Source organism: Pagrus major, chromosome 18, assembly GCF_040436345.1.
Source record: "Pagrus major chromosome 18, Pma_NU_1.0".
NCBI lineage: Eukaryota > Metazoa > Chordata > Actinopteri > Spariformes > Sparidae > Pagrus > Pagrus major.
Window position 1 is genome coordinate 30,636,525 of NC_133232.1, and position 60,948 is coordinate 30,697,472.

Genomic DNA, 60,948 nt, shown 5'->3' on the forward strand with positions numbered 1-60,948 from the left:
CAGCGATGGTGAGGAGTGAAAGACGGAGAGTAGAATCGGCTGAAGTGAAGCCGCCACAACAAACAAGGTATGGCCCAGATCGGGGTGCTCCCCCATCATCATCCTGCACGCTATCTGAACCACATTAGTCAAGCTTGAAAAGACTCCCCCTGCTCGCCACAAGACCACTGAAGATGGACGAGCAGCAGGGAGGCAGATGAAATGCAGGTAAAGCAGAAAAAAGGAAACAGACAGAAAGGTAGAACTTTTCTGCTCTGTGCGAGACAAAGGCCAAGACTTTTTGTCTGCTTGCAGCCACATGGGCTCGATCGCTAATAAATCCCAGGTGTTCGTGTCTGTGAGGTGTTAAATCTGAAGGGTCCTGCCCTCCGTGGCCTCGGGGTAGCACTGAGCTGCACAGGGTGGAGGACCCGAGAGACCTGACCAAGTCACACAAGATCAGATGTTGCATTTATTCTGTTGCTTGAAATTCAAAAGCTCATTTGTTTTACTAAAAGTTTCACTGGTACACAAGATGCTCGTCTTTGTAGATCCTAGAAGATGTGAGTGTGTTTGTGTGTGCATGTGAAAATGCTGAGGGGCATTCACTCTCAGATTGATATAGCTCCTCAGCCTACCATCAGGGGTCTTGTGAAAAGAGGTGATAAAAAATTTACCGCTTTACAATAAATTTTTCACTGACAAAAAACTTGGATTGTGCCAGTTAGTGAGGGCTAGCAAAGGAGGAGACGTTCGGGTCGGGAGGACTTCTGAAACCTCCAAAACAACATTTGTTGATACTTAATTGAAAATTATCTGCTCACTTAATTGTTTCATTTTACGGTGATTGATTAAAGAGCTCCTATTGTTTCGCACGTGTTACCATTTTTAGAGCGAGAACAAAATAGAACATGACTGGAGGGAGCGAATATCATTCAACCTGCTGATTAGATCTGCAGTGAACCAGGATATGAAGCTTGGATGAATGTGGTCAGGAGACTCACTAAATTACCTCTCTGTTCAACTCTGAGGCTTACAATAACACACTTTAAATTTGTTCCTTTAGGCGAATTCGACAATGCAAACATGTAAATTGAGATGAGAAGCCAATTTCCTTTTCCAATTAGGCCTTTCATTTAGTTTTACTCCGGTTTGCCAAAAAACTGCCGCTGCAATCCAAACAGAAATCAAACAGAAATAAATCAAAAGTATCTCGGACGCGGCGGAGCAGGAAACGCACATTTGCTTCAGACTACAAACTGTTTAAATTCCACAGTGAAGGAATGTGTCGCTTACATTAACAGTTTGTTGCAGGCTGATGTGAAACAAGGAAGTGGGTCGCAGTTTCAGTCGTGTATTTGTTGCGAGAAACGTGAGAAACTGAGCCTGACTAAACCCGGCTGAACTCCACTGAGCTGTCGGGCACCTGTTTTCTGCAAACGCCAGCGAGCTTCTGCACCCTCCACTCACCATCCGTCCCCTCCCCCGACGCTGAAATCTTGTCCTCAAGGGATTCAGAGTCGTCTTATCACAATTCCTCTGTCCTGGATTATTCCCATCCTGCGCAGTGACTAGTGGGTGCCAGCAGGCCACGACTGCCGACACAGATGGGAGTCCAGGCCTGTGATGGCTTCCATATGTCACATCGCTCTTGCAAGTCTGTGCTTTTTTTTCTTTTTTTTTTTATGTTTTCTTTCCATCTCTCATCTCTTTCTCTGTTTTGCTCTTTAAAATGGCCTGAGCAGGGAGGGAGAGGTGAGTGGCGTCGAGGTTGGAAAGGGTCAAACGTGATGCCCATTAATACATTTCAGTGCAAAGCACGGATTCAGGCTCAGCTTGAATTCTACCTTTCGCTGAATGATTATTGGGAGGTTAAACACTGCAAGGTTAAAACAGCCACATTTTACTGCCAAAAAGCCGACAGGAGATAATTTGTACGTTTTGGAGTGCCCTCAGTGTCCGCCAGGGCCTTGGAATTGGACCCATGGTGAGATTTCCCACCATAACTCCTTCTCCCATTAACTGTCAGGGGCTTGAGACGTCTTAAAGCTGCCCTGGGGACGCTGTGACATGGCTCCATGTTGTTGCATGGTAAACATGAACCAATCGGAAGCTGAAAAAGCCCTCATTGACATTGCAACACTGGGAGGTTTTCCCAGCTTGACTGACACATGAGAACGGTAATATTCCCTGTCTGATTATAATCCCTGTAGTCGACCTCATTAGCCAGGCATCCGCATTGAACCCTGGCTGAGTAGGGTCCGGGAGCTCAGCTGTCAGTCAACACCTTTTCCTTCAAACAAAGGGCATCAGGGAGAAATAATCCAGCTCTCTCTCTCCGGAGCTTATGAACAGCCTGTTTTGGGATTTGTGCAGCCTTATGCATGCAAGCATGAACGCAGTCATGACACATCACCTTGGTGTCTAAATGTTTTGGGACAAAATCAAACATAAAGCTTAACATGCACATGTGAAAGAAATAGAGAAAATCAATATAAGTCTCTGGAGTTGGAAAGCTTGTTTAACTCAAAGTGAGGTAATCATTTTCAGTTTCTTTATCATTGCACTCTGACACACTGAACAAGGTCCAGATCTCTGCAGGAATGGTCCAAACCAAAACCCTCTTTAGTTTTCTCTCTAAACCTCTCCCGTGAGCCCTCACACAAAGTAATTCATTGTATATAAAGCGCACATGTTAATGCAAGTTAACACTTGTACGTTCAGGTTCACGTCCTCAAAGAATGCAATAAAGCCTCCACTTTCCATACTAAAAGAATTAGCTGAATTCCTCGAGGTTCAGATTCTGGACAAAGGTTGGATTGACGTTCCCCTGCGAACTTTGGGCCGTCTTTCTGTGGACGCCGCTCTATTCATCCCTGTTTTGATTCACCACTTCACCACTTCACCAGCAAACACATCAGCATTTAAAGCAACATGATTTTAAAAGCCCTCCTCTCTGCATCACGGAGTGAAATAACAACCTATAAAATGACACTGGCTACGGGCAGTCTGCCGCTTCAAAACACAGCGCTGACAAGGTGATTTACGGCGTGCTCACTTTTCCTGAGGGTGACAGCGGAGACAGAGAGGAAGAGTGATTCAGGCCTTTGTGAGTTCTCCTCATAAAAGGTTGAGCGATGAGACCCCGCTGCTCTCATAACATTCCTTTGTTGTTTGGGTAACATACCCAAACAGAAAATGATATGCCATTTTACGGCATTTGTCGTGTCACCAAACACTGACGCCACTTACCGTCCCGCTCGTCTCCATAAAGGAGAGTAGAAGTGGCTTTTCATGGGAAATTCACACAGAGCGACAGCTTTGAGATGAAACGCAGGGAGAAAACAAACAATTGCACTTGCACTAATTCAATAATCTCCATTTTCTGCGTTCTCTGTCTGCATTTTGTAACTTTATAGCTCAGCAATGTGGAGAAAATTGCGACTGTGCCAGTGCTTTTTCTTTGAGTTGAGAGAGTGCCACAGACATGAAAAACAGACAGACGATGGACAGATGGGCAGTCTGAGTGTAATAGAGCTTTTTTTTATGTAGCTATCTGTGTGTAGCCTGAACCGAACCCATATCGCCCCTACAAACAGGCCTGGGAGGCCGGCCACGCTGCTATGTTAATCTGAAATGCTGCAATGCCAATAGTGCTGCATGGTGGGCTGCTCCTTACTCCCTCATGCCGGTGCATTCAACATAGCTCTGCTGGACCGCCGCCTGGGAAACAGATGGCAGGGAATAACACTGTCACCCACCCTGAACACTGACATCCTGGGCCAGGCCTCCGCCACGCACTTTGCTATCTGTCTGTTTGTATCGCCTCCGAAATCCCCCCCTTATCCTCGCAGAGCCACCAGCAGATTAGGAGATATACATGAGTGAAACTGACTGGACAGCTGAGCCCCATTAGCCAAACATACGCTTCCATTTTACAATGAGTCCATTTGCTCCAGGTTGTTTAAGTGGCCCCGGCGGCTCTGATTGGTGGGCGTTGTTTTGGGTTTTAGGACAACGGGACAGATGACCAGTGAGCCAGACCCTACGTGAACTGGAACAGGAAGACAGGTCTCCTCATTCGGTGTCTGGATTTAAACAATTAGACAATTAACTAGTTAAGAGGGATCAATTGGTCCGAGGATTAAGACCAATTGGAAATGCTGAAATACTTTAGATTAGAAAAAGATTACAAAGACAACATAACGTACTAATACTGATTGGAAACAAAATAATCCTCCTTACGCCAACGCAAAGCCGACGTTCGGAATTGAAGCTACAGTACAAAACAGCGGCAAAGGAAGTTTATTGCATTTTTATATATTCTATATTATTATCTACAATAAATTAACTTAATACGTTGGATTATTTAAGTGATTAGACTTAAAATGCTCCACTGGCATCACAGTTTGTTTTTTATACTAACAATGGATCAGATGATTATGTGTAATGTGAAATGGATCTTAGTGATGAACCCACAGAGAATTATCACCTGGCTCTCAGCTCTGTGCAGCTTCTTTGTTTCCACTGCATGATACAGCTCAGCTCAACTCGAAGCACTACTGGTACTTTTCTCAATTTCCATTTTTACTGCAATCTCCCTCCAATACAGACGGGTTTCATCATAGAGACATCAGGTGGCCATCCTTTCCTTTTGAGATCCTTTCATAGGCAAACAATCAGAGGAACGATTGCACTTTGTCAGTCGACCGTGGTGTGGTTTTGCTGGCAGACATTTTTTTTTTTCAAATCTGGGTCACATGAATAAAAAAAAAACTGCAGTTGCAACTTGTGGTCGTTGTGCAGGATGTCTGTCAAATAAGTGGTGATTCTAGTAACAATTCTCTCGAACCAATCCAACACAACATCACGCCTACATGACTGAATAGGTTGTTTGCCAACAACTCCCCAATATACATATATCACCATTCCCCAAACAACATGACGTTGCAGCAAACCAATGACATGTGTACCAGACCTTTGCCGTTAGGATTGTGGTTTGGGTTAAAATAACTGCGTTACTTATGCATCTTCTGTTACGTGACGTAACTTAACATCGTTATTAAGTCAAAATAACTCTAAATTGACTTTTGGTTTCACCCGGGGCACAAAAAGCCGTCTCCTGGATAAAAGTCCTGTGCTTTGTAAACCCAACCATCCATCCCAACCCTTCTTTCTATGCAGACTTTGTCATTCTTTATACTACTTCCCCTGACTTCCTCCTTTGCTGCTAATAAGCTGCTTTCACAGTCTGGCTGCAACGTCGTTTTTCTTGAAACCTGGAGGTGATACTAAAAAATACTTGTATATTTAGGGTTAAACTTTGTTTGGCTGGCTGTCAAGCTGTATTGCAACTTTCCCTAATGTAACTGCAAACTTTGACCATGAGTGTTAAAATGACCTCATACGCACACCAATCACACAACAAGGAGAAGCAACCCAGACTTCAGCTGAAGTCACAAGGACAATTTCTCTGTCAGATTTCCTTCAGAGCGGGTTTTCAGGGAACAATCTCTCCTGGATGTGTTGCTCGCTCCTGTTCAAAGGCTTGTCAGCAGCATGGGTCCTTTTTAATATCAGCCCCGCTAGCCCTCTCCTCGCCCCCCCACCTGCACTTCTAATCTGGCTGGCAGGAAGTGATTTGATCTTGGTGAAAAGCAGAGCATCTGAAAATCTAATAGATTGGGACGTGAAGTGCCGCTATTTGACCTTGTGTGTTGATGCTGGTTTTGAGAGTGGGAGACAGTGACAGCAGGTGTTTTGCCTCCTGTCCCTGTTGATGTCCTATGGCAGCACTTTCATCAGTGATTTCTGTCTGAGGCCACTGAGGCAAACAGAGCAGTTTGAAGAAGGAAGTCTTATCGTGGAAGTCAGGTTTATATGCAGGAAAGCCTCAAGCTATAGCGGGTTCATTAAGGGGTAGCTCCAGTTTATCACAACTAATTCAGAGTCTTCTAGTTTGACGCAGCAAGATTCCAGTGTGATCTGGACACAATCCTGAACAAACAGGACAATAACAAACACATCACACGCAGCACACTGTCGTACTGAAATAAACACGGAGGCCCCTGAAATCAGAGTTTACGTGTTAAAGTTAATCTTCAAGTTAGACTCCATCGCAGCTGTCGTCTATGTTTGCATTCACTAAGTGATTCCCGCTAGTGCAGAATTGTGATGAATGCCTTTTTAGAGCAGTGTTATAAAAAGTGCCCAAAATTTATACTTGAGTAAAGATATTGTACTAACACACTGGTAAAAGTGAAAGTCACCCATTTGAATAAGACTTGAGTAGAATGTATTAATGTATTTATCTTAAACTATGGATGAACTCATGTACTGTAAACTATGGGTGGACCAATTACCCAATCCGATATGATTGTTCAGACTGATATCACATTGTATGTATATTTGTGCTGTTCACATTGTTATTAAACAAACTGAGTTACATGATAAATAGAAAGTCTTCTTTTTTATATAAGCAAAAAAAAAAAAGTTTCCCGGCAGTCTCAATGTAGCGTAAAGTACTTTGGAGGTAAAACTGAGAGTGAGCACATCTGAACTGTTGGTAGTAATCTGTCATTACAAAGGAAAACTGTGTGCACACACAACTACGGCAAGTACAGTAGGTCAAAGTTGAACCAGGAGCTCAGTCCGTAAACTGTGAAGGATGTATATAGTTTTATTTGTGCTGCCGTCTCAGATCTCAATGTATTACCAAATATCAGATCACTGTAAAAACTATGAATAGAACCGCTCACAATCTCTGGATCAACCAAGTTAATATTTCCCAGATCTAACTCAAGGTCCTCTTACATGATCATATCACATGGTCTTCATCGGTGGACAGAATTTGCACAGTTGTCAGGTACATTAATCTGCAAGCTCAGTTGCTGATACGACGTCATAACAGTTAAATTGGCAACAGACAACTTTCCCACTTTCTGTATTCATCAGTCACAAATAACAACACAGGACAGGAATTACATTTTAAATTCATTTAGTCAATAAAAGAGACGTGAAAGCAGTAAGAAATGAGGCAACTGGGTTGTTATTTAACCTCACTTTTCCTGGGAGATTTCGTGCCTGGTGTCAAACAGACTTTCATTGTGAAAGCGATGTTTATAGGGAAGCAATCTAAAGGCCGCCCGTTTTTTATTATTCTGTATCCATTACATCGTGCAGTCAACATTTACTTCATGATACATTAAAGCAAAAAAATGTAAAACCCCTGAACAAAGGCAGTAAGTGTTCTTACAGATTGTTTTAACTCCTAAGGTCAAGAATGTTGTTCATTGCTTTGATTTGTTTCAAATGTCATTATTATTAAGTTTTGAAGCGGCGGTGCAAACTAAATTCTACTTACCTCCATTATGGCAGAAGTCTCAGAAACAAACCCTGTCAGCATGAGTACATACCACCACTGTGAGTAAGAAGGTGATTTGTCTGAAGTGACCTGTTAAATAAACATTTTTAAGTATTGCTCAGAAGTTTAATGAGTAGTTTCTGTACACAGAATGTGGGCACTATCACCCACATTATGAAATATGGAATTTTCCAAAAGTTGCTCACTTCACATTTAGTCATAATCGGACAAAGCACGTAGTACTCGTAATACTAAACAACACATTTTTATCAGATTTCACTGAGCCCCCCGTCACCAGCCACAATCACTTTATTCCACCAGTTGAAGTAAATGAAAATATTTCTGGCAACACTCAAAGTCATGAATGCCAAATGCCTCTTAAATTAGCTTCCTTGTATATATCAACACCTCTGAAGTCGACGGAGTAAAAGGAGTGCAACATGTCTTCTCATGCGGGTGACTCATATTCATAGCTGCCGCTTTCACTTCTCAGTTGGTGTTTGAACCTTTTCAGACTCGCTCAAAGTGCAAAATGTCAGAATACCCCAGTGACATTTTCCACGTTTCATTTTCCTCTGGACCTTGACTGGAGTCCCTGCAGTGTCTTATATCTCTCGCCTCCCCTGCCACAGTTTGTAAACTGTCACGCCACCGGTGACGCCGTCCTCACCTGAAAACCATCTCCAACTCAGACCACCAAGGGTGCCCTTGACTCAAAAATGTTGTTCCCTGTACACAAAACATCAGGGGGACATTTGGAGGAGTCTTCTCTATGTCTGCTGCAGGAAACCAGTGTCCCTTTTTCACAGGTGGCTCCACATCTGGAAGCTCCAGCTGCAGGAGAGCGTGGATCCGGAAGGGCAGATGGATGGATGCACTGTGGCTGGTGGAAGTCCTTATTACCCGTCCACATCCTTCTAGAGGAGCTCGCCTATTGAGGCCATTAATCCTTGGCTGCTTCAGGGGTCGTATGTCACTTCTAGTCCATCACTCCCTCGTCTGCCACACCATCTCACACACACCAACACACACACACACACACACACAGTGTCTGGCAGGCCCAGAGAGACAGATTTGTTGTGATGGGTCTGAGTTATCCATGCGTGAGGAGCCAATGGGATGTTTTCATCTCTAGGAGAGGTGCACTGACAACAGACAGAGTGGTAACCTCAACAGGTCAGTCAACTCTCCTGCTATACCTGCAGTGTCTCCTCGAATAAGGCACTGAATATGTTACAAACCATGGAGAGATTTTTTCAAAATGTCAGTATACAGTATATTCTCAACACATACCTGGCATTTCCAAGTTGCAGTCATCCAGAAAAACATCTCAAATTACTTCACTCCTTTAACCTCATAAAAGCAAAGATGCCCTACCTAACTTATCATTCCCACAAAGAACAACATGGGAATTGTATCCTTCTCAGCAACAGAAAAGGTAAACACCAGTCTGAACCTTTTAAGGAGAGCGAAACATATGTGGCGAGATGACAAAAGATTCATCAAAGTGTCACCAAATTGTGTGGGAGTGAAACACTACAGCTCTTGTATTGTGCAAAGTGCAGATGTGGACCGAGCAAAGATAAGCGAGTGAGAATTCAGTCCGAACGGGAGAAAGTGTGTCATCCTTCCCACAGATAGCTCATACTTACTGCATTTTTGAGATAGCATTGCTTACATGAAACTTTACCTGCTGATTAATCAGACGTAAATGCCAATGACATAAGGAATAGCTTAAATTTGGATGTAACTTTCCAAGCTTTTGTGGACAAAATAGAAATGACAGTGTTGATACATTATTTTAAGAAGCCTGTAAAAGGTACGACTTGGTCTACATGTGCTTGTTATTGTAGCATCTGACAATATACAGCGAGCTCCAGACAATAAATGCATAATTGTGTAAATAAAAATGCTTTATTTTTAGTCTATTCACAAGTTTCCAGGGGAGGTAACTGGGGAAACAATTTTGGGTGATATTTCTGTTGCTAGGGGAAACTAGGATATGTAACAAAGTGCCACGAGTGCTAAGCAACAGTACTATTCACTTGATAAGGTCGCTAAACTAGATCTTCATGAATTAAGTGACAGGAATGGCTGCTGGAGGTCACACCCATGATTCACGCAAGGTATCATGGGGGCTAGGATCAAGGTGGGTAAGATTGTAATTGACAGTTTACTAAATCTTATCAATCGTAGATTTGCAACAATAGCTGGGCAACCGTAACTCGGTGTCAAACTTTGGATGTTTTTATATGTTAGTGTGCATATGAGGCATACTGTCGGCTATATATGAAGAGTTTAGAGGGTGGTGTGGTTTTTTGTAGCCTTTCCAGAAACTAAAAATACAAGAACAAAACAGATTAGCATGTCTAGCAAACTAGCTTACCGCCTAAAGTAGCTAGTAATCCAACCGTGCGTTTCTTTAAAGGGCAAAGCGCTTTTCATTTGCTCACTACTTTATTTTTGTGGGGTTACGTGTAAAGAGTCCCATTTACATCACCAGTGTGGAGGGAAAGTTTACAGAAATGTTTCCGGCTCTGTCCAGCTACTTATTGGATTTGCCGAGGTTTACAGTTGAGCAACCGCAGTCAGCACTAACTACTCGCTGACTACAACACTTAGTCTTCATCTTAAAAGCCTTTTCTTTAGTGACATTAAAAGTAAAAGCACTAAGTACAAAATGCTATGACTAACTAGCGATACACTGAAATACACAACAACGCTGCTTCTTTATTCTCATGTCTCCCACATAGATCATTAGCTCATGGCAGTACTGACTTTTTGCCTGGTACATGTAGTTTTATCCCCCATCTGCCAGCATGAGCATATTTATAACTGCCTTTACAAGATTCTCCTTTTAAAACAAGTCAGCTGTAAGCATTAAAAAGTCAACTGGAGAAAGCATTTTCAACCAACTCAACTGACAAAATAAGCTTAATGCAACAGTTGCAGTTTTAGACAGCAAAATTAATAGCTGCTAGGTACAGAAGCTTTTCTACCTCTGTCTGAAATCAATGAACGATTGTTTCAAAAATGACAAAGAATTTGGAGCAATAAATCTGCCACAGTTATAGTAATGTACTGTGTAAGAAATGAAACTAGAGCTTAATGAACAAAGAAGACATAAGAAATATCCCGAAAACCACAACATGGGCGGATGACCATTGCCAAGCTGAGGTCAACAAAGCAACTATTAACCTTTGCTTTTACAGGCTAATTCCTTGTTAGTTACACCATCATGGTACAAGAATAGAAAACACCTTGAGCCAAATGAGAAAATGTCTGTCCATCCATTTTTAACCAGTTACTGTACAGCAGACATCACTTCTCCAGCAGAAACAATCTGTCTCTGGGGATTTAGAAACCCCAGGACACAGCAAAGTAGTGATGAGTGAACCAGCTGTCCTTTCTGCCTCTTAAGCCCCATGTGGAAGTGCACACACGCACAGCTACCTCTCATCTGCCTTTCTGCTTCCCTGATCTCCCACTTGTTTAATGTGTGTCTGCTTGGAGGGAACACAGTAATCTTACTTCAATGTCAAAACGTGGCACATCCACTCTTATCCATCTCCCCTCCCGAGTGTACAAGCTCCTGTCTTGGGAAACACGATATCACGTCAAAACAATAGAGGAACAGAAATAAGTTATGGGCTGAAAGTGGCTGGGATCCCTTGAAAGAGCCCAGTGACACGAAAAAAAAGATGACGGTCCTCTGTTTTCTTTTACAACAGGCAGCTGCTCTTGGCCCGTGACCCTCGAGATAATTGGTTTTGTTTGGAAGCGCTGAATCATTTTTTCGTCTCATTTTTCCTCAGAGCTGTGGTTTAGTGCCTTACTACAACGCTGCCACAACTCCTACGTGTTTCAAACGTATGAAGTGTGTCAGAGACGGGAAGTATTATCTCCCCAGCTCGTCACTTCTGGCCCAACACCACACCATGCACTTATCTGCACGTACTCTATGAGTGAAATCTTACACTGACCTCCTGCTGTTCTTACTACTGCAGGCACTAGCAGTCATTTTACTCTTCCTAACACCATGTTTCCACACAGCTCTGTGTTTGTATGTGAGTCAACCCAGAGTCCATTCATTCCTGTTATCATTTTTACACCAACATTTTGTTTGGATGTTGTTACAGATAGCACCTACTGAAAGATGTTCGAGCGCTGCTTGAACAGAGAAGGATGGAAAAGTTTTACCAAGCCAGCGTCCTTAACTTCAACAAATGTCAAAGCAAAGGGGAGAAAATTGGCATGTCCTCACCCTAACCCTTTCACATCAAGTACAAAAGCCAGATGTTTGTGGTTGTTGGTCAGGGTTATTTCCAGTGTCAAAGGGGGTTTATGAGAACCTCTGTGATCTCTGATGGGTTTACGAAAAACTTGTTGGCTTTTGCAGCAGATTTCGGACAGACCATATGCACGGTGTGCCACAGGAAGTTAGCCAACAATTAGCCAACTGATTGATGAATTTAGTGAAGCTCTATTTATACATTTTAGCATATTTAGCTGTCAATGGTAGCATTCTGGCAGCACAACATACAGAATAAATACTGAGTGCATGCATAACGTTAGCGAAACACACTCTATTCCCCGTTCATGTCCCTTCCAGAAAACGACATCCATCTTTGGTATATGTTATTGTCCCACTCTCTCCATGTGGTCTGGTGGTAGTTAAAGATTCTGCTCAGGAAGTTCAGTCAGAACATTAATGCAGGTCATAAATCAGCTGCTCACTGCTGGATTATCGAAGAACATCCTATGAAGCAGGCGTTTGGAGCGTGTCCAACTCATGAACAAAGAGCTGCCTATCTCTCTCTCTCGGCTCCAGCAATGCACTTGTTAAACTCTGCTGGACGTTTGTCTTTTTTGGCTTCCTGTGCGTCGGTATCGCACTGCAACCAAAACTTTCGTCTTGGCTTTTTAAATGCTTTTTCTGCCCCCTTCTCTCTCTCTCCATCTTCTCTCTCTCACTTTCTAATTTGCTGGTCACAGTTAGAAGCCAGTCAAGTGGGACTTGGTCAGTAATTGGAGTCTCTGCAGTGACTGCCTACAGCACAGCTCCAAACGATGCACTGGGGAGGCTTCCTAGGGAAAACTCAATAAGCTCTTCACACTTAAGTGTAGTCATCACTAGGTTTTTTCCACTGTAGTGAACAGTACACGACTTGTTGGCAGCACCTTCAAATAGGCAAAAAAGTAAGTAAATAGAAGCATTGTTTGGTTTTGGGTGTATTTCTGTCATCTCACTTCCATTTTAAATTATCCGTCATTCATTTCCCACGGAGCGGCTTTGTTGTTCAAAGTGGGTCAAGGTCCTTTCCATTCACAACATTGTCTTTTCACAGTCTACCAGCAGTTACACATTCAAACTACATCACAGCATAGGACACGCTCACCTCCAGCAACGAACACATTATTCCTGCTGTTCTTCTAATTCCACTTCTCTGGCAATAACAAGGGAGTTATGATTAAAATGATCTTGCCTAGAAGGAGGAACATTTTTTTTTACGAGTATTGGATTTGGTGAATATCTTATGAACATACACTAAAACTGAACTAAAGAGCATCTTAGAAGATATTATTAGATTTGAAAGCAACACAACATTAGGTTTATTTAGCTTCAGGAAAAACTAATGTTTACTGAGTGAATTTTTTTTGTACTGACAGTGTAGCATTACAGCACGTAGCAGTAGGCCAAATGTAGGCACAAGGGAACAAGATGTGAAGGGTATACAATGACAAAAACCCAAATTACTTTACAGTAGTTACAGGTATTTATCAGCCCCAGCGCCGTTTGGCGGTGATGGAAACATGACACAACATGGTGGACACCTTCCAGGTGGTTGCGGAGGCACGCATCGGAGTTAAGATCGTTGGTGCGTAAATAGCTCTGTCTCTGTTTCGGCATTGCTAGAGAATTGTTCAGTCGGCATGCTGCTTTCTACTGTTTCCTGTTTTCCAGCGCATTCATGACAAACGTGACACACCAGAAAAAAAATCAATAAGGCAAACTCGTCTGCTGGCAATGGGAAAGGAGTCAATTGCCTATTTTTAGTGGGTTTACAAGCAAGTTGCTTGCCAACTTTGGTATCACTCTCTTTCTGCAGGCCTGCCTGTCAGTGTGTGTGCGCATGTGTTGCAGCTTACCACTTTCATGCTAGCTTGCTATCTTCCTTGTTATGTTGCTTTAAGCTATTTACAACATGGTCTCACTGAAAGACATGTTGGACTAACATGTGCAATGCTTCTTGGAATCTTAACATTGCTTTTGCAGTCTTCAGAACACAAAATGATATGATAAAATAAGCCAATGGCAAAGTTGGACGTGTGCTCTGACAGTTATCCAAGAGGAGCAGTCAACACAAGGCAAGTAATGCCAGCAGCTGATGCTACTTCTAACTGGACCAATCTCCTTCTGGTTACTGAAGCCATGTGCCGTTTTATGTACAATGATTATGCTCCAATTCTGTGTTATTAAAAATACCTAAATCAGTGAGAGCACTGATCACTTTATGTAGGTTAAACCCTAAAGAAACATGCCAGAAAACCTCCCTTCAGTGATCATTATCATCCACAAATCACAAAATCTTCGGTTGTACATGAGGATGTTGTTAACAGCCAATAAAACTCCACATTATGAACCAAAACTACATCAAACATGACAGAACAAATGACCTAAATATCCAGTTGGTTTCAGCGGTAACAGTCTATGGTTGACATTAAGTTAAGCCTGGAATCTATTTAAAACTTGAACACAGTGACTGCATATCTGTCTGACATCCTCTGCTTTGAGAGAGATATTGACTGAGCTGCACTTGAGTAATAAAAGGCATTAAACAGTGACGCCCCCTCCCACTTTAAAGATTATGTGCTTACCTCAGAGCCCACTGGGCACCAAAGTGAGAGCATAAACAAGTGTTAATTGCAAAAAATGGATTCAATGCCAAGTCAGCGGTATGGCAATACTGCTGCTCCTCCACAAAGGTCTAACCCCCTCTGGCTGACACAGAAAACACTCTGCAGATTTCGTGTGAAGGGAAAAAGATGAAAGGGAATTGAGTCCAAACTGCCTTTCAAACATTTATATTGTTCTGCCTCCTGAGACAGGGCCTAAATCACCATATACATTGGGGGGGACATGTCCCCCCCAATATTCAGATATGCTCAAAATGTCCCCCCCAATATCTATCTGATTAAAAAAAAAAAAAAAAGTCAGGCAACCACATACACATCCCACTGTCCGAAATAATCAATAGCAAAAAAGTCATTTAATCATTATTATAGCTAAACATAAGACATTTTTGATATAGGCTAGTTACTACCGGTTGTAGGATTGCAGTTATGCGTGGTTTGTCCAGATGGTGTTGCCCGCCGTACAATACCATGTTGACACACCACCCCATCCAGCAGAATTCATTGCTCGACTGCTGTGGGTATGTCAAACCCTCTCTCTGTTTTTCATTACTTTCAAACATATTTAAAAGTGGAAAATCAGAATGTAGCCTAATATGAATGTTACTAATCGACTATATTAAAGTTGTTGATTATATTTTTTGTTAAGTGTTATGAAAATGTAATTTCATGAATGGTCTTGCAAGGAATAGCCTACTAGCTAGCTGGCTAACATTAGCTAACATTCTGACAGGAATTCTGAGCTAACTCACTAGTATAATGTTAGGCTACATTCCATTTACAGGTATTAGCTAGTGAACAGCCAGAGCAACTAACATGAGGAGAGGAGAAGTTTCCCAGCTCCTATATCGAACCATATTATATTTGTAAGAAAACCCACATGAAGTTTGAGTGTCAATCATTTATGTAGCACGTCAATTTCACAGTGAGTCATCATGAGCAAGAGGAAGAGTGGCAGCGATATAAGACTGTTTTTTGGGCAGCTTCAGAAAAGAAATAAAGTAAGTTCAGAGCAGTGAGAAAATGAGTAATTACCATTAATGTCAAGGAGTCAATATAGTATAATCAAATAGGCTTTCTAGTCTATAATTTACTATGTCTAGTCCAGTAATTTTAAGACAAAATGGGGGACAACCTTGAACAAATTGCAACAGAAGCAAATGCAACTGATTTTATATCCTCAACATGAGGGAAAAAATCCCTGGAGAATCCCATTTCCCAAGTTTCAAAAAAGACCCAAATATAGTCCATTCGCTAGCCTCATTATTTTCCTCACGTGAATAGGGTAAAATGTTTAACCCGCCTTAGATATCACCATGTAAATTACTGAGTTTATTACTTACATTAAGACAAATGAAAAATGTATACAGGCTTTTTGAAATTCGTTGTTAACATGAGCAAACAGTGCATAATCTAATTACTTATGGCTAATTTGCATACATAACACTGCTTCTGTTGCAATTTGTTCACCCAACATAACATAACAGTCCAATGTTAAAGTACAGACTCGTGTTGCCCCCCCATATGTAAAACATGTATAAATATTAGACTTTCTAGTCTATGGTTTACTAATATTTCATCCATGTTCACTGTGGTGTGTTCAGAGTAAGGACAGAGAGAATGAACAAGAGGATGGTGACAGGACAGGGAGAGCGTGTGCTGGTGACATAGAGGTGAGTGAGAAAGGAGCTAATATGAATGGTTAAGACCAACTAATGACAACCTAACAGTCTAATATTGAAGTAAACATATATAAAAATTAGACTTTCTAGTGGTTTACTAATATTTCATCCATGTTCACTGTGGTGTGTTCAGAGTAAGGACAGAGAGAATGAACAAGAGGATGGTGACAGGACAGGGAGAGTGTGTGCTGGTGACATGGAGGTGAGTGAGAAAGGAGCTAATATGAATGGTTAAGACCAACTAATGACAACATAACAGTCTAATATTAAAGTAAACATATATAAATATTAGACTTTCTAGTGGTTTACTAATATTTCATAGGAAAGGAGAAGAGGGTAGAGGATAGAGAAGGAGAGAGGACAGGAGGAGGAGGAAAGGAAGAGGAGAGGAGGACATAAGCACACACATACTTTTTTCATTTTTATTTTATTTGGTTCTGTGGGTTGTATTTGTTTTGTTTCATGTATTCCTGATGCTTTGGCAATATAGTTCTCACAACATTCATGACAATAAAACAAATTTGAGTCAAATTGAATTTAATTGAATTGACTTGACTGGAGAGGAGAGGAGAGGAGATGACGGGAGAGCAAGAGAGAGGAAAAGAGAGAGGAGAATATAGGACCACAGGAGCTTGGCAAGGGAAGACAGGATGAGAAGAGAGCAGTGAAGGCCCTCCTGCCCAGTGCCCACACAAGTAATACAATGTAATAACATGTAACGCAATGCATTATCATTATGGTAAAAAGAAAAAAAAGGTATATATATATATAAGAGAGAAATTTGGTCCCCCCCAATGTTGACTCCATGGTTTAGGCCTTGTCCTGAGATCTGCCAAAACTCTGGAAAGTGAGCTCAGGCCTCCGCTCTGCAGAGGAAACAGATCCCATCGGTGCAGGTATAGCTCTCAGGAGTGGTGGTATAAATTTCATCCTTAAGATGCTGCTTCTGGAGCTCAACATATATAGTATGACAACCAGACCACACCATGAATCAAGGCTGCTTGCGATCATTTCCTGATTAAGAGCCCCAAAAATTCAGACCTCGCTCACACCTGGTAAAGCACGCTGAGAGTCCTGACACGCAGGCTCTTGGGTGACATTGTGATGAATGGGTAAGTGATGAAACACAGAGGCTCTGTGACCCCCCAACAAACAGTGCCGCCGCCCCTCAGGAGGACAGAATGTATTACATTCACCGCCTCCAGCCTTGGAAAAATGTCGACATGATGTAGCAAAACTGCAGAGAGCGCTGCACGTTGTTCGATTAAGTCTTGTTTGCTTCACCAGCGCTGACAGCTTCATGTTCGTTATTAAGCAGCGGAGGTTAAATATGATACTGAAACCTCCTGCAAGAAAATGCAATTGATCTGCTGAAATTCGAGACGCTTTCACCGTCCAACTAACACAACTCCCTGTGTGTAGTCATCGGAGGGAAGGAAGCAGATGATTGGCTGCCGAAGGGCCCATGTTGCCTAATTAAAACAGGAAGAGTGATGACTCGGCTCATCCTCAGCTGAATTATCGTTTTCTGGGCGTCTCACTACGCTGTGACTCAGCTCTCTGTGTCTTCCTCTAGATAGTGAGCTCGTGGCTCCGGCTTCCTGACAGGACAGTTCCTGCCACCTCTACAACGCTCGCCGCCCACCCCACATCATCAAGACACTGTGGAGCACAACTTGTTATGAAACAGCCGTGATGATGCAACAGTGGGAGCAATGCTGCCTTAAAGAGTATAAACAAAAGATTTGGCTGAGGAATGGCAGATCAGCTGAAGATTTAGAGCTCTGTGATTGAGTCTTAGCCAGGAAGTGGTGGGCGATTTTTGAGATTTTTGAGGTGTAAAAGGAATGCTGCTTGTACAAGATGTCCATAATTCACAGGCTATGTAAGGGCTGCCCTGGGTCTACATAATGCTTAATGAGAATGGGTGTATTTAAACAAGAGGGTCAACCCAGTCACATTAATGCAGTCCACTGCTGGTAGCACTGAACCGCAAAACCTGACATTAATCCTGAGGGTAATGTGGCCCTTCCTGTGGCTAATGAAATCTGAAGCTTTTAAATGGCTGCACCTAATGACACTCCTTGACAGTTTTTGAATTAAGCAGCCATGACTGCTGGGACTGGACTAAATAGCACACAGATGGCCCACACCAAAGTTTTGTCCACCCACCCCCATCGTCGTTTGCCCTTTGGCTGTTGCATGTGACGCCGTATCTGCGTGAGAATTAAAGCAGCAGACGATTTTGACAACAGGAAACTCTACTTAGCTTTGATCAACAGTGAGAGATGTGAGCTGAGTAACATGGATAATTCTAGGGAGATTTTTCTATGATCATCATACTTAGTACTGCGAATGTGCACATAAACAACCTCTATTATTATTTTCCATTGAAGGCAACCTGTGGAGATTCGTTGTAAACAAACACAGTTATGTTTACGTACAGAGTTTCTCACAAAAGCACAATGGATCCTTGAGGCCTAACAAACATGTTTGTTAGCAGTTTTTTATACCTCCCTACTCTTTCCTGACACATTGGCACAACCAGCCATGAAGTTTGAAACTTTATCATATAAAACCTCTTACATTAGATAGAATCGGGTGGTCTTTGCAGTAAATGGCAGTGTTGTTTAACATTACAATGGATTATTGGATGTGCAGATATAGCAGGCAACATGTTTCCACTTTACAAGGTAAGATGTTCAAAAAACATTAGCTAACTCTACTCTGGGTCACGGTCATGGATCTATTAAAAGATTTAGAAAACAGGACTCCAGTTTGGCACCCATTCAGTCCAATAAAAACTGCTCAGCCAGCCCAGAAATGCCAAAAAGTTAGGGCCGCCAGTCACAGATGATGTCAAATAGATAAAAATAGCTTTGTGTTTGTAGTTTGAGGCGTCCTGTAAGACAGTTTTACACATGTTTTTTTTGGGAAAAGCTTTTTGTCCAGAGAATCTTTTCTTTACCCTGGTGGGCCACTGACCTACCACGCCATATTCAGCTCTCTTACGTAAATGCTCTTGTTTATTCTTGTCTTCTTTTTCATGTTTCATGGCTTGCACTATACTCTATACATATACAGCACATACAGCTGTGGCGGCCGGTAGCTCCTTCAAATTTTGCTTCGTATCAGCCATCAGCATTGGAGAAGAAAGCTTGGATTTAAGGCTTTAAGGAAATCTAATGGACACAATGGGACTCAGCTGACCAAGAAATCAGAGACAGTTGTGCCCACATCTTTACAGAGACCTGCTTCACCACAACATCTCAACTCAAGCTGTTGCATCTCGACGAGGAGAGGTGGACCCTGTGTTTACGTCATTGATGCTTGGTGCTTAAACACAGTTGAGTTGATGAACAGTGCTAACCTAATGTCAACATTTTAATGTTAAAATCTCAACCATATTGTCATCAACATCTTGGTACCCAGACATAAATTTCAAAATTGTTTAGACGTGTCCATGAATATGTGTACAAACTCATTTTGTTATGCAACCCTGTGTTGTATAGGGACAAATAAATTACCCTGAACCTTTCTGTTTCTGCCTTCAGAGTACATGTGCATCCTCTTGTTCATGCTACTGTGGCACGTGAAACAAAATGTGCACCACAAGAAGTCAAAAATTCTTTACATTAGATTATATATTAAACTTCCTGTCTTCCCACCAGTAAAAATAGACACCAGAAAAAAGGGACTCTGTTTCATCATTTCTCTTCTCAGCAGGCTTTCATCTGTCTGAACGTCTTTAAGGAAAAATTGGACATGTTGTAGAGTAAAAAAAATATACAGTACCTGTCCGGCATTAAATCTAATATAGAATATATTACATCTCCTGCTACTTTGTCGATTCGCTCCTCTCTGGTGCTTCAATGTTTTCCCGAAAGTGCACATTCTTTACTCCAGTCGAACAGCTTGGACAACGATGTATGAGACATTCTCCACTAAACTGCCAAATACCTTCAGTAATGACATTACTATGACATTAACTGATCAAAGATGTGAATTCTTTCATGATTATACTATATTTTGGTATATTTTGATAGGGACGGCATGTTTTTCTGTCGTGTCAACAGATGATTGCTCTGCGTTGTCTTTAGTCAAGACGCCAGGCAATCAGTCTTTTTTAACAGACATTAAAATCCAGCCAGACTTCTCTGGAGGACAGTTGAGCTTGTCACAGCTGGGCGCAAACATGAAATTTGAAACCACATAATTGTTGATTTGATTGCTCCAAATATGTGTCGCGAGCAATCTTCCCAAACCAAATAAATCAATTAATTTACAAACTGACGACCAGAGAGAGAGAGAGAGAGCGGTCTCTCTTGGACTTTTTCTTAGGCAGTGCCACGGTGAATAAACATCTGCAGAAAACAGCTCAGACCCATTTCTTTCATGTGCAACAAACAAACCATTCCAGCAACCCACAGAGGCACACTGCAAATGCTGCCAAGGGAGGCAGAGTGTGAAAACGACTTTATATCGGTAGAAAACGCGTCACAAAACCAGAAAATACAGCTTATTTCACACACTTGAATGATATTGGATAGGGGCATATTTACAGAAATCTTGGATTGATGCATTTTTTTGTTTTGCTCACAAAGCTGTTTCTCTTTATTATTAATCTTTACCGATTAGAAATAACTCAAAGATATGGGAATTGGGAGGTTTTCAAACAACAGCAGCATCACTTTCACTGCACTGTATGCTTTTAAGTGACACCATACATGAAGCATACCAGTCTTATCTGAGCTGAAGAGCCTCCCACAGCGCAGAACAGGCTCAGTGTCCAGATAATGAGCGAGCACTGAGGGGCCTGACCACTCATTTGATCACAAACACATCAGGACAAGCGGGGCGAAATGCTTCAGCCGCCTGCTCTCATTTAAACCAGTTGGAGTGGTGATCAGAGATGGGAATGTGCTGCTGCCACGTTGAAACATCATCTTCTGTTTTTCCCAGGGTCGCCTCACCATCGAGAGCTGTGATTGTTCAGGCGGAGCTGTCAGAAAGCTTTGGTGCTGGTGCTGAAATCCAGACATGAAGATACTGAACCACTCCAAGAAGAAATAAGTTACAGAATGAGGGCAAACAAAGGACGATCATATTGCAATTAACGTAAACATTTCAATATTTTTGGCTGGTTTGTTTGTCTGCAAATCAGGCTGTTTACTTGATATATGACACATTTCAAAAGCAAGAGCTGGTGTTGCATTTGTGGCAGTTTCTTCTGGAGTGAGCTCAGTATTTAAAAGGAAACAGACAAACTGCTTCTGTTACCTAAACATAACATTCAACCCAAACCCTAAACAGTTTTTTTTGAACATACAGAAAATTAAGAAAACTTCAACATTATGACCAGACAAAAACATAAATATGAAACTTTTTCTTTCATCTCCATCTATCTGTCCAGTGTTATTAAAAATCTTGCTTTCTACGCATGGCAACTATAGTTTGGCTCAGACCAGCAAAACATCAGGATTACGCAACTAAAGATGAAGGTAAAAGGGTTCACAATTTTTCACGTCTGTCTTAAAACAATAGTTAGATACCCCAAAACAGTTTTTGCTCCCGGTTCATATTTAAAGCCGCTACAAGGCACTTTCCTTTCATGGTGATTCTGGCGCCCCCTGTGGACAAAAGTGGAATGAGCAACACTGTCTCCTGATGTAAAAATCTTGATCTGGCTAGCTTGTTCAGAAGTGAGAGAAAGAAAGACGCAACATAGTTTTAATACTGTAGTGATGTAGTAACTACTCACAGGGCTAGTTGGTCAGCTACTGTAGCTGGTGAGCTAACCACTGAAACACCAGCCGGTGCTTTCTCATGAGCTTATTTCTATTTTCTCTGAACTGGCCTGTCTGGCAATACAGAAGCCATACCACCAGACTACAGCAGCTAAGACTGTGAGACTCATCAATTCATCCTCAGCACTAAAACATTGGTTAAATCTATATCTATAATATCTATTTAGAAATAACCAATCTTCTAGCTGATGGGCTTGTTTGCCTTTGTAGGTCATAAAGAGGCATCAGTATTTAATGAGCATGTTTTGAAGAGATCCTATCCTAACATGATTTGAATGGAAGACATGTCAACAGACAAAATCCACTGCAAAAATCCTAAACTAACATGACGCATCAGTGATGTGTTTTAGACTAATCAAGTGCGAATCCAACAAAGTTTCTGTCTTTTTGAACAAATTTCCCTTTCTGTGCTTCCCCTAACAGTGATTCTTTGATGAGCTGTGGTAGATAACAACAGATAGCAAAAATAAAGTTGAACTAGACGGTACACTCTCAAGATGACTAACATGGCCAGTATGAACAGGAGGGAAGAAGACATTATTGCAGGTCTGTAATGTCACGTAGACTTTAGTCTGCTGAGCACAAGTCAGACATGCCACACACCCATCCACCACTACAACCTCCACACCATTACTTTCCACCTTTCTACATACGGGTACACTGTCTCCTGCATTGGCACTGAACGTTGGCATTGGACGTAAATTGCGGAGTGCAGGAACATTAAATATAGACGTAATTCGTAGGTACGTGGCTGCCCGACCAGACTTGCAGAGCCAAATGACTGTGATCACGTCGGTGAGGTGGGTGTCTTTGAGTTCATCTGTCGAGTTCGTAGTGAGCTTTAATGGTTTGATAGGAATGTTAAATGTCTCAAACAGCTGAAACCCGAAGCAGGAGAAACAGGCGCCGTCATACAGTACAGCCAGATCTATAACACGTCTTGGAGAAGTATGAATACCAGCCTGGTCATCAGTGTCACTCTCATAACTTTATAGCATCAAAGAGCCGAATGACCAACTTAGACGTGGTGTGGTTTTAATCTGAGTGCGCTGATTTCTTTTCATCCTCCTTTTTCTTTCATCAAATGTGACTGAACAACTTAAACGTGCTTTTTTGAAAACTACACCCTTCCTGCCTTTTTTACATTTACTTTTTCTTATCAAACTTTTCCTTGGTTGGAGGGAAGAGTTTGATTAAATAACTGAACACAGGGAGTCTAAAGCTGGTCGAATCTGTGGGGAGGCAGAAATGTGCTGCACAACAACCACGAAACATTTTCTCATAATTACTTTCAAAGGTCCCCTGAAGCAACTAAATCAAAGTCAGCGATTTGAAGAAAAATGTGAAAATTATCTGCAGGCATTTGCAGACTTTCTCGACGCCCTCTCAGAATAAAGCACTGACAAATGTTTCAGTGATTTGTTACAGTGAAAATGTGTTGTGAAAATTGTATGTAGCTACGTGTTGACATCGCAGCACTAAAAGGCTTGGCTCTGGTGTGAAAGACTTCAGCCTCCAAGTGTTGATATGCTAGAGTGGTTGTGTGTGTACATGTGTTTTGTGTGTTGGTGGGGAGAGTTTATACTGAGGCATTCGCCATTTGTTGGTCTGCGTCAGATCTAATGCCAGAAAAACAATGTCTGGCAGTTAGTGAAACCAAATAGCAGGAACTGTTCAATTGACCCCAAACATAAGCCAAAGAGTTAAGAGAGAAAGAGTTAAGAAAACGTTATCCCTCTTCTTTAATGGAGCACACGTCTGCTTTAGATTTATGGCTGTGTGCATTCATAGATAAAAATGATGTGAAATACAATTCCAAACGCCAAACGTCTAGTTGCTACGTAACTGAGAGAGGTCAGGCGTTCCCTGTGAGGAGACGCGGTTCCTTCAGAGACGTCCATTCATCAAGTGCTGCCAACATGCCAGAAGTACAAAGGACAGCATATCCTTCGCCGGCTCTGTTTCCCTTTTTTGTTGTCTCTTTTCTCCTTTCAAACTCTTTTCACAGTCGTATTTAACTTCTTCAAAATGGTCACAGCACAAAGAAACGACCGTATTTCTTAGACTTTGTTGGCTGTGAAGCATCACTAACTCTTTTACTTTTTCCAATCTATTTTTCGATGCCCCCCATAAATACTGTGTCCTACTATTTGTCAAGTAAGCAAACCAAATAGTGGAGAAAAGAACTGAAGGAATATGAGCTTTCATTCAACTGTCAGGTGCTCTCCGTCTGCATTTCATTGAGGTACGTACAAAAAAAAAAAGCCAGTTTAATGGGTCTCGAAGCTCATGTCGAGAAATGCCCTTCATCTACCCCAACCGAGGCAGGTGGGGACCGGGGTGGCTCACATAAAACAGAAACAAATTATGCGCAGGATACTTGAAGTTCCAAGTGCGCCGTAAAACATAATGTGTCATTAATGAAGTTGCCTTTACTTGCCCTTTTCCTCTTTTTGTTCATAACAATAGCAGCTGGGGAAATAGTCACCAGATCTGCTTAAACTTTATAGTCTGTGCGAGCATGAATAATTTACTATGATTGCACGTATTGGAAAAATAAAAAAAAAAGGGACATTTTTGAAATGAAGGATTGTGGAGAAAGAGCAAAGAGAATTCATAATGGAGGAAGGTGACAAGACATCAAAGAGAAATTTTACAGATAGATAAGACACAAAAGAACAGTGACTTCAAAACATTGCCAGACTTCTCTCCACTTTGTTCTTTAAGTAACCCTCACTTTTCTTCACTCGCTCGCGCTCAACCGAAGGAGTCGGTCGTAAAAAAAGTTATTTTTCCTCCGTTTATTTAAAGTGGCGTTTCAAAGTCTTCCAGCCTTAAGAAGCAGTACGCCATTACACTGTCTACAAGTAAGAATAGAAATCAATCAGAGAAGGAACAAGAGGCATTTGCGATGCTTAATGTCTCACCGTAATCACCATAATATATTAAGCCATTATACTAATGATACCAATAATTAAGCCGTTTCATGCATTAATCAGATATTCCCATGCCAACGTGCCTTAGTCGTCTTCTCTGAGCATATGGTTGGTATTATGATTAATTCTGTTCCTTGCATGACAGACTCAAGAGGCAGAGTGAAAGTCACTCATGTGTCTGTACAACACATGTGATATTAGAAGGTCAGTGATGACGGCCAGTCGGTCAGTCAGTGTAGCCGGCGAGCTAACTGCTAACAGACTAGCCAGCCAAGCAAAACACTATTAAGACACAAAAGCTCTCCTCAGCTTCTCTCTGTTGTCTTTGTACTGGCCTGTTTACGCCGCCGGATATTTTGTTCTCAGGATTCTTTACCTTTTCACTTTTGACTTATTAGAGAGGAGAAAAAAACTAATGGGACAATATGTTCACACAATTTATTCCAAATTTAATATCATAACCTTCTTTAAACCATTTTTCTTTTCTATAATCTGACAGAGGAGGTTTCAATTGGAGATCAACGCTGCCAAGAAGGCTTGCTTTTGGTCCAATTTGCAAGTTCAGCTGAAGGTAAAACATTTGCAGATTCCACTGCATTCAGCACTTGTAAAAATATCTAACCCTATAGCTGCATAAAACGACTAGACCTTTGTTATATAGTTTTATGAGTTGTGTACTTGATTCTAATCCAGAGAAATTTCTAATTTTATTCATAGTAATGAAGTGTTTCATTTGGTCATCTGTCACAATAACTTCCAGGGAAAAAACATCAGCTGATACATCAGAGAGTGAGGAAATTAAGTTGGCGAATGTGACTAAATGTAATGTGAAACATTACCTCGCCTGTGAACATAAATTCTGTCTGAGTCACGTCAGATACATTTTCATCAGTAATGGTGGTTGTTTACTCAACCAAAACTCCCATAACCTCACAACATCAACCTGCATCTATTATTTTTAATTGTCTTGATTGAGAGCTCCCAAGTGGCAGATATTACATACTGTGTTTTAACATGTTGGGCTTGGTTCTATTCTATGGTTTTCCTACATATCTCATGAAAGACTAATTCAACAATATATTGACTACTACCACTGCAAACACTATTTCCTGTGTAGCAAAAGCCTGATATATACCTCCATTAGTCCAAAGACTAAAAAACAAACCAACATTGATTAGCTGTACTGTTGCACTCGGTTTCTTCAATACAACGATCATGGGCACTGTAGTTTATTTTGAATCAATCCTTTTACATTCATGCTACTATAATTCTGCGCCTGGAAATAACGAAGACATGAGCATGCCTTGAACAGCCTCACTCCCTTCCTGAGGGGGTCAATGGTGGATTAATTGTTGAATAGTTCCCAGTGATTATCGAACAGCCTCCCTAACGCCACTGAAAACAGTCTCTTACAACTGCACTATTTACTCATGCTTGAGAAACGTTTACTTAAAAACTACAGTGGTCAGCTGTTTTATTAATTCGCTGTATTGTATGTATTGTAGTGAATATTTGTGAGCTGTTTTTAAAGATTTACTTCTTCGGTAGAAACAAATAAGCTTGGGGCTGAGTGCCATAGATAAGCTGGGGAAGTTAGAAGTTTGAGTCTTATCACGAGAAATATAGATTTTCTTCTTAATTACAAAGTCCAACATTGTGCTCCAAAATGTTATCAGATCATGCTCTCTATAGGTGGAAGTTGTTGTGTAAGTGTTGTTTTGTTTTTGAGTTATTGTAAGGAAAGTGTTGACATATGTACAGAGCATAATCAAGAGGAAAACTTAAACAGAAAGGTGCATAAATGACAACATACTTTAAATCAAAGGGGTTTAAGAGTTCAGGTACTTCTTCAGGTAAAAAAAAAAAAAGTGTTTCTATAACAACTGTGAACATGTATTCAAAGGAGCACTTCTCCTGCTCCATAAAACATCCTACAACTTGTATCAAGGCGGAAGAAATTAGTGAATTTAGTGAAAGGTTCAGCGAGCCGGGTTCCGGCAGACGTTGATCTTCAGCTCCTTCACTTCGCAGTACAGACTCCGGCTTTGTGAGTTTTCAAAGACACCTCATGTCTGTTTTTCAGAGTCTGTCTTCTCCCTGACGAAAACATTTCCTTATCGCTCATCTGTCAAGTCACATTTCTCCGTCTCTCTGACTGTATGTCAGTGAGACCAAGCCACAGCATGCTCGGTCCAGAGCACTTAAAAAAAAAACCCAACGTCTACTGTATAAGAAACAAATCAGCCATTTCCAAACTACATGCCACTGTTCAGACAGATTAAACGACTGATAACTGCAACAATATTAGAGGGGAAGAGAGCAGTTAGCCACTTTGGATACAACACCTCCTCCTTTAAGCTTGTTTTGACTCCGTTTGATCCTCTGTTGCAATAAAGAAAGGGTGGATGATCATCATATCTTCTGCAAACTGAGAAATAACCAAGCCCTGAAGAATAGAGCACTCAGAGAGCAGAAGATTGGTATTTTTAAGTGCATGGGAGCATGTGAAAAGCTGGCATGCTGCCACCAATTCCCCTCTCTGCAGCACATACCAATACACATCAACGAGTACGGCGAAGTTAAAGGTGAGGAGTCAAACTCAAGAAAGTTTCTGAGTACTGAAGAGGCATTCAACACTAGCAGTGAAACATAGAGCTGTGGGTGATGTCAGAAGCCGGTCTGGTATCACCTGCCACCTGGAGAAAACCCTCAGTAGATTTTTATGGCTGATTAGACGGCGGAGAGCGCAGACGGGATTCAAAAGACTTCCCTTATTTGTTGTTGCACAGTATCTGTGGAGAATCTGGGTTTGACAGGCTTATGAGGGTGCGAAGCGTGTTTTCTACACGCTCTTTGAGTTTGATCCTGCCCTTGCTGCAAACCTTAGTGACAAACGTACGGTAAAATATGAGAACATTTCATGATTCTGAGACCTTCTCTCTGATGTGAATAGATTTTTTGAAAATTCCCGTCCTGCAGGTGCAACATCACAGGATAAAAATCTGCCCTCTGTGCCTGTAAATCCACTGAGATGGAAGTCACCTGACGGGGATATTATGATTAATAAAACTCCTGGTGAAAAGAGCTCCCTGGAAATAAAAAGTTGCCTTTTTATCTGGGCGGTTACAGTGACTTGTCATCTCACAATGCATCTTTCTCAGAGCTGTGGGCCCCTTTGTCTCCAAGGACTGATGAGCCATGCTGGACCGATTATAGAGACAACTGTATGAGAGTCACGCAACACCACAGCATAATGTCCCGGGGGATAATTTTGTCTGGTCGATTCAGGAGAGGAGCAGCAGTGAAAATGATTTGGAAGCTCGCGATGAAAAATGTAATAATTTCTTATTTGGTTATTTTGATTTAAAATCACACAACAGAGGGTAAATCTGTCAGAGTAGAAAGAAAAAAAAGGGGGAGGATGAGAAGTTAATTTGTATTTATATGATTACTGTTGTGTAAATTGCTTTCCTCTCCGGACTGGCAGCACTCTGATGTCAAGGGTTTGTGATTACTTTCAGTTCATGACTGAGTTCGGAGCCTGTCCTACATTAGAGTTAGAGATAAACTCCAGCTGGTGTTCAAATGTAGGGATAAACACACCTCCTGTCTGTCATAATTTCTCCTCAAAACGACAGCAACTTAATAACTCACAACGTTATCTGTGGGGAAAAAAACATGTGTTTTGCAGAAACTGTTTAAGATAATTGTTAACTGCTGCAGTTCAGGGCAACAGCAGTTCTTTATAGTTTTTTAATGATTACTAGGAATTCATGCAAGTACGAAATTACAGAAAATGTGTGTGTGTGTGCGGTTGCTCTGAGGCAACACGACAGAATGAGAAGCACAGACTGGCAGAAAATTGCTGCCCTATCTTCCAGGGGGCTTTGGCGAGCCCAGAAACATTTCTCAGCTGAATTTGCAGTGCTGCTGATAATGTCACGATTAAAGGCAGATAAGTTAATCCACCAAGCCTCTGATTCTTGACATTTCATGATATGAAGCACAGGCCGCCTGAGGGGGAGAATCACATTTGTTTAAAGCCTCAGACGAGCAAAACACAGCTCAGATTCTCTCATATATCCAGAAAAAAACCACAGACTTTGAAACGTCCTAATGAAGATGTCACACTTTCTTCTCTCATTGCTGATCTCTCCGGAGAAGCTAATTAGCAACCACGACCTGATCTCACATTGACATTCTGCATTCACTCAAGCTGTTGACGCTTATCTTGATGGAGGTGTGATTTGTTTTCCATTTTAATAAAGGTGCGCTGCATTTGATGGAAGCTCTGGAGATGGAAGCGGACGTGCGGAGTTCACTTTTGCACAACAATAACAACGACACGAGCGGCCTGCCACTGTTCATTCAGTCATCAAAACAACAATACAAACAAACATCCGCACACTTCATTAGCATTTCAGAAATCAGGAGCTTTATATAGAAGCGGATGATAAACAGGAAGCACATTAATTGTGAATACAGTAAATAATGCGGCAAATCTGTCCTGAGATCAGGGGACTAATTTAGCCGCGGCTGAGAGGCCACCTGTTGACATTTTTCTGCGGTATGACTGATATTTTCAAGGAAGACGTTGCTTAGAGGGAAATGCGAAGATTCCTTATTCCATCATCTGTGTGACACTTATCTGTGGAATGTCGGCCTGTTATTAAAAACTCAGGAATCAGGAAAAGTCGTCAACGGTGACCAAATCCTGACATACACCGCATTCCTTCATCAAACACTTCCTGTAAACAGCCAAGTGTTTCCTGTGTTGAGGCACATGTGGCTGTATTGCTGCCCTCTGACTGTTGTTGCCAGGTCTCAGAGGTAAAAAAGAAAAAAAAAAAAAAAAGGAAAAAAAAGGCAATCCTCCACTAGCTTACGCTCACGTCATGGCACACGGTCCACTGATACACTCTGAGGAAACACCATCTGTTACATTTTCATTGCAGGCTTTGCTTCAAGCTAAGACAATTAAAGCTAATAGAGTGCAAATGTTTGAGCCCTTACTGCCAACTTTACAACGTCTCACACATTCGTATCCATATCCATAGGACATTTAATGACTGGTAAATCCACAGTCATAAATTATCATGAGTAGCACCTGGATTCAACACACTCTGGATGTTTGCCTCAGTCCTGATACCCACATTAACTGTTAATTTGAAATAACTCTGCAGGCAGTCATCCCATATCGCTTTGAAATGATTCCCTGAATGTTGAATTAAACTGAATTTTGAATTACTCCTAACTACTCCTAACTACTAAGTGGGCTGGTAATGGCGCCATAATCCCCTCTATCTCTCATTATGTACAATTGGAAAGAATTGGTCATGCTTTCTGTCAGTGATCAGTGAGCACCTTTGAGAAAACGCTGTGAACAGATTCTTTTAAAGGCTCTTGGGAGAATTATCTTTCAGCTAAAAAAAGGACAGGCTCGGATAAGCATCTTTAGCCCTCAGGGGCTTGGCCACCCCTGAGGTGAGAGGATTGCTTCACATGAAGTGAAGGCTTCAAGTGCCGCATGTAAAAATGGAAGGTGCTCTTGTTGTTGGATCTCAAGTGGGTGGCACAGACATGTTGCCCTCTGGGACCCAGGGCCTTAGGGAGACAATGGGCGGGCTGTGTGAAGTGGGAGCTGCAGAGTCGAGGGTCACAGGGCCCCTCTTCTCAGGTCTACACCACTAAAGTGACTGTTTAGTGACAACACATAGAAAAGGGGTTGTGTGGAAGACTTTACGGTGGGGGGGGGGTTGTGTCTGGAGGTTGTGACCAAAGGCGGTCCATCCATCATGTGTCACTTCAGCCCTTTGGCGACGCAGATCTGTGTTGGCTCGAAGTGAACTGAATTTTTCATAAAAACACCTAAATTTAGTGATAGAATGTAACTAAGTGCATTTACTTAAGTGCTGGCTTAAGGCAAATATTGTACTATTTACTCCACTATGTGTTTTTGATCACTTTAGTTACTATTTACTTTGCAGCTGCTTCAGAGCCAAAGTAGCACATTTTGAAATTAATTCATTTTATTGGCAACTCGATAAAAAAATAATAAATAAAAAAACACCAATTCTGATAATCCTGAATATCAGATCCGGCATGTAGATACATGTTGTATCTGTACTGTACTTTCTTACTTGAGAAGAATCTGCGTAATTTTGCAACCTCTGTGTTTAAATAGATTTATTATCAGATACTTAAAGACTTTTACTCAAGTACTATTCATATGGTTGAGTTTAATTTTTACCAGAGTAATGTTTTGACATGATATATTTACTTTTCCTCGAGTGATCTTGGGTTTCTTTTTACAACTGTGATTAAATTTATAGGCTCACTTACATCATGAGCTAATCAATTTTTGTCATATTTATTACTTCTGCTGAGGGCCTTGGACCAGATCCGCAGACTCCTTATGATAGGGCGGAGTATAAAATGCGGTAATAGGGTGGAGTTCAATGTTTCTTGATGCATAGTTTAATACATACAAAATTTATGGCCCTTCCAGAACGATTTTCTTCTCAAGTGGGTCTGTAGAAACTTGTAGCATTGATGTTGCTCTATGGCTAAACGCGATAAGAAAACTTGTTGTACTTCCAGTGCCTGCTAACAGTTCTCACAATTCACAGCGAGAAATGCAACCTTTCCTGTTTATTGTTTGATAAACAAATGAAAAAAAAAATAAGTTGATTTATTTTATAGCCAAGCAGGGTGGTGGTTTTCTTGCTGCTTTTGTTCACAGGAAGAATATAATCTGTGTAAAGAAAAAAATAAAACAAATGACTTCAGGGGGCGGTGGAACAAATAGTGCGAGCGATGGGATCAGGCAGAGTCTGATAAGTTTTTTCCTGCGGTTACTCCCAGTGTCACGGACACTGACTTCAAACGGCGCAAATGATTTAAGTCATACCTTCCTTCGAGACGTGACTGCCAGCGCCACTGTTGGTAAAGAATAGTGTGAGGAAGAAAGGTCCATACAGCTGGCCTGGATACAAAAGCAGGAAAGCACGAACCTCATCTCACACCTTCCCTTCTTTCATCTACTTCCCCCAATAAGCTGGTATTTTGATTCCTGGATTCCTGGCAAGCAGCCCTGTTTGCAATTCAAAGAGTTTTCAACAAGAGCATCTGTTTGGGTATTATCATAAACCTGCATGCACCCCCCACCCTTCACCTCCTCCCCCTCTTTCCTCCCTCCCTCTGCTACCTCTCTCCTTCTCTTTCCTCGGTGCATGTGCACTTGCATGTTTGTGGAAAAGGGGTGGAGAGGATGGGTGATGGTGGGGCAAGGAGGGGGCTTTTCCGTGACCCACAGAGTCAATGATACATAAGCCACATGACCAGCTAGACTCACACACACACACACACACACACCGACAGGCAGACCTGCAAGCGGACTTCCAGCACATTCACAGCTCCACTGAACTTGGCTCATGCTGCCGTTTCTCTGACAGAAGAAGAGAAGACACACAGGCACACACACCTCCGTGGGAGAGCTCAGATAAAGACGTGCCTTCAGTCTTGGAGTGGCGCTGTCACACACTGATATACAAATACGCATTTAGACAAATACACAGGCACAGTCAGGGAGCCACACACACACACACACACACACACACATACACACACATTCCCACAAATTGACACACTCACTTCTCTCTCACTCTCACACACACACACACAGGGGAGCAAACAGTCTCTCTCTCTTTCTTGCTCGCTCAGCTGCTCTCTCTCTCTCACTCTCTCTCTCTCCCCCTCTCCCTCCCTCCCATCCACACACACACACACACATACACACACACTCACACACACACACATACACACACACACCACTACAGTATATCAGCGAGTGACTAGCGGAGAGCCAGAGGGGAGTGCAGAAATGAATGTGAAGATCCTGACGCTGGTGATTGTGCTCTTGGTGTCTCTGCTGTGTTCTGCCAGTGCTGGTGAGTACAGGAGCGGCCAGCCTCGTCGCCGGTCGTCTCCCTCCGCTTTCTATTTCTCTCTCTGTTTGCCTTTGGCTCGTGCAGGCAGCTGTAGTTGATCAGTTACCCAGCATGGTTAGCCTTGTGTGGGCTCTAAAAGGCAGGAATATCAGCACCTGGCTGTATACAGTACTGCACTGCAGTGGTTATACTGTCTGCTATTGTACTGCCATGGCTTTTATGGTAAACTTGAATGTGGTTTTCTAGCTTAGATTGATCCTTTTTTCCTCCCTGCCTCACCTTGATGTAAGCTTGTAAGACTTGGAGATGAAATATGAAGAGGTTTTTGTTGATGGACAATTCATGTGTGGAGCTGTAGCTGTGCTGGATGTATGGGCGACTGTTGTGGCTGTTATGAAATGTAAGATATGCATGGCACATGTTCTGTGAGGTGGAGTGAATCTGATTCATTTACGGCTTGATGTATTCCATCTGACCCGAGTGCTACATGATTATTACATGACTGTGATTGTGCAGCAGGGCAACACAGCACCTATATATGCGTGCGTGCCTCCTGTGGTGATGATAATGAGGACTGTAATTGTTGTACGCATCGATGAGGGGAACACAGATCCCAGATGCATGGATTGTCTCCTGTGGGGCTCTTTCTTGATGCCTTGTCACAGTAAATTTCCGTAAAGTGCAGCCGCGTCTCTGGAGCCATTGTTGGACTAGATATCAATTCCAGCATGGATCCAAAATGTCTAATATTTGGAACAAAAACATTGACTTTGGACAATTACACAGGGGCAGGGCAGATTCCCTCTGATGGCTCATGGGAGTAAATGGGTTGTGAGAAATGTGGCTGGGGGGTTAGTTTGGAGAGCGATGGGCAGTCTGCAGATGTGATGCAGGTAACATTATGGTGTGAAAAAACAACAGTTAGGCCTGTGTAAATGTCTGGGGCATTCTTGGGATTATCACCTACCCACCAACTACAGCAGCTTGGAAGACACACAGACAGAAGCTGTGTTTATATTTAATACAAGCTGTAAAGAAATGATAGAAAAGATGTAGCACTATGATTATATTTCATACAGCACATCCTGGAAGGAAACAGGCCTAGGAACATATATAGTAAGATGCTGTATATGTTGCTAGGTGCTGTATAGAGATGCTGTGTAGACTTTATGCTGTCCACTCTGTGTATCGATCTGCGGCCACAGCACTCACAGTTCCCATGCTTCCCAGCACATTCGTTACAGCGACATGCTATTTTTGTCTGAGCCTCTCAGCACATGAGTAAATGGGAAGCAATTATCTAGCATCATGGTCAGTGTCGTTTTTCACGCCCTGCGTGTGGCTAAGCATGTTCCACGCCTGAGAGCCCACCGTGCTACACCAGCTACGGGGGAAAAACAAGGCTGCCGTGCCTCGGGCTTTCATGGGAGCTTATCCTTCTCAACGTTGTTCGAGTCATGCCGCTTATGTAGCTCTCTCTGTCCCCCGGCTGCTGCTGCTTCTACTGTAGTATCAGAGCTCCATTGACAGAGAGGAAGAGAGACAGAAAGGGAGTGAAAGAGAGGAGGGGATGCAAGTGTGTTGCGGCGTTGATGGGTGTGGGGAGGGATGCTAGCTGGAGTGTGTCTGCGTAGCACAAGCCTCTGCTACAGTATGCGCTGTCGCGGGAAGGTGTCGGAAGAGGCTCTGCATGTAGGCAGTGGGTGTGAAGCCTTTCATCTTGAGACAAACGCTTTTCCAGTTCAGTGGGCTTTCTCTCTCTCTCTCAGGCATCTGTGTGTGTGTACATGTGTGTCTGAGGAAGAGGAGAGAGAAGATAACACAGAGAGTGAGACAGAGAGAGCGTGTGTGTGTGTGTGTGTGTGTGAATATAGACCTGGATCTGAGTGAGATACAGGAGGAGGGTGTGGAAGTGTGCATGAGTCCTGATTGTATTTATGGATGTATTTGCATATTAGCAAGAACTCCTAGTGCAACAGGCAATCCACCTCAATGCTACTTACAATATTCATTCAGTACACTAAAAGAGCTACTGTGGCTGTCTCTATGTAATATTAGCATCCTTTAGCAGCACACTTCAATTACCCATCCTTGAAAAGCACTCTGGCTCAAGAGTGGGCTCCAGCTTTAGACATGTAGTATCCATAATTCATCCCGAGGCCGATCACTCTTCCTCCCTGTGTAACTCTTAAGACTGGTACATAAACACTCTTTATTCTCAAAACATTCTCACGTCTGTCACATCAAAGCTTCATTTCTCTCTGCCATGGAAACACCCTGCCAATCTTCACCTAGGGACGCACGGCATAAAAACAATAGCAGCTGGCTCAGACACACACACACACACATCTGCCCACACGCACACACACACAGGAGGTGTAATTGCGAGGCCTGGGTTGAACAGGTGAGCCAGTTGTGTGTGTGTGAGCAGGGCACGGGCCCAGATCAGAGCCATTATCTGGCAATGGGATCCTCTGCTTGGGATTTTATGAGAGCTGTCAGCAGTGCTATTATTCCATATTAAACTTTGATGTATTGTTGGGGCTGGCTGCTCCACCACCATCATGCTTACATACTGTACTGTGGCCCGCCTCGCTCAGATGCTCAACCAAGTGTTACGGGTCAAAGTACAGCCAAAAGAGGAGGGCTTTCAGCACATGCAGCCACTCATTTAAAAGCACCTAAAACGCCTCCTAGCTAGGTCTGATTATTTTGTTAACAACATCTATAGATCTCAACCATCCGTAACCAGGAAGCTTTAAATCATAATCCCCTGTATTTTAATGTGAAGAAGGTGTTTGTGCCTGCAGACGTGATTACGAGAACAAAAGCAGCTAAACTTTTCCAGATGTCCTGGCATAACATGCACACAGTGGGCAAACACTTGTGTCAAAGGGGGAGCTGTGGAAAGGTTATTACAGGATTATGGGGAATCACAAGGCCTTTTCCTTTTTTTTTTAAAATTGCGAGGCACAGGAGCTTGTGAGCACCACCTGGGTTTATGTCTCACACACAGACACAGACACACACACACACACACACACACACACACACACACCACAAAACAGACACACACAGACACAGACACACAGGGTCAGATGAAATCCATTTCATAAAGAACCTGGATTTCCTCTTCATGCAGCATTACCAGGAAATAGAGCCAGAAGCCTGCAGCATCAGGGGAGTTTATCTGCTGCAGACAACACACACACACACACACACACGTACACACACACTAAACACTCCATGAGTTGTGTTTGGGATGTGACTGAAGTGTGATTTGTTATCCTCTTGTTGATTTGTCATTTGTTTTGCTTCTGTGGGCCTAAATAGTAGCATCAGAACAATGTTGTTGTGATCCAGACAGTATACTTTATGTCCATGTAGCTTGGTTAGCAGTGGGTGTTTGACAGTATATAATGTGAGATGATATACATTTGTCATGTTGCCATATTATTTATATTGTGGTAGCTAACCATTTGTTATTTCTGAATGTGTTGTCCCATATTCAGCCAAGAGGGAATTATATTGCGAATTTCTGTCAGCGGTGATGTAGAGGATATTTGTTAAAAACCTTCCCTGCCACTAGAAGGTTCTGGCTCGTTTCGTGAAACCAAATCCGCTTTCCACATGAAATTATTTACTATATTGTGTTTTTGCATGGCTGCTATTTTGGCCAGGTCTCTCTTGTAAAGGAGATCTAGATCCCAATGTGACTTCCTGGTAAAATAAGGTGAAATAAAACAAAAAATGTAAATAAACAGGATAAGATATTTCCCTCTTTTGATTTGATTTGACAATATCGAGCACTCCAATATAGCCTTAAAATATTGTTATTATTAAGGCCTGTCCAGCCCTAACTGCCATAGGGTTCACAGTATGCAAGTCAGTGTAGCAATGAGGAGATTTCTAAAAGAAAAATGCTTTCTGTGATAAACCACTTTGCATCTGTATAATATCACCCAACATGAGCTCGGTGAATGGCACTCTCAATTGCTCTGGAGTGGGTGGGAGCCGAGGAAGAGATTTAGTGAGAAATCATAACTCATTTGGTAGGGATATAAGGCTAACCTTTGGGCTAACACTCCCCGGAGAGCTGAGCTGTTGAAGACTTTGGCATATGTGACTGCTGGGCTGCTGTAATGTAATTCAGAACTCTTTGAATGAATAAATCTACTCACTTAGATCTTCCCTTGAGAGCAAATGCAGCGAAGGGAAAGAAAAAAGGCAAAGGGGGGGTATAAAAGTCGGGCCAAGGGACAGAAAAATAAAGGGGCGGACAGGAAGAGAGGCTATCTGGGAGCTGAGAGGTTGTGTAAGCTCTCCGTGGTGAAGGAAGTCACAGCTACATCTGAAAACTCACAGCTGGTGATCTAGTCCATCTTAACTCATGTCATATGTGAGATAATGGCATTTCTTGGCTGTAAAGAAGAAGTCTGCTCCGCTAAATATGCTAAATCACTTGTAAATTCTGACTCCATTCTGATTCCTTATGCATGTTGTGGTCCAGACCCCCCTTTGAGTTCTGAGGGCACAACCTAGAGGTTTCGGCGAGGGGTGGTGGGGGTGTGGAGACGGGGTCCTGTGTTAACCAGACCTCATGTGATCACCAGACCCTATCCTCAGGCCAGGGGCGCTCTTTACAACTTAATTAGAGCCAGATATATTTTTTTCCAAAAATGCTCTGTTTTCCACTAGTGTCCAATATTAAAGTGATTTATGACTCTCTTTTTGAACATTAAGTGTTACATTTATAGCAGTAGTCCAGGCAGATCAGATTCCTGATCAAGATCTGAGTGGACATTTTTATTAACGGGCTGCCAGACCGCAGAATAAATACTGCGGTCTGTAGGAACGCAGGTGCTTTAATTACTTTCATGCTCAATTTGTAGGAACCCAGAATGAAAAAAATATGACTCCTGTGTATTGCTTTAGAGATGTCATTTGTGGTAGAAAGTCATACTTCAGCAGCTAAAGTGGTGCGTCGGAGCAGAAGTGAATCAAATAAATATGGTTTAGGGTATTGTCACCATTAACGTCAAACCTCTATAGGCGCCATCGTGGATCAGTGAGATTTCTTACAATGTGTGGCTAAAAGCGCTGCACAGCTGGCTGTTGTTAGGCTGCTCAGGATTTCATTGCTGTGAAGATAGCAGTGTGGATTGGGGCTGTGAATGGTGCAGTGGGACTGTAGGAGAGATTTTGGGTTCATTTATCGACTCCCCCTCTGGGATCTGCCTAAACTCAAAGCCTGAGGCTAAAGGATGTCACTTTATTCTGAGAGATTTAAAGGATGTTGTGGTGCACCGCATGTGGTTTCAAACTGTCATGCACCTTATGATCCTGCCTTAAATTAAATGCTTGAAAAGGGTAATTGTAAGACCGCTTCCATCATTTCACAGAAGTGGGGCCCTTCTGTGACAACACAGAAATCATTCATTTATGAAATCATGCATTATTCATCGCAATAGCTCTGTCTTTGATCACAAATGTTATTTTCCCTGGGAGATATTTCACACATACAGGTCTAAACGTTGGTCAATCACATAATCTGCCACCGACTAATACACAGGACAGGGCCCCTCGCTGTGTCCCCATGTCTCACACACTCTTCAGGAGAGGCCTCCCTGCTCTCAGGGCCCCTGAACATGAACAGATGTTTGTAAAAATACAAGAGCAAAACAATATATGGATTTCATAAACATGCTTCCACATGAGGCAAACAGTTTATCCTCCCAGCTCGTGGAAACCTTGTAAACACAGAGGGCCGATAAACATTAAACTTTAGCACAGAGCAGCTGAACCTGTCAGTAAAAAATCCTCATGAACTTTATTTCATCACTAAATATTTGAGACAGAATTGCTTACTATGTTTCATTGCATAACCTTTAGCCAAAGGTGCTTTTTTTCCTTCCTAATAAAACTCTCTTTTAGCAAAGACTTTTCATTAGATATCATTTAAATGTGCTGCAAGTTAAAGTAATTATAGACGTTTTTATGTCCATGCCAGTTTTTGTTTATTATTGTTTGTGCTACCAGTCATTTAACCTGTGTAGCATCACTTTCACCTGGGCCATACTTAAACTACTGAGATGTTGTGGTCATTTTATGTTATAGTTTTAGATAATCCTACTGTCAAAATGACTAATTCTAAGGAAGGTGTCATTACAAACCAAGATTTGTGACTGAGGTTTTTTGTTTTTTTTGTTTTGTCTGATGCAATGCATAAACAATGGACCACAGCTTATTGCATTAAACATGAATTTTGTTCACACGTGATTTAGCATACATTTGCTAACCCTAACCCATCTCAAATATAATGATAATAGCTTGTTTTGGGGTAATCTATCCAGTTAAGCTTTAGGTGTCAGAGCCATTGTTTTGTTTCCTTTAGTGTGGTTGAGACGTACCACAGTCTGATGCAATGTTGCTGCTATTTTCCTTTAATAGTACTGTATGTGCTATGGGGAGAGGCGATGGTCCCCTCAGGCTTTAAAAGCTGCAGTGAACCCTGCGCAGTGACGTTTCTCTCCCTCTTTCTGTCTCTCTCTTTTCTCCCACATTCTCAAATGGGAGAAGGCACGCAGGTTCACAGCATGGGGGGGAGTGATGACACAGGAAGGGAGGGGCTGTGTTTCACATCTGATTAGCGTGCCCATGGAAACGGATGGTTGGAGGATCCCTTTGCCCTTGACATGCAATCTCTGGAGATTAGGGCAACGGTTGGTAGCCTTACCTACCTACTGTACCTGCCATGCGCAAAAGATTCATCCTGCTGTTGTTAACAGAAAGCATCCCTCCTGCCCCTGCTCTCCTCCATGTAAGTTGTGAAGAGAAATCCTCCCTCTGAGTTATTATATGTTTGTTTCTCTGCTCATGATGAGTAGGCTCCAACCTGCAGTAACCTTCTAGCCACAAATTCACCCCTTCAACTGGAGTGGGATTTTGAATAAACCAACAGGCAGTCAAGAGGTGAGGGGAGTCAGTGGCTTCATTAGCTGGCTCAATGTTGCTGCCGGCCCTTTGAACTCACAGCGCTCTGATCATAGCAGAGCATGCAGTCTCACACCTCATCATTTCATACACTCTCTAATTCAGGAGCATATATAGCTCCACACTTCACAGGCAGCTCACTGACTCAAAGGGGCATCTGCAGAAAGCCAGAAACTAGCAGGCTGCACAGTTTGTTTTTAATTTGTTCTGAAGGGGGGGGTCGCTTTGAGAGCAGGGGGTTAAGTTTAAAAGCTGCAGCAACTTTTCATGTACTTTGGTTTCCTCACTGGAGTTTGTATAGACAAAGCCAGCCTTCAACTCAGCCACAAGCCTAGCATTATCACAGAACACAACAATGCTGCATATCAAACAGTCCCAAACAGGCGAGTGCTCACGACCAAAACAAACCCCTCCTGAGAAGAACACTCAGAGGCCAAGTGCTGTGGCCCGCAGAGGTTAAAAACATCGCAGACACAGCCAGAGGGCTGATCGTGCATTCACACTGTGTGCAGTGAAATTTGTAAATTGAGAAACCTGGTCGATTTCAGCTGACAATGTCATTCTTTTTGCTCTAAACTGAGCGCCTTTCATGGTGGCTGCCATGGTAACGTGGTCTGAAAGTCGGCAAGCAATTGGTACCAGTTTCTGCCAAGGCCCAGACTTACTGGTAGGCATGCGATAAGCAGCATTTCCGACACTAAATGTTGGATTGTGAAAGCTGAACAACAAGGGACTGCCTCTTTAGTTAGGCACCATTCCATATGTGCAGGATGAATGTGTGGGGAGGCCATCAGGCTGCTAGCAAATCTCCAGTGTGATGCTGTAGCAGTGCAGAGGCTTATTCTAGGTTAAAAGAATGTTTGGCACATATCTGGCACAATTAACACTTCTCATCCCTGGCCAAATAATCCTGATCCCCTAATGTGCTTATGCAGTGGGAAGCATCTCTGCCCATGACATGTCTCTGTCTGGCTGTGTGGGTTAGTATGTCTGTGGTAATGGCATGCTATAGAGGGATTCATTAGCTAAAGCTACTTTTAGTGAATGAAGGAGGAGAGGCACACGATTGAGACAGCAGGCCTGCTCCTCCAACGTCATGGTAATAACCATGGCTACACACACCAGGGTATTTATTCTTCCTATCTCCTACTAACACAAATATTGCTCTGTTGCCCATTAGGATTACACACACATACACAAGATACAATCACCTCTCATATAGAAACAAATAACAATGTCATCTTTTTATAATATGGATGTCTAGCAAATACTATAATGTGGCAGGTTATTTTTGCAATAGAAACACCATCCACCATCACACTGGACTATGTTGTGAAGGAATGCTTCGTATGTCATGTCATGCAATTGTAAAAAGAAGGCAAGCGTTAACTGGATCTCTGATTAGAGTATACAGGTATGCTAACAGCTCTGTGAAGCTGTATAAAAGAGACTGTATAAAATACGGGTCTGAAAAGTGACGCCAAAGCAGAAGTGCCTCCATTTTGTCCAATCGCCAGCTACGTCTCCACTGGCTTCATTAATATGTTTGATTGTATGTAAGCTTATGAAAAAAACGATTGCCAGTTTCAAGTCTTCTTCAATACAGCATGATGTTCATTTTGTACATTATCATCTGATTTGCAGTAAAAAAGATGATTAACTAGGGTAAGTTCGGTAGACCTATTTAACTTGCAGCCCGTGGGCTGAATACTGCCTTTTAACAACCTCATTCTGCCAATTTAATGAAATCCCTTTAATGAATATCCAGTCATTAGTTATATTTGTTGCTATGCACAAAAATACTCCTATTTCATTTATAGGTCTGGACTTTCTTGTCCAAATACGGTCACTTTTGGTGGCGACGTTCCGCTGTTTTGGGCTAAATGTTAACAAGCTCACTATGACAATGCTAACATGCAGATGTTTAGAAAGTATCATTTTTATCTTGATCAGCTAGCTAGTATAGCATGTTAGCATGTAACATTTGCTGATTAGCACCTACAAGTGCAACTGAGGATGCAGGTATCAGTACAAAAAGCAAAGAATTGGACAAATCAAACTTTTGCTTGAAGGATCACGCTAGATGAAAAAAAAAGTTTTTACAATTTATCCTGAGGAGGAAATTAATATCTGCTGCATGTCATGGTAAACATTCAATAGTTGTTGAGACTGTGCTAAAGCTAAAATCAAGCGCTCACCAAAGTCAGTAGAATCCATCCCCAGGGTACCATACATCTCTGAACAATAGTTCATGTCAATCCATCTGATTGAGTTGAGGAGATATTTCAGTCTGTCAGTGGTGGACTGATGGTGTGCTTATCCTACTCCTACTTATCCAGCTTTTATCATGAACAAGGTTTTTGATGCCAAAATATGAAGTACAATCACACTGCGGGCACATAGGGTTAACTCCAGCTGTTTGTTGTTTACTTATCAGGATACATCTGTACAAACTGCAGTGGGCAAGATTTACGGCGCAGCGGTGTCAGACAAGTGATGTGGGGACAGTAAAGAAACGGAGGAGCGATGAAATGTTTTGAGACGCTCAGCCAGCCGAGAAAATGGATCAATGAGATTGCACGCAATTGATTCATAATCTGTGTGACTGTGAGTGATGAGCAAGACGAGTAAACAAACAGATAAGATTCAAGAGGACCGCAAATCATTTTGCAGTGACACAGAGAAAATTAAACACAGCATGGATTAAATTTTGGAGGCCACGCTTGACTGAGCATGTTTACATTTGATGCAACAGTGTCATAACTGTGAACAGAGCCCGGTGCCTACTTGTTGCTGTAGTTAGACTCACGGGCTGGTATAGTTTAATCTCTTATGTCCTAGTGGCAGAAAAAAAACATTATTATTATGCATTTACAAGTGCAGACATTTGTTATGTGGTCGTTTTGGCAGGCGATACACACAAATCAGCTTTACAACTATTAATAAGCAGCTCTGGCCCATTTGCCATGCTGTCTGTGTTCCTGCATTGATACACAGCGCTGTGATATACAGTTTGCTCTTGCCAAGTTCATCAGGTGTCCTCATGGTTGGCATTAAACCAGAGGACAGCCATTTCTCTTCTCTGACTGGATGGACAAGCGCTGGAAGACTTATATCTCTCCGGGCACCGCTGATGGACTGCTGCAGAATCAACAGGGATAAGCTGTCAGTATTACACTTTCCGCTGGGCCATAACAAGACGGAGAGCCGGCCATTTGAAAAAGACAACATAACAGATATCACGATAGGAGGTGGTGGTGAAACTAGGGCGGGGAATTAGGGTGCAGCCAACCAGCTATTCATCATTAGTCTGGAGACCGGCCAGTTTGTGACACTGTCAACTACTCTCTTCTCTGCCTGACCACTTCTACCTCTCCTACGCCTCTCCTTTACAAGGAGGCGCCAGCGATGTATGCAGCAGTAGCAGCAACATCCAGGCATTCCTGAAATTCCCTCTTTATTAAACTTTAATTAGGGAATTACCAAGTGGGGGAACAAGTGTTGAGATTTGGTAGAAAGAGGGTAAAACCAGAGCTCCAAGGTCATCAGAACTTGAGATAAGACGCTTGTTATTGTGAGACATGTGTTGTGCTGCCATTTTGCTGTTTTACCAGCTGAACATAAACATGGGAATCTCTCCTGGGAAAAGATCAATGGGATACTACAGAGGCTGGATCCAATTTCAGAGCAATAAGATAGCTGAGATATCCTATTGTTTATGGAGATGAAATATGCATTATCCAATGATAAACCTGCCCTGGAAACAATCAAAGATCTTATCCAGATGCAACAGATGATGCTACATTCAATCTATATGGGTTCAACTGGAGATGGGTTGAGATACAAAGCTAGCTGTTGCTGTATGTCATATCTGTCACACAGAGAAGCTTTCCCCACAGGCTGCAAGAGTTAATCTATACTGCCAGTGTTATCACTGGGGCCCGGCTTATTTTTAGCAGCTTTCATTACACTTTTCTATCCTGTAGCCAGATTGGATGGGTTGAGATTTGTCAGGAGAATCACGAGATGTTCTCCCTTCAAACCCCAGTGCCGAGCAGTGGCTGACAGCTTGCTATGGCAGGAGACATCTAAATTGTCTCATTATGGACCTGGGTTATGACAGCCTGAGCCACCCAGAGAGGAACAGCAGATGAGTTGTGTGAGCCGAGGTACAATTACTTTACCATGTTGCATTGCAGTATGTGTGTGAGTGTGTGTGTGTGTAGCGACTGAGTGCGACTCCATGCATGTGCTTGCAGCACCTGTTAAAGTAGCCCATTGCTCAAACTGTAGAGGCTGCGGTTGGCCGTTGTGTAGCACTCTAGTTACTTCAGGTATCAGTGTGAGACGTTTAAGGTGTCAGTGTGATTTAACCGCTTGTCGAATGGGCGAGTTTAGTGTCTAAAACCCTCCTTCGCCAAGCCTTTTCAATATTGTTTCCATCTGACAATTTATGTAACTTTCTGAAACCGAATATTGAGCGTACTTTGGCTCAATCCCATTTCCAGTTTTTACCCATACCCCTCGTGCCCTCCTGCCCCTCAGAACACAGTTACAAAAGGCAGTGGTTGAAATCTCCCCCTATAAAATGAGACAACCCTCGTACATCATCAATAGTCGTCCATGGCATAAACTGATGCAACTTGACATCACTGTGGCAATCCTGGTATTATCACAATGCCATTTACCATTTATCTGATCGAGATAGAAAAGTATGGATGCTCACACTACATTTATAGCATTGTTTCATCTACTTTGGGCTTTTCACCCCACCTTCGTCAAAACATCATATAAACTAGTCAATTTCAAGCATATCGACACCTTAATAAAGCAACAACTGTAGCCTTGAACTTATGTGTATTGATGCTCTGATGAAGGCCGCTTGGCTGAAACATTAGCATGTTAGCCAGGATAAACTGAAGATTTATGTGTGTGCTACCTTTATACCTTTGGTTTAACAGTTATTTCATCCCATCTCCGACGAAACATCGTGCACACTAGTCAATTTCGAGCATACCGATACCTTAAATGGCAAAGACTACAGCCTTGAACTTCTGTGTGTTCTGCAACTAAAATGGTTTTTCAGGTGCCAAAGGAAGCAGGGCCCCCCACAAAATCTACTCAAACACAGAGTGTTTTTACATTTAACCTTCTGGATTTAAAAGAAATGAGCTGAAAGCCTTCAGAGCATCAGCGTCCCTCTTTCACTGTGTATCTGGAACAATAACAAAAGGATAACGCGCAGATTAGTGCTCCTAGGGGCAAAGATGGGCTTTAGATGCGGAAATATGCAACACAGACTTTCCCCGCTGCAAATGAATTAGCCCACTGTTCACCCACAAATATAGTGTGTAATGTGCTTGTGGAAGAAGATTAGTGTGGAAATGGAACTTGAGACGTCTGGCATTTCAGGGATATACATCGAAAACATTTAAAAAGCTGTCTAGCTCAGTGGTGCAGTTCACTTTATCACATTATTTAAACCTGAAGGGCAGAAACCTTTATATGTTTCCTCTTTTTCTATGGAGAGTTGTTCTTTTAAAATGTCTTCAATATGCCACAGCTGAAGGTCAACAATTATGAAAGGCTGCAGAGAGACTTAGCCTTCCTCCTAATGGTGTTTTGAATTCTGCTCTTGAAGAAAGCTGCCCTCCATTCAACAAATTGATCTCAGCTATCAGAGAAGCCTGAGTGTTTCGAACGCAGGTTTTAGAGACAGTTTTTAAACGTTCAATCAGACGACATCCTTGGGGGCACAGCTGTGCCTTGTTCATATAACAGCCTGTGGTATCACCACTCTGCCACAACTAAACACACAAACCAATGAAAAGAATCTTAGAGGCAGGAACCTAGCATCATGTTGGCTTTTGTAAGCTGCTCAGCTGCTGTCCTCAGTTTACTTGCTGCTTGTCCAAACCTCTGCAGTCGACTGTCTGACTTATCTTAAGCTGTGTCCTCACCCGAGCCCTCGTAAACTGAAGGAAGGTCATTCTCTTGGGAATTCTGAAAATGGTGCCAGTGTCTCTGAGGAGAGGAGACAGGAATGTCATGACCCCGTGTGAGTGTTGTCAATCAGCTTTTTGAGGGGAACTGCCCAACAGGGATTTGAAGTTTCTTTTGAAAAAGGGGGTTCAGCTTTGACGAAGTCTTAGAAATGCAGCAAGGATCACAAGAACATATTAATTCTCAAAAATGAAAAGGTTCACACTTAGGGAGGTTTACTCGACTTGTGAAATCAGTTGTATCATGTCTCCTGTGGCTCTGATGGGAGCTCAGTCTCGGTTTGGTTTTGACACTTCATATATCTAACAAAAAGTCTACACTACAATCTAGAGATGAGGTGTTTGGAGGAAGTGGTGATTGAGGAGGCAGGGGGGTCTAATGAAAGATGTTATGTTGCATTATTGGAAATGTAGGTGCCAGTGTCTCTGCTGCTTCAGTTTAGATATTTTAAATCTGTCTCTTGTCTCTCTTGAAGTCAACCAATAAATTCTCTTTAAACACACTGACACAGCTCCATTTCAGTAACATAATACATTTTTTATGAGTGTAATGAAAGTTTATGTACAATGAATTGTTCATTAAAATTAAAAATGCATCAGAGTATAAGTAATACATACAATAACTCCTCACTAAGATATTTCATTGCTTTGACAAGTCCAAATAAAAGGTCCTGCTCTGCTCTTACTCAAAGCTTATTGGAATATATATATCTGGCTGTTGTGGGAAAGATCATCCACATTAAATATCCTGTTACAAGTAAGGATATTACTGCAAAAATTTCTGAAAAAATCTCCAAAGGGAGGTCTTTCAGTTTGCGATAGGTTGAAAGGTCATAGAGACACTTGAGGTGGACCAAACCATTTGGAAAAGAGGGGCTTAAGGGGATCAGGCCACACTTATTGAAAGATGACTGAGAACATCTGGGATCACTCTCAAACACACATGTACTCACACACACCCAAGACATTCACACACATCCTCTTTAAGACACACCGCTATTAAACTCATCCCTAATCTCGGATCAAACGCTGCGACAGGATTCACCTCCACGAGGTCTGGTGCTGCCCGGTGTTTGTAATCTTTGCTGGAGAGTGACAGAGACATGAGACACGAGGGTTTGGGTTTCTCACTTCTAACTGCTGTGCTTTGGTTCCACCACACTGACTTGATGAAGTATAATGCTGGGTGGGCTTAAAGAGGCCCACACACACACTCTCACACACACACTTATCTATACATGTCTCTTGTTTCCTCATCCATTATCAGTGTGATCCCTCGTCGGATCTTGCTACACATTTTCCGTAGGCACCGAAGGACTTGGCTCATAATCAAAATGTGATACTCTGAGTGAGAAGAGGTTGTGAAACACCATTTACTGGGATCTAATTGGTCTCTCCTCCATGTGTGTCCTCCAGGTCCCATGGCCTCCACGGAGCATGGCAGAGAGCTGGAAGAGGCGGCCACGGTGAGAAAACTGGTCCAGCAAAACCCTGCGAGGGGCGGTCAGACCCACAGACCGGCCGGCTGGAAGAGGAGACGCCCACGGCCACGTCTTTCCCACAAGGGGCCCATGCCGTTCTAGAGCAAGGTGAGTTTGTAGCATTCACGGTTGAATAGATGCTCGTTAGGGTTTGTTTGGCAAAGCGTACCATCACAATAAAACAGTCAGTGACACACAATAAAAGGCGCATGTGCTTATCGCAACAACTCTGTGTCCAACTTTCTGTCAAGTCAGAGCTCCGTGTTCCTCGAGAGAATTTGAGCAAAAGCACTTCCCGATATATTCAATTATAACTGCTGACTAGTGAGGAAACAATTTCAGAGGAATTTCCAAGAGGAATATGAAGTTGAGTCCTGAAATACTTTGTTGGCAGAATCAGTTCGGATGTTTTCGATGACGAATGGGAAACTCTTACAGGAACACTAGAAACTCTGTTAATGTCCACCGCAGCCAGACTCAACTCCAACACAAGGATGTTATTGTTGGCACTGGAAAAAAGTGCATGTCTTAACAGATTATTGGACCTTAGTCTACCAGCTTACATGCCTCCATAGTAGAGGTTGTTTTTAAGGATACGTCATTTATTTCCGCATATGGAAGACAGTTATCCTTAGAAACCCAACCTTTGAGTGAATTCAGCTTGCATACGTCTCTTCTCTCCGCCTGATAAAGTCAATTAAAACCTCCTTTTCTAAAGATAACACTTTGTGGAGTTGGGTTTCTTGGCGGCACCACTTTTCTTGTGAGGGAATGTTTAACTCGCTGTCGAGTAAAACACGGCTTTGTTTGAAAACGCTTTCATCGAAAATCAGAGATAATATTTTACTTATCACCTTTTCACAGTTTGGTTTTCTATTCTGAACCAAAACAAACTGTCTCTCAATAGAAAAACAGATCAAACTTCATTGAGAAACCAAAACATACAACAGCTAATTAAACAACATTATCAAATTTACAGTATACACAGATCAAAACTCTCTTTGCGCTTGCTAATCTCTGTGAGAGGAAGGCAGCAGCAGTACAATTTTGTCCCTGCATTTAGAAGCACAGGACCCATTCACATGTCTCTCCCAGACGCTGTGAGAGACGGGGAAACTCAGCAAGACACAATATCCCTGCAGGAGGTGTCGACTATACAACACTGACCTGCAGAGGGCCGCTGTAAATTAAAGCCATAGTGAGAGGAGGCTGCAGCCAGAGAGCGTCAAGGCATGGTTAATCAGTTTTAAAGAAAAGGGATCAAAGCTATAGAAGATTGGAGGCTCTTTTCTCTACAGGTTTTACAATCTATAGCGAATTATTGATAATATATTTTTGAATGGGTAAGACCTCTTTTGAACTCACTTCTGCTTTCAATACAGGGGGGGCGCTAGGGGCTGAGCACAAAGGTGAAAACAATGAGTAAAACACCAAGCCGGGGTAGTCTGCACTTGAAGGGCACCATGGGTCCTCCAACTTTCCTCGCTCTGCCAATAAAATGTGAGAATCCTCTCTGCGAGTTGAGCGGTCAGCGCTTGTGCTCAGTGCCAGAATGCCGGCCACACAATACGGGGAGCTTCAGGAAGTTGTGAAGCTCTGTAAAAGTGAACGGCTCAGTGAGTCACAATGCTGTCTCTGCAACCACCACTTAAACCACAACACGCTGAAGATTTCCTTTTTGTTGTTCACTTCCCACTGCCTCTCCTCTCATGCTTGCTAAGTTCATAGTTCATCTAATTCAAGGGGTTCTTCACATACCACACCAGTCTACCCCAAACCCGACCACAGTGGGAATGTACATCAGCTACCAACCTTCACTGAGAGAATGATCCATGTAGTCTGAACTTCTTTCTGCCTCAGCGTGATGTATTCTGACTGGAGGAATTAAGTCTTCACAAGACCCGATATCTACATCAATCCATCCCACAGCCTTCTAGCAGCCATGAAAGCCTCTTTTCTTCCTCATGTGTCCTGCTTTCTTCTCCAGTTTGAGCTGATGATGGGAAAAACACCTCTGGAAGCAGCTGGAGATGCAGTGTGTTTGATCAAAGCTAGAGTTCAATGGAGACGTCCAGCTGAGGACTGGCAGACAGACTGTATGTGGATATGTCATTATTTGGCTAAACTTAATTACTGCACTGTGAAAACAGAGATTAAGAGCTACGACTGACTTGACAGTGTCCATCCACCAACTCCCTGCTACTTAGCGACATCTGCCCATTTCAGCGTCGTAAGCAGCTCATCTTTTATTCCCCAAGACACCTGAGGCAGAGTTTGACTTTTCATCCTTACACTTTCCAGATGTGAGCGAGTCTGAGAAGAAAGATGGCGACCCGGGTCATCCTCTTTGAGCTTCTGAGAAGACTCAGATCCGAACGTGCTATTACAACTCTTGGATCTAAGCCATGCCAGTGACAGTCTAAAAGAGGACAGGATATTACAGATTTAAAGCCGCAGGCAATTTATGAAAACCCCTTGAGACCATGAGTGTGAGTAAGCTCAGTGAATGAGTCTTCCTAAGGGTTTTTTTTTCTTTTCCATCAAAACAATGTAGAGCAGGTCTGCAACTCCTCCAACTCCTCCCCTCTGTGATGTAGTATGACTTCAAGTAGCTGCAGCACTGAGATCACCCCGTGGACACAAAGGACGACAACAAACAACAATACAACTACAATGTAGATTAGATATACCGTACATCAGTTCTCCTGGCATTACATGACCACAGAAATATGCCATCTTGAAACAAACGCAGGCTCTTATCATTAAATAAACCTTGTTGTCATGCAACAAAGCTTACTTCAGTACTCATCTGAAATCTTGGGAAATAATCAGAGAACTGGAGAAGATAAAAGACGAGGGAAGATAAAAGATTTCCTCATTGTTACGCGGTGCTCCGGTGCCCCGAGCGCACTATAGACAGATGTACAATTGTGTTTCTCACTCCCTGACGTGCTTTTCTATCAAAGACCATGAAATCTGGTTGGATCATGTCTGGGATAGCCTTTTCTTTAGTTGTTCAAGAGCGAGATAACATAAGGTACAACACAGAGAGAGCTGTAGCAGGAACTCCCTGAGGGGTGTCCATATTGGAGAGGAAATTGAAATGTCTGCAGGACTCATGAAACAAAAAAACATTTGATGATGAAGTTTGAGACGGTAGTCGGTGTTCCTGGTGTTACACAGTGGTCGTTTTTTTTATGCTATGCTTGTGTTCAACAAGATATTTGCATTTCAACACAATACTCTTACAGATAGTAAGCGTGTTTTCTTGTAAAAAGCCAGTGTACCGAGGTATTACCGATGTTTTCATGAACTGTCCGTCACTGATGGCACCTTTTTCTTGTCTTCCTGTTTTGCAGGCACTGCTTTGAGCGCCCTCCCCCAGGTTCTGATTTCTATGCTCTTCCTTTGCCTTGGGGGGCCTTGCAACGAAGGGCCTACGCTTGCCCAGCCTGAAGAGTGATGTCCATAGCACCTGCTGGTTCTTCAAGCAACTCTGTCCACAAAAAAATCAGGACAAGCCGCTCACCCTCAGCTCTAGGAGGAATTGGGGGCAGGGAAGGGGGGTGGGGGGTGGGGGTTATGGAGCCCGAGCTATCAGACTCTGTTTCTCTGTCTCTCTCTTTCTCTTTCTCTCACTCCCTCACTACTTATCTATCTCTGTCTTCTCCCAAGTGTTTTTTTTTTTTCTTTTCAATTTTCCTATCATTTGCTTAATAGAGCCCAAACATAGCGATCTCCCTGAGTGTCTCACACACTTTGCATGACATGTGGTGGAGAGGGAGCCCGGTCAAAACAATCTGAGTCTTAAAGCATCTGTCACTTCTCCACGGTGTGGTATTCCCATCTCTCAAATCCAAGGTTACTGCAGCCGCCGATTTCATTGCTGTGTAGCTACTTAATGGCTTTGCTAACGGGCGAGGGCGCTGATTATGAGGAAGGGCAGTGTCAGTTTTAATAGTTGACAATAGCAAATATTAAGTTCACTCTGGATGCCTGCTGCGAACAGGAAGTAAAGGTTTATCACGGAAGAGCAAGAGCGTCACATTTAAATGACATTATAACATCACTTAATTATCATTATTAATGGTGCTTTGTACCTCCTAATGACAGTACGTCCACATGCAAAGCAAAGTTGGACTGAAAAGCGAGCACATATTGTCAAAACAATCTATTTGAGTGACAGAATAATTCCTTCATTGAGGAGATTCTTTAATCCAAAGCTATTTTGGTGTTTCTGAACTCATTAACACCTCCGGGAGGGGTATTACTGACACGCTCAAGGTTACTGTAACATGTCCCACCTTGGATGAGTCCTTTGACCCCAAATCCCAATCCCAATCCTGTCCCCAATCCCCCCCAGCCTTCTCACCACACTGCTGCCCCACGCAGCTGCTCTACACGACTGTTAACTGGCAGGGGCAGTCTGCTCCACCGACAGGCTGCCTTGCCTTTTAATGAAGTGCCAAATAATAACCTTCTCCGCAATGCTGCCAGGAACGAAGGAATGAAAGGTTAGGGAGAAACACATTACCTCTTGTTTGAAGTCTTGATACACTGACACATTATGCATTTTTAAATTTCTGCAAACGGAAATCCCACGAGGAGGACGGCTAAATTAGACCAAAAAAAAGAAGCAGTTCAAAGTAAATATCAGCTCAGTTAATATGTCACCATGATCAGCCTACCACTAGTGCTCTGGCTGTTTTAACATTCAGCATAAGGCTGGTTTTGACCCTTTGACCGATATCTTTCACTGACGAAATGCTATGCCTTTCCATCATACTGGAATATATTACTGTTTATGTTTATTTCTGTGTTTAATTAAGTAGTTTTCTTTTTTCTCAGGGTGCTGTGATAGAGGCTTGTACTAGAGCAGTCTATTTTGTGCATTTATTTAACAGAACACAAACATTCAGTACATTTAAAGCTTATATGAGCATATTTTCGTATACTGTATCGTTACTCTCTCCCTCTATGTATTCACCAGTATAGCCATGTATCCTAGTCGTGATCCTTTCCCTACGTTATGTTGGGTACAGTTGCCTTTCTAGTCTGCCCCTCCACAGCACAGGTGGTCGTGGCTTTGATCATTACGCTCATTAAATCCTCGAGTTAAGCTTTCTCAGATGGATCTCCCCAAGGCTGGCCGGGGCCACTTAGTCTGAGCTCATTGTTAAATTGGCTTAGACTGAAACCACACCCTTCCCCCCTTTCCAATCCTCAACCCCCTGCTGATTCAGTGTGTAACCATGTAACATATTAGGACTGTAACCTGTAGAGCAGCCACCTTGCAATCATTCGTTGTGTATTAGGAGTGCGGAGAAACTTCCTAGTAGTGAAAATCTGATGCGATTCAATCAGCAAACACTCCTCTATCCAACTCAGCTTTGACCACATAAGCAACCAGCAGGTTAACCTAGATTCTCAACACCTTTTCCCTCTCGCCATGTCTCATGCAAATATTATAATGAAACGCAGAGGCTTCTCGGTCCCAGCATGAGAAGCTTTTATTAAGAGAGCATCTAAAATCACAGTGGTAATCCACCCAGCCAAGATCACCTTGATTAAAAATGTATTAAATCCTAGGGCACTGTGAAGAGTAATAATTTCAGTTCCACCATTATTTTTTCATACCCTCTCAGACAGAGATGTAGATTTCATTAATGCTCCTCGGGAGTGAGACTGCTTTGCTCAGGATGTCTCATGTATTATTGGGGAAGATAGTAGGGAGATATGAGCTGGGGATGGAAGTTCAAAGCCGCAGGAGTTGGGATGCTGGAAGTAGACTGGGTCATGACAAAGGGGTTCAAATCAATATTTCCCCCATCTCAGAAGTTATTGTTACGGAGCCGAGCAACGTCTGTATCCGCACTGTTCTTCATGAATGTATCCTCACCATCTGCACCAGCCATGCTGCCCTTTCAGAGACCAGAGCAAACCAATGTTTATGTGAAGTACTCTTTTTAATCTTGGTCTGGTTATCAGTTGAATCCAAAAATCAAAAGCCAAATATCCCACTGATCCAAAGCCTCCGGTGTCAACTAGTCCCAACGAATAGACGTGGCTTTGCTCCAAGACTTCTCTGTATGGGTTCGCAAGGCTGCACTTTTGCAATTCCATTATGCTGCTGGAAAAATACACCCTGAAAACAAGAGTCTCTTGGTATGGATTGGTTTTCCAGTGTATTGTGACAATTTTTTTGTCTGATTCTTGTCTAGCTGGTTGTCCAAAGCTTACTTTTTGAATACAGTGTGAAAAGCTGTATCTTTTGTGGATGTAACAAAATAGAAAAGTAGTCTGCAGCACAATATGTCGTGGACACGTGAAAGCTTTCAGGCGTTCTTTTCTTGTAGATGATAGCCCACAGTCCTCCCCTGCACATCAGGTTAATGGGCCTTGTGGTGTGGAAGGACAAGCACGTCCAGGCTCAAACTGAAATGGTAAACCAATACATTATGCTCGGGGAGCAAAACCATTTTCCTTAATGGTCTTTTCCAGCAAGGCTTACACAAGAGAAACGATTCCTATCCTCTCAATGTTTCCTCTCCAGTTCCTCTTCTCTGTGACCATCACAAGGCCTGAGTAATGTTCCTATGCACTTGTTAGCATGTTTTCCTGGTAGAAAAATGTTTGTTCTGAGAACTTGCCCCTTTGTATTTAGTTCTTTTTGTCCAAATACATTTGGCTGGGAGTGTGTAAGGAGTGGGGATGAGCAGAGAGACAGATTTGTGTTACTGGTTGGAGACGAGAATAAGCTAGCAGCAGGTTTTAAAATATTAGCTTAGCCACTGATCTCTGTTTCCCGTTAGTTCTAGTCATAAAAAGATGACAGAAAAACACAAGGTTGTTTTTTTATGTTGTTGTATTTTTATCCTCTTGTCATTCTATACTCAGTTCTCTACCAGATAAAATTCCTTTTAAAATTAAACTGAACCAAACATTTCACCCATTGTGGAAATGGAAACAGAGCTGGCACGCAACACATTCCATGATTTTACCTTGTGAATCTCCGAGCCCATCAAACTGTATCATGTTGGCCTTCAGAGTGGGTGTCTGCAAGATCAAGTGGCTGATATTCAATCCAATGCATTCACACATTTCCACCGGCTGGGCAATCCAAAGGATAACTAGATTTTATCTCCCATGGGAAATGACTAAGATCTGTCATTATCTTGGAGCCTCAAAATGAGACTTCCTCCACCCAGAATAGCACAGGCCCCTCCTGCCTTGATTGCGACACATTCTCCATCTATGTAACCACTGTGTCCGAGATCAGCTACATTCAGAACAATCTGAGGAGAGATGCAGTCTGTAGGTTTACACGCCATCGCAACAGTGTTACTAGGTCTCAAGCAGATACCATTTAAAAAGACAATGTATTACTCCTGAAACTTATATTCTGTTTATGGTGTGTGCTCATATTACTCACCAGGCCAAATGTACAGTCCCTGTCTCTGTTTTGATGTTGAACTGGGCAAAAATAAATGACATAAATAAATAAATAAAACAAGTGTATCAGAAATGGTTGAAATACTGTGTACATATTTGAACTTTTGGTTTCTAATTTATAAAAGATAAGCTTTAGCTCTTGGAGTACTTATTTTATTTTTTCCTTTCATGCGTAGCTTTGTGTTTTTATTTTCTATTTCTGTAAAGTGTGTAAATATATCTTTATGATAATAAGTAATATTAAAAATCTTATTTTAAGAAAGCACTGTGTCATGTCTTTTTTGGCAATTGAAAATGTGTACATGAATGAAAATTAAGCGTACTACAATCACAGAGAAGATCGGCTGTTTTCACATAGATTACTGTTGTTCTAGATGCCTGTCAAGGGTCAGATTTTGACTTATCCTGGTTGGACGAGTCATAAAATTAAAAGAGATCTGAGGATGAACTGAGGAGTGTCACTGCCTGCTGATAGAAGCTGCTTTGTATACTCGTGGTACAGTACTAAAACTAAATTTACTTCATTTTCTCCATTATCATCTTTTGTTCAGCGAATCGCCAGAATCAACAAAAAATTCCTTCCTTGCAGTAGCAGAGGAGTCTGCAGCCATGCGAGCTATTCTCTGAGGTTTTACTGTACTTTATCATGGTTGCCATCTCAGTTTAGCATCTTAGCAGGCTAATATTTGCTAATTAACACTATAAACAAAGTACACTGACCCAATGATGGGGCTATTAAAAAATAACAATCTTGCAGCGGTGGACATATTTCACTGGATACGTGAAAACTTGACCTGCTTGTGGAGCTGCTGAAAACTCAGATGATCACCAAAGTTATTTTGATTCATGCTCTGCTCATGCTTCATGATAAACATCTGTACCAAATTTCATATAAATCCTTCTAGGTATTGTCGAGACATTTCACGAACATCCCAAAAAGTCTACCTACTGGTGTGGCTAGAGGTAAAAGTGAGGGAATCACAAAAATCAGATGGTTTCATCCTCTGGGGAATTTCACATCAATCTATCTGATAGTTGAGATATTTCAGTCTAGACCAAGGTGATGGATCATCTGTCATCATCCCTGGAGCTGGCAAAATTTAAGTTTACCTAATATTGTAGCTCCAGTCGTCATTATCAAGCTGCTGAACACTAGACAGAAGTTAAAAGCTCAAAGAGAGTAAAGTGTAAGGTTGACATTAAGTAAAACTGCATTTGGCAGAAACATTTGTCATCCTCTCTGTTCAGTGCAGGTAGTGACACAGCCGAGTGAAATCAACAAGCCCACTCACAACTGATCAATCCTAATAGGATCCTCTAATCAGAAGAGATCAGCCTCCTCATTACTCAACAGAAATGCTCAAGTCAGCACAGCTGTTTGTGTCTTTTACCTTTGTGTAGCAGAACCTGTCCTGAAACTCTACAAAAACCGCTCCAAAACATCAACATGTTTACCTGACAGCCACGCCCATTAACCTTTACCTTCAGTGCAATCTTGTGTAGAAATTCATTCGCTGCAGTACGCACATGCCTCTGGAAATGTAAATCAACTCCTCATCCATTAAGGAACACTTCACCAGTGACAGGTAGCCTTTCCTGAGCTTATAGTGCATACTAAGCATGCTGCACATTAATGCATCACAGCTGCTGAGCATGCATGGAGACTATGGATATGTCTAGATGCACTGAGATCCAGACTGCATACAGTTACATGTCATATTTACATATAATGGAGGCTCCTCCAGTCCTCACTGCTAAGTTATCAGAAAATGTGCAATGTCCAACTGCAATTCTCCAATAAGCAGTTAATGAATAGCTGGTCATTTCTTTAATATATTTCCAAGGTACTTCAGCTGGTTTCTGCTCAACTTCTCCTGATCGTGCCATTTAAATCTCTAAATTAAAGTGAGTTGATGCATCTTAATTTCCAGCAAGTTTCTGTCTAACTTCTGCAGGTCAGCAACTATTTACTAATTGCTTATTGGAAAATAACAGAATATTATTATCAAGTCATGTTGAGGTAATTATTGTGGTAACTTGGGGGGTAATTTAAAAAAAGAATTTCAGATATATTGTTGGTAATTACCAACTACTAACCATGAAACTTCCAGACCTGTAAAATATCATTGCAAAAACTTAAAATCTTACCAATTACACTTAAGATAAGACACAACCACATGGATGATGTAGTGACATGTTTTTAGACAATTTTCACGTCCCATTGGCAGATTTTTTCACTTATTACAAGCAAGACACACATTGTTATTATTGTTTACCCATTTTTGAATCCACATTTTCCCAGTTTGACAACATCACACACGCTACGTTCTCATTATAATGTTTATCTAAATAAGAGCCCCAGTGAGTCAATGTGTTGAACCGTTCTAGGCTTTGCATGGGAGCCACTCTTCCTCCCAAACCCCCACTGGGACCACTCAGGGAAGTGTCTGGTTAACGCACAGAGCTGACATGTCATGATGGACAAGAGGTGCACCCCTGAGCCCCAGCAGCCCCCAAAAGACGCCCAAGGTTATATCATCAAGCCTGGGTCAGCTGTATAATTGGGCTCGGGGTCACCGGGAGGATATGGAGCGTGACAATGAGGCTATAGAGTTACAGTTTGTAGCCGGGCAGTGAGTGCCGCCGGTGGGGCATTGCTGCAGAGCCAGACGTCCCTTTAAAGAGTTCAAGGTCCATCTGCGAGAGCGGCTCCAGTCCTGTTCACTGTCACTGCTGGAATGTGTGTCACTGCCTGCCAGCCACCAGTACGCTGCTGGGAGAGTGGGGGTGGGTGAGGGAAGACGCTGGGTAAGTTGGGTTTGTTGTGAGAGAAAGAAACCCAGGATGATGAGCGAGGTACTGCGGATAATGAGTGTCAGATACTCTCATGAGGTTCTTTAAATTATTGACAACATCCCTTCAGCGAGAGAAAAAGCAGTAAATCTAAAAGATCGGAAGCATACGTGCTCTGCGCCTTTGGTAATTGAACGTACGTATAAATGTATGTATGGAACAGAAACAGACCGTAGGAGTAACATCTGGATCGCTCTTGGCACAGAGTCCCAGAATCAACTTCTGCCACATCATAAAAACCTTAACTGCATTTGGCTCTCCCACAATACCACCAACAAAGCCAACAGAACCGCTGACAAACCCACAATGATGGATATTACCCAGCGCACTGCTGTCGCTCAACCACCTGGACTCCACGGACTCAAATTATACAGAATGTGCAAACTGTGATTGCAAATTAAGCACACATGTAACGAGCAGGTGGTGCAAAAGTTTTGATTACATTTTTTATCATTTTTATCAGTGTTTATCTTTAGTTATAGCAACAAGAAGATGATTCAAAGGGTGTGTGACTGCAGTGTTTGAGCCAAGACTGACTCACTCGTTCCAAACATTTTTTATATATTCAGTATTTTGCTAAGTTCTGCATCTTGTGATGACTTTTCATATTAACTATTTAACTAGTTATTTTTATTTTATTTTCCTAAATAATCAATCCTTCTTCTGGTCTTTTTTTTTGCTATTTATGCTCAAATAATTATTTTTCATGCTGTTAATTGATGATTAAAATAGTTGAAGATTCACTTTTAGTTGATCAACAAATTAATTAATCAATTAATTTTAATCTGAGGTCAACTTTACTGTAGCTCACATTTTTTGATAACATCACTGTGACGTTTAAAAATACTTTTTGTTCCTGATTTTTTTAGATGTAGTTATTTTCGGAGCATTTAATGGTTTTATTAGATAGCCAACGGTACAGACATGACAGGAAATGAGGGGAGAGAGAGAGATGGGGAATGATCTGCAGCAAAGGTCCCCAGCCGGACACAAACTGGGGATGTTGTGGTTCATGGCTGTTGCCTTAACCCCGAGACCACCAGGGCAGCCCACTTCACTTCATTATTCTTATCACTGCATTCAAGATTGGAATTATTATCCCTGCAAGGCACAAACCTGGAGGGGATCATTCGTTTGGTTGGGTCTGTCTATCAACTAATCCCGAATGCAACAGCCTCATATTTTTTTGTGCACATTTTCGACTGTATGCTTGAGGACCTCTCATGGTTGCAGTGAGTCAAAGGTAACTGCTCTGTTTATGCCGCCATCAACTGCTGTACTGACTCCTCACTCATCTTAACTGGCCGGTAGGAGGCGCACGTCCTCAACAACTGTTTCAGTTCGTTTCCGCTAGCACCAACGCAACAAAAGGAATTTTTCTGGCTATTGGCTCGGCTAAAAACAAGGCTAACCTAAGTTTACCTCGTCTATTGTCGTGTCTCAAAAACTGACATCCATAGAAAAGTTCAGTCTCATCTTGAACCAAAGAATCTGCAGATCACTTCCATACCCAATATGTTGTGATTCACTAAAGTTAGGCATGACACTAGATAAAAAAATGTACTGTAAGCCTGGCTGAGGTCTGCACTCTACTGATATTTAGTGGCAACTGCTAAAACATTGATTACTTTGAGCTCACCTTTTCAGAACTTATTTTAATCTGTGATTGATGTTGTTTTTCCTCATGTTTTTAGTGTGTTGTTTTCCTTTTAAATGATGTAAAGTGTCTTTGTAATTTCTAGAAAAATTCATGCTGAAGATGTCTGATATAATCTGGATTGATCCTGTTGACAGCCTCTCCTTCAGCTGCTGAACTAACGTTACGTTAGCTGCTGCTGCTGGTTTTACAGGCAAATTACTGGTCAGCACTGAATGTCCTGAGATCCCGATTCAGGTGATAGATGTATAGTGAAGATACTGATGTGATGAGCTTAAAAGAAAATTGCAACCTAGCGTTTCAGGCTATTATTTACTACAGCTAATGTTAGCTGATGGGCAGTTTTTGACTGCTATCTAGCTACAACATACAGTGCTGAAGCAACTAACACTAGATCCTTAATTTAGCAGCAGACTCATCCCTCTGTCGGTCCGTTTCAACAGCAAAAAATAAACAAGATAACTCTTTAAAGAGTGGCATTTCACTCTCTAATGAACCTGCCCTTAATTTTATGGTGGCTGCATGGAGATGTTTAAGGTTTAAAGAGGTCACTGTCACTGTGAAAGATTGGTTCAAAGATGGCGTTTGTGTGTGAAGGAAACTGCATCCACAATTCTGCATCTGCTTCTGAAGTGAACACAAAAAACTCCTGAATGCAAACAGAGCCTGGAGCCAGGTAAGAGGCAGCAACAACAGTCTATAATGCACCTCAGCTGTGTTAACACCAGCAGCTCTGCAGCGGCGACGGATCACTGGAGTGGTCGTAAAAACAAAGCCAGCACAAACACAGGAGGGGGGGGGATATGCAAAACAGGGTGACATATAGAAAAAGGAACCAGTAGCTGCATGATTTGCCAAGTGTTTACTGTATTTTTCTTTAAAAACATGAATAGGAAATGACAATGGTGTGTAGTGAATTTGCACCTTTCTCTGAACTTGTCAATGAGCCAAGACTTCCTTGAGGATTAATCTAAACACTGTGCAGCTTAGCCACATTAGCTTTAGCTCACAGGCCAGGAACAAAGTGAGTGCACTGGCCCGTAGCCTAATATCATCAGGGTCATAACTTTCCCATCATTAGAACGTTACACATTGATGACGGATGGACTCAGAATATAAACTGTTGACTTCCTTAAGCCCTTACTTAAATGTCCTCTTTGGGGGCCAAGAGGACACTTCCTTTCCTATTACACGGAGAAATGTTGGCACCCGTCTCCCTGACATTCCTTCTTAATCGTGGTTACACGAGCATGGAGGTGTGTTGTCCGTGTAGCGGCATGGGAACACTAGCTAAGTTAAATCTTTAAAGTCACATATGAGGTGGTAAACAAGGAACCCTCTGGGTTTTTATGTGACATTTTAAAGCCAGGCTTTGTGGTGTGCTGTCATGTTTTAACGTGCTAAAACTTTTTATTGAGCAATGACTCTGCAGGAATGTTTTCTATTGTTTGGACGCTTGTAACATTAAAACGTCCTCATGCCTTCCTTTAGTTTGTTTTCTTAACAACAAAGGATGTAAACAGCTTCAAACAAAAATCTAAAGCGTCCAGTTGTCCTTGAGGTTTTCTCCGATAGCCCTATCTTTAACCACGCCACACACACATGTACACATGGCACGCTCGGGGTCAGGAAGCAAGTGAGCCGATCATACGGGTGTCACCCAAAACAACATGTTTATCAGCTGTGAGCATGGCAAAGATTATCTGATAACACATCCTGGACTTTACAAAGATCGTTGATGAGATTCAGTCAAGGTCACGTCAGTAAAGCCCACTCCTCTTCTCCCCTGACCCAAAGCACTTAAAGAAACAATTTGCTGCTGATCTGGGGAGCTGTGCAGTGTTATTATCTTGTTAGAGCCAGTTAAGAGGCCGTGTCT

At 42.2% G+C, this 60,948-nt stretch overlaps 1 protein-coding gene across 1 annotated transcript; it reads left to right on the plus strand.

The window, feature by feature from the left end:
- The first annotated feature begins 32,156 nt into the window (after positions 1 to 32,156).
- Positions 32,157 to 54,821, plus strand: apln (apelin). Its single transcript, XM_073486707.1, has 3 exons — positions 32,157 to 32,631; positions 47,043 to 47,215; positions 50,467 to 54,821. Exons 1-2 carry the CDS (start codon positions 32,565 to 32,567, stop codon positions 47,207 to 47,209), a joined length of 234 nt encoding a protein of 77 aa, XP_073342808.1. The 5' UTR covers positions 32,157 to 32,564; the 3' UTR covers positions 47,210 to 47,215; positions 50,467 to 54,821.
- Positions 54,822 to 60,948: the final 6,127 nt, after the last annotated feature.

Bases quoted from the DNA above. Each gene is read 5' to 3' on its own strand.
- apln (XM_073486707.1), top strand. From the start codon at position 32,565: ATGAATGTGAAGATCCTGACGCTGGTGATTGTGCTCTTGGTGTCTCTG. The intron at 32,632-47,042 runs GTGAGTACAGGA...TGTGTCCTCCAG, and splicing joins GCTGTGTTCTGCCAGTGCTG to GTCCCATGGCCTCCACGGAG.